Source organism: Benincasa hispida, chromosome 2 (assembly GCF_027475165.1).
Source record: "Benincasa hispida cultivar pf3 chromosome 2, pf3_genome.v1.1, whole genome shotgun sequence".
Classification (NCBI taxonomy): domain Eukaryota; kingdom Viridiplantae; phylum Streptophyta; class Magnoliopsida; order Cucurbitales; family Cucurbitaceae; genus Benincasa; species Benincasa hispida.
Window position 1 is genome coordinate 35839355 of NC_143479.1, and position 72089 is coordinate 35911443.

Consider the following 72089-nt stretch of genomic DNA (forward strand, 5'->3'; position numbering starts at 1 on the left):
TATAAAGCTGGTTTTTTGAGTGGAGAAGAGGGGTGTGCAATCGTTGATGAGGCTGAGAACTTGTGTTTGAAGAAGTGTTCTTCACATTGTGTAAAACCACTAACCTCCTCTCCAATTCCCCTCGATTCAAGCTTATTTTGAGTCTCACAACTCATCTAAGACTCCAAGAGAATAGTAGGGAAGTCCTTGTGGTGGTTTATATCTAAAAAAATCAAGGAGATTGCAGCCGAAGATCGTGAATCAAAGGTACTTCAAAGGTTAGTGTTGAAACTCTGGTTTTATTTATGAGCATACTTAGTTTGAAGCCAAAATTAATGAATTAGAATGCGTAATGATCCTGTTTTACTTCTGATGCTTGCTTCCACAATCCAACAGATGTAGGGACGTGAAAATCTCTACGTGAAAATCTCTTTATCACTGATAGATAGTGATAGAACTTTATCACTATCTATCACTGATAGATAGAGTAATTTCCTATCAAAGGTTAGAGTGCTCATCACTATTATCCATCACTGGTAGATATACATATTTTCACTATTAGTTTCTTATACTATAATTTTTTTTCTTTTTTCTTGTAGTAATTTGATATCATGGTTAATGTTCCTATAGTTGTTTTTTTATGGTGGACATTTGACCCATTATAATTCTTATGAGAATTATAGTGTTGTTGGAATTTTTGTTGATCATGTGATAGACTTGAATGGTTTAGTTAGTTTGATATTGGGTGAAATTCAGTTAGATGTTTCTATAGATTTATCAGTATTATTTGATTTTGGTCAAACTAATAGTTAATCCATGTTCCAAATAAAGCAAGATAAGGATGTTAGTTGGTATTTGGCTTTGACTAAAGATCCAAGGACTAAGCATCATTTAGCTGCTCATGTTAGTCATCATTTAGTAGAAGGATCTTCTAGTGGTATTAGTAGTGGATGTGTTGCTATGTTTAGGTTCTTCTGGTTCTTTTTCAAATGATCAAGTTATACGAGATATTGATTTTATTGGTGATTTGAAGGAAAGGGATGTATTTGGAAGCAAAGAAATACCTTTGAAGTTTTAGGTAATAGTAGTGAAGAAGAATTTTCAATTCAAGACTACACGATCAAATTCAAAGTCACTTGAGTTCAAATGTTTCAAGAAGGTTGTTGATCACATATAGAAATACAAGTTATTGTATCTCTTTCATTTAAAATAATAAGGCAAAGGCATGAAATTTAGATAATTTTTACCATTAAATCTATACAAAAAGTGAAGCATGTGATCACATACTTCTAATGCATAACATATTTAAATTTCAGAGTAGAGTGTAGAATATCCTTCAACAGTTTGATGATCATGCGATCGCACATCCACTAATGCGATCAAAGCAAGGTTTGCCAGAGAAGAAAAGGAAAGACGATCACATAAGTTGCAAGCGTTGGGGCATGACATGACATGGGCGGTGGGTGTCACGTCACAAGTTGTGTTGGTGGTCGACAAAAAAACTTTGTTGAAGATTCAATGAACCTCACATTGCAGACGGCGCGACAGGATATGGAATTTAATGCGCCTCATCAACACAATCACGAGTTTGAGAAAAGAAGTGCTCGCGAATGCCTATAAATACCTATGCAAATGCCATAAAAAAGGGACGATAATATACATCGTGACATATATCGTGGGATACATTGTGGAAGACGAGAAGAATACCTCGATAAGGGATTCTGCTAGAAACCCTTACCAATGTTCCATAGAAATTCCTTAGTGAGAGTTTAGGATTCTAGGGAGAGAAGAAGATAATATTGTTTAATCATCTAAGTGAAACAGCTGTAAAACGAGCCAGAGGAAACAAGACATTGCGAACCACGACTTGACTCTCTGACCCTTTCTCTTTGTTTTGTGTATTTGTATTGTTTATTGTATTGACAAATTCAGATTTGCAGTATGAATACATGTTTGTTATATATCTTGACTATCTTTTTCACCATCATCATGTGTAGCTAAATCACCTCATGGGTTAAGAAGATTGTAGATAACACCACTAGATAACTGAAGGAGTCATGCGATCAACTTGTTTTATGCATGCTTATATTTGTTGCTTGAATTAATTGAGAAATTTTTCTAAGTAAAGTTAATCTAAGTACGAAAGAATTTAGATTAGGACCTCATAAAACAAGAGAAAATGCTTCTTAGAAATAAGTACATTATTTGCATATTACACCTATCGCATGCATCTTAGAGACAAGATAATGTGGCAAAGAACATTGACTGGTGTGGCAAAGAACATTGACTGGTCGTAATATTAAATGTATAGCTTGATCGCATATTCCCTTTTGTTGTTTAGAAAGAGTTAGTAAAAATCCTTCTCGATCCTCTTACCGCATAACTGTTGTCCAACTCACACTGCTTCATTTTTAAACATACTTCTCATCGCATATTTAGGTTTAAGTTAGCTTATTCAATAACCTATTTGAACATTTTAACTCACGTTAAGACCATATTTTTAGTTTCATCGCACGCTACAAGCAATCCCTGCGTTCGACCCTGGACTCACCAGGAACTTTGGTCAAATTTGCACTTGGGTTTGACTAAAGAAAACTGAGCGTTAAATCTCATAAGCATTATTATTTCATCGCATGTATAGAACGCATTAGCTGTCAATGGTATGTTTGTGAATGAAATCGAACACGAGAATTTCCATGAGCAGCGGAATGATCTTTCTAAATTTCAATCGTATATGAATATTACAATTACAATCACAAATGGAAACATACGGTTATGCGAAATACATAAATTACAGCATGCTATACAAAAAATTAGGACAAGAATCAACACACGTTTGTAGATTCATCTTCAACTTCCTTGATCATGAATGCTTGATCACAACAACACAGCAACACACGAATGCTCGTCCAACACGACCGCTACACTGCACGAACACTGTGCACTCGAACTAAGCGATCACCAAGGTCACAAACACCCAGAACACCACGAACGACCTCCATAGAACCTCGACAGTGTCGAGTTGAGTATGACACCACCAAGAAGGTTTCCTTGGTATTCTCGGTGTGAGAATCCAGAGGGTGGGCTCTATGTGAACTTGGTTTGAGGCAAAAAAATGGAGGAATCAAAATCGTGTAAATGATTGAGCAAGTGGGAAATGGAAGAACCTATCATATAGGTCGATACCCAATCGTTTAGGAAAAGCTATGCGATCGTTTAGCTCATCGCTTAGCTGAGTGTCTAGCCCAAGAGCACTCCACGATCGTTTATCTAACTCCAAGCTATTGCTTAGTAAATCTTATTTACTTGACACTAACTTCTTACCAAAATTAGGAAAACATTTTCCCTTTTATCTCATGGTTACCATGAAACCACCAATAACCTCCCACTTAATTAGTTATTAGAGAAAAAGAGGTAATTATCTAATAATTAATATTACTATAAATATAAATGATAACCAACTTATCATACTATATTTATAACCTATAGTTTTAATATTTCATCTCATAAAACATATAAACCATAGCTCTTTTTCTATTCCATGGTATGTGATGTAAATCTCATTTACATTAATCCTCTATTTGATGAATCTCATACACCATACCGATCATATCATATATAATCGAATTACCTCTTGTCAATTTGAACATTTCAAATCAACACCAAGAACTGATCCTCAACTTGAATCCATTGAGCTACCAAGGGGACCTTATGGACATGTAGCACGAAGCTCCAATGGCATGTGAATAACTGACCAAACTCTTTAGTCACGGGATCCACTATCCATTAAATGCCAGGCACTCCACTAAAGACCAACAACTGAACTCTCCTTACTATAGATATATTATGTCTATCTTAACCAATCAACAGTGCGACAACCCTTCACAGATCGCTCATAAGTACAGCTTGGCCAATAACCGTTATGCCCCTGTAGTTACATCTAACTCCTTAAGTATCATTGATCCCTCTAACGAGCATAAGTCATGTTCTACTATGATTGAGTCCTTTCTTCCAAAGAGAAGTTGTGGCCACTATGTTCAAGCCCTGGAATCAGCCCTTAAGGGAACAATATCTCTACTTACCCCTATTTTGGGGAAGGAGTAAATTCCATCTTGTGTATTGAGTTTCCAGCTCCCAAATCAGATAAGTCCCCAAAAAGGTAGACATGTTGAGTCGACAATCTGGCCACTCTCACCCATACTAATCAAATGACCGCCCTCAAAGGTAGGAGTTCCCAAAACATTCAGGATTGAGGTCGTGTCACCTATGGTTGTTTATGTGAGATGTAAGTCTCCAGTATCAACGATGTTATATATAGAGTCTAGTCATCTCATGGTCCGGTCTTATACAAACTTTTTATATAGGACCCTCCCCCCCCCCCCCCCCCCACACACACACACACACATGAATGGTCAAGATCTACCATATGTAGTAGTTTACAACACTTGGAAACCTCTACAAAGTGGGTCGTATCCATAGTGTCACCAGGATCAGTTATCCCACATTAATCCTTATACTACAGACTTATCTAGGTTATCCCTTAAGGCATGATCCACTTGTATATACATACTTAAGTTTACATAAGATAACCACAAATCTTTGTTTATTAGATATGAGTAAATGTCATAATAAAATAACAATTATTTTATTCATAAAACAATGTGTATAATTAGAAACAATGAGGCTCCGGGAGAATTAGGACACCAATCCCAACAGTTTGGGCATCTCGGTACCAGAAGTTACCACGAGATTACCCTTTGTTTCTTAAGTCCCATTGTTCCTTTAATGAACAATGGTTTGTGATCCGATCATCAAATCGAGTCTTCTCGAGCCAATGAGAGGGTGGGGCCCCTTGCTCAGGACCCAGAGTTAGTACTTAAGGGAACAACCTCTCTACTATCCCTAAAAGCGGGTTGGAGTGAGTTCCATCTTGCACCCTATGTCCCCAGCTATTTACTCGGTCTTACTCCTGAAATGGGAGGTTTATTGAGCCAGTGCTATTGAGCAAACCCTCACCTATGCAAATCTAAGGATAATCCCGAATAAACAAGAGTTCATAATTAGCTCATGATTAAGGTTAAGTTACTTAGGCCATCGTTTTGAAATACAGTCATGAACAGTAAACAACATTATAAAGTAAGAATGACTTATTTCGTGGTCCGATCTTGTGCAAACTCATTACATAGGACACTCTCACTCCTCACTGAAGGAGTTAGATAACATGCAACGGAAGAAATCAGAATCAATAAGCACTCTAACTACACTTAATAATATGAGTTTTAAACATGCTACTCATTGGAAGTTCACAAAAGGGTTTGAGCTACACTTTACCTTTGAAGAAAACTCCACGAATTCAGCAAGAAATCCATAGATTTGAACTTGATTCTTCAAGTAGACCACCACCAAGATCTTCTCTACTAATTTCAAAGAGGATTGTGTGATGGAAACACTTAAATTAAGCTGAATTTTGGATGAACTTAAGTGGGTTTTGTAAGTTTTCACGGCATCAATATTTTGGTTCAAAATCACAACATCTCTCCCAAATTCTCAGCACGAAGCTTCAATTTATAAGTTGAAAAGATGCATGGAGATGGTGTTTGCATGGAAGCCAGCTCCAGCTTCACCAGTTTAATGAAACTCAAGTGGGATTTGGTGATTAACCACTTAATCACAAAGTGGATTTTTCCAACTCAATCCAATTTAATCATTTTTTTAATCAATTTGATTAAAAATGTTTTTTGTTTAAATAAACTTATTTTATTTAAATATTTAGTTTTACAAAATTAATTCAAAATAAGTAATTTTAAATAAAACTAATTTTAATTTTAATTAAACTTTTTAATTAAAATATTAATTTAATATCTTAATATTAAATTTAAAAAAATACCAATTCTGCTAATATGATTCAATTTCATATAATTAATATTTAAATAAAAATTTAAATATTAATTGATTCTCCAATTTCGTTTAATTTCGATAAACTTAAACGTTTCACTTGTATCGTATACAATTAATCGAAAACTCTAAATTGAATTTGAACATTTCAAATTCATAACCTTAATTTCAAATTACATCCAACAATACTCAATTTATTAATCCAATTTACGAGCTAGTAGAGGGACCTAATGAACCTACAGATCACGAGCTTCAATGATTTGTAATTAATTGGTTAAACTCTTTAAACTGAATTAATTACTATTCGTTAACTATCAAGGCACACCACTATAGCTCAATAGTTGCTCTCTCCTCACTGTAGATGTGTTTTTGTCCATTTCAACCATAATGAGTAAGTTGATAATTCACAGGTCGTTCGTATTTATAGTTGGATCAAAATTATTGTTTTACCCCTGAATTTTGCACCTTAAGCTCCCACTGACCCTCTATTGAACAACTGATTATAATACTATTTATAAATCATATCCATCTCTACCAAGAGAGAGCAGGGGCCCGTTATTCAAGACTAGGCATTAACATTTAAGAGAACAACCTATCTGCTAATCCTAAGTCCGGTAGGAGTGTATTCCATCTTGCATAGCTATGTCCCCAATTATCTACTCGGTCTTATCCCTAAAATGGGAGGCTTATTGAGCAGTGTCGTTGGGCTACTCTCATCTATGTAGATCAAAGGATAATCCCGAAATAAACAGGAGAGATTAAGATCATGTCACCCTATGTCATTTTAGTTTGAAATAGTCAGTTTTAATAGTAAACGATTGTTATAAAGAAAATTGACTATTTTAAGGTACAATCTTATGCAAACTCATTGTATAGGATGCCCCCACTCACATGTCTTTACATGAATGGTTTGTGAGTCACATCATTTGTATCGGTTTACAAAATGGGCCGCATCCAATAGTGTTACCAGGATGAAATACCTAACTTCATCCATATACTTATAGAGCATTTATGCTATATACTATAACTTGATCTTGTTTATGTCACCACGTAAAGTTAAAGTATTCATACTATAGTCATGAATTTGTTTATTGGATTTTCATAATAGAATGCAATATCAATAACTTTATTGAATAAAATACTCAACAATACTGTATTGATAAATATAATATTTAACACGAATTACAAGAGTTTTAGGACATCCCCAACACTCATGTCATCACATGTACGAATTAGGATCACTTCATTTGTAGCACTTTACAACCCTTTGTAGCAACTACAGAGTGGGCTGCATCCAATAGTGTTACCAGAATAAGGCACCCAACCTTATTCATATACTATAGATCATTTTGACTATTTACTCAAACATTATCTACTTTTACGTCTCCACATAAAGTTCAAGTACTCATATAATAGTTAGAGATCTTTTAGTTTATTGGATTTATTTTTAAAACGAAATAAGCAATTCATATATTCAATAACAACTTAATGTATTTTCATAATAAGTTTATTGTTTACAAACCACGAGTTTCAGAACATATAACCCAACAATATATTCACATAAAAAACTCAACAAATAAAAAACAAAAAAGAACATTTGAAATTATACATATCGTCACAAAAACAAATAAAAAACAGAGAAAAAAAAAGCAGAGAATAACATACACAATAAGTAATTTGCAAAATTACATAACTCTATTTAGACATTGATAAAAATCTATCAGATAGACAGTGATAGGACTATATGTCTATCAGTGGTACGTAGAGATACAAGGATATCACAGTCTATACCATTTGTGTTCCAATTACCCACATAATTAAACTATAAGCAGTAAGTAGACATGGATAGAACTCTATCACAATCTATCAGTGATAGACAGTGGTAGAGATTTATCTTTGCCTATCACTAATAGGCAGACATAATGTTGGAAAACAAGCACATTCTAAGCCCATAATTATATATACAGGCACGACAACAAATAAAAATTGAAAAAATATTGAAAAGACACAAATACAACAAGCAAATTTTAGAAAAGGGATAAAGTTCTATCATAATCTATTAGTGTTATACAATAATAGAGCTCTATCATAGACTATCCAATTAGCCACATTCTGATGGAGGAGAAGGAGGAGGAGGAGGACGACGATGATAAAGAAGAGGGAACAAGAAGAATGAGAAGAATAAGACAAACATACCTTTCGATTTCCGATGATGAAGAAGAAGAAGGCAAGAAGTCGCCACACTCAAAGAAGTAGAAGAACTCACCGAAGAGGCTGAAGCCGAAGAAGAAGAAGTTGACGATCGAGGAAGAAGAAGACGCCCAAGTCGAAGGAGAAGAAATCGCGCGATTATGCGCGTGCGAAGTTCAAATGTAAAGAGGGTATTTTTTGGGAAATTTAAAAAATGGAAAGCTGCTTGCCGGTTACTTTTTTTTTTATTGCTATTCATGTAAATACTTTGAGTTTTTTCTACTTTAAGAATTTTCCTTTATTTATTTATTATCTTTTAGATAAACAAATGTCAAATAATTAAAAAGAGAGAGTAAGAGGGTATTGAAGAAGACAGAAAAAAAAGGAAAAATAGAGAAGTAAGATGGTATTAATGATTTTTGTTCATATACTAACACCAAAAGGTATTTTTGAAAAATTTGAAAGTTCAAAGGTATTGTTGAAATAAAATACTAATGATTTTCCTCCAAAACACTAACGATTTTTATCCAAAATTAATGATGAAAGTATTTTATAATTCAGTTTGGAAGTTTGAATATTTTTAAAATTTTTGAAAATTCAAAAATATTTTTTATACAAAATACAACATTTTGGAATATTTGGTATAATTTAACCTTTAAACAATCTCCATCCAAACAATTCTGCAACTCGCCCGAGTGTGAAACACCACGCTCTTCGTTGTTTATTATCCCATCGGCAATCCCGCCTTTTTAACCAGCAACACGTCCTTTCACTTCACTTCCCATTTTTCCCTCCTCTTCCTCGCTGTTTCTTATCCAAATTTCGGCGGCCATTAATGTCCAAATTCCTGCTCTCTCACGCTCATCTTCTCACCCTTCCCAACAAACACCATTCCTTTTCTCTCAACCATGGCGTCGTCCCCATCCGCTCAGTCCTCTCTGCTCCAGACAAGCGAGGTAGAAAGAAGCGGCAGGCCCGGCAGCAACAACAATTGCACTCGAAGGACCACGATTCCACTGCCCTCGAGAAGTCCCTTCGCTTCACTTTCATGGAGGAACTCATGGACCGCGCCAGAAACCACGACCCACTCGGCGTTTCTGATGTCATTTACGATATGGTTGCCGCTGGTTTGAGCCCTGGACCTCGCTCCTTCCATGGATTAGTTGTTTCCCATGTTCTCAATGGTGATACTGAGGGAGCGGTGAGAACTCACAAGCTCTCTCTCTCTCTCTCTGATTAATTGTTTCCCGTGTTTTTTTAGATGGAAGGAACCGGATACATTTTTATCCTGACAAAGTAAAACTTGTTTTGGTCCCATTGTAATTTTTCTTTACAAATTCCCAGATATCTATTTTTTTCTAAAACTTATGGGTATGCTGAATGTAGATGCAATCTCTGAGAAGGGAATTAAGTGCTGGACTTTGTCCTCTCCATGAAACGTTTGTTGCATTAGTTCGGTTATTTGGTTCCAAGGGTCTTGCTACTAGAGGCTTAGAAATCCTTGCCGCCATGGAGAAATTGAATTATGACATCCGTCAAGCATGGCTCATTCTTACTGGTAATAGCTTGAACTTCCTGTCGAGAATGCTCCTAATAGATACATTTTCGTGATGCTTATATTTTTGTCTTAGTTGCTTGAGTTATTTTGACTAGAGGAACTTGTAAGGAACAAATATTTAGAAGACGCCAATAAAGTGTTCTTAAAGGGTGCCAAAGGGGGTCTTAGAGCCACCGACAAGATTTATGATCTTTTGATTGAGGAAGATTGTAAAGCCGGGGATCATTCAAATGCGTTAGAAATCTCATATGAAATGGAGGCTGCTGGGCGAATGGCAACAACCTTCCATTTCAATTGCCTTCTTAGTGTCCAGGTGATGTTTCTTACTATTGGATAATTTTGATGCATGTCTTTAAAAATACAGGTACAGTGATTTGAGGTTTCTGTTTTAAATTTAGCAATGTAGAAAGTGAACCTTATTATAATGGTTCTGGTAGTGTGCTAATATATCTATATGTACGTTCTTCTAGGCTTTACTAATTAAGCTTCCATTGGTTGGTGTCTAGCAATAAGAGTTTTTTATATTCAAATGTGTTACTTTTCTCTCTTGGACTTTATCATTTGCAAGAGGATGATATATATTTTTTCTTCTTTTTAACTCTTGATTACCTCTATGCCTCTTCCTTCTTCCCTTTTCCCTTCTTGTGTGGGGACGAGTGTCAGTATAGGTAAGGGGGAATTAAATGTTTGATGTGGCCTTGCTTTTGTCCTTGCTTGAGGCAGTTATTTGTAGCCAGGGGATAAAGGATTTTAGGGTGTAGAATTCCAATCCTTCGCGTAACTCCTTTTTTGTAGGTTTACCAATCTTTCTCCCTTAGGAAAGTCAGTTTTTCAGCTCACCGAAGGATTAAAATCCCTAAGAAAGTCAGTACGTCCAACATGGTCTTTTCAGTTCTCTGGAGGATTAATATCCTTAGGAATAAGGTTCTTTACTTGGCAGGTTATTCTTGGCTAGGCTAACATGATGGATAGGTCTGTTTTGTTGTATTTTTCTGTTGGAAAGCAAAGTAAGACTTGGACTTGGAGATGTGAGTTTCTCGTTAGCATGGCACAAAGAGACATGATATGATCAGGGAGTTCCTCCCTCATCCACCCTTTTTAGAGGAGAGTTGTCCTCTTCTTCTTCTTCTTCTTTTATATATATAAATTTTTTATGGTATGCTAGAGAGTGTGCTATTTTATGGGATCTTTGGGGTGAGCAAAATAATTGAGTGTTTAGAGGATTGAAAAGGGATCTTGGTGTTTAGTCCCTTGTTAGATTTCATGTTTCCTTCTAGACTTTAATTTCAAAGACCTTTTGTATTTATTCTATAGGTTCTATCTTGTATAGTTGCAATCATTTCTTCTAGTTGGGCTCTTGTTTTTGTTGGTTGATTTTTCTGTACGCCCATGTATTCTTTCATTTAATTTCAATGAAAGTTGTTATATATAAAAAAGTATTTTTCCCCTATTTTCCATGATGAAAGACAAGACTTTTATTGAGAACAAATGAAAAAAGGGCATGAAAAAATATAAGTTAAAAAATGAGGAGCCAATTGTAATGATTTGGCCCGTCATTAAAAATCCTAGTTCATGGGGTTTCTACCATAGTTCTTGTCCTGCTGGGATGGTCACATGGCGGAAAAAAATGGGGGTTTCTGCCATATGTAGATCTATAAATCTTTTAGGGACTAGATGTATTTTTTCTTATTGATTGAAACGATGACCTTCATTGAGATAAAAATAAAAGAATATAAGAGCATACAAAAACCAAGCCCTCAAAAGAGAGAGGAACTTCCTATAAAAGTAGGGACTTCAACTAAACAAAATAAAACCTGTAGAATAGTTACGCAACGTTTTGAAACCGAAGTCCACTGAGAAGCATAGTACCTAATGAGAGACAAAACCTCAAAAGAGTCCCACTCTAACCCCTTAAACATCTTGTTGATTCGTTTCCCCCATAGGACCCAAAGAACAACACACATTTTGCCATCCATAAAAAGCACTCCTATGTCGAGTATGTGAGAACCCACTTAGCTCTTGCGACCGCACAATGCCACCGAATATGATCCATGTCTTCTTTTTGATAAAGAATACATCAAAGCAGACCAACAAACGAGGGTAACTTCCTTGGAAGCTGAGCTACGGTGTATGTTAGCTGAGCCATTGGGCATGCTAAAGATGTAGGGACTAGGTGTATTTCAAAATGATGAAGTACTAAATTGTTACATGCTAAAGATTAATCCCTCACTTTAACATGATTTTTTAGAGTAGAGATTAAATTATTTATAGAATATAGGGATAGAGTTGTTTTATATTAAAAAGGGTCATGGTTTGGCCTAATGGTCAATGGGAGAGATTGTTGGAGGAGGTTGGAACAATGTAGTAGTTCTACATTATTGGGTGTTTGAGTGGTAAATTACCAAATGTATTTCACAATTGTATGATGTATCCTATAGTTATAATATGAGGCCTTTAGGGACTGTTTGTTTTTTGGGACCGTAGATAACTGAAATCTTTAGATGCCCAAAATTATAGATATTTGATACCTTACGACCTTACTTGAAAATGATCTGTTCTATAGGTTGTACATCGTGTCCTTGAGTTCTATAGATGTCCGACATCTTTAGATACCATGTTTGTTTTATAGGAACATTTTTGTAAATATTTGGGAAAATTTAGATAACTATGTTTGTTTTGTAGTATTTCTACTCGGGAATGTCGTAAATTTATATAATGTTCCAAGAATGTATTTACGAATTCATCAATTTATAATTAATTTAATATAATTTGAGCGTATATAACATACCTGTTTTTATTAATTTGAATTTCTTTAAAAATTAATATATTTTATATTATTTTTTTATGTTAAATTTTTCAACAAGATAATATATATTAGTTCAAGATTTTTTACAAAATAAACAAGGTTCGGAATATCGATGTTGATGGAAATGTCGAGATCCCCATTTTGTGGAAATATCGATGGGAATTTCGGGGAACTTTATGGAAATTGATGAAAATTGTTCTAATTTAGTTAATGAAACTTTGATTGTGGCTGAATTAGACTATATTTGACAATTTGTAATCATCATTTCTATAACGTAAGACAAAATTTAGATGTATATTGTAAAATATATGTATAAATGTCTATGCGAGAGCAAAAATAAAAAAAAAAGAAAAAATAATTACAAAATAATATCAAATATTGGAATTGAATTACAAATTAAATGACATGAAATATTTGTATATAAAATAATTGTAAATTGTTTATTATAAAATGAAGTGGATACAAAAATGAAAAATCATACCATTAAACTAACATAACATAACATGATAAGAATAAAAAAATCGTAATATTGAACATAGCACAACGTAATGGAAAAGAAAGAAGAAAAAGAAAACTCTACAAGTAGATAAAGCTTGAGAGAAGATGTGAGGAACATTAGAGAACTCACATTAATTCAAGTTTGAGGTGAAATGATGTGAAAATTTAATGAAAAATATTTGAATGAAAATATGCGGTTTCTTGAAAATAAAAATTTTGTATGGTAAAGGAGAAAAAATTTTCCTTGCACTTCCCTCAAGCTAGCATAGCTAATTGCTTATTAAAAACTCGAAATTTCGAAATATCGAAGAGAATGTCGATTTATCAATGGAAATTTTGAAATTTTGAAAAATTGGGGGAAAATTGAAATTCCCCCTACCGAAATCTCGAAATTTCGAGATTTCCAAAATTTTGAATTATAAAAATAAATATTAATTTAAGTTTAAATTTGAATATCCTTCTAAAAAAATAAAAACAACTTTGATATAACCAAAAAGAGTTACATATATGGTTGAAAGTATTTATTTTGATTATAAAATATAAATAAAGAAGGGTGATATATTTACACATATGTAAAAGAAAAAATGGAGGGTAAAAAAGTAAAAAGGGGATGCCCTCATCATGGGAATCTACCCATGTTTTAAGAGGGCGTCCAAAACTCTCGAGATGCCCAGAAATATCTAGATGTCAGGACATTTTACATTATTGTGAAATAAACATGAATCTTAGATTCCCATTAAACCAGATCTCCCCCCATGGTTAATAAAAAAGTCCCAAGGCTCGGGGCCTAGAGCCTTGGTGTTTCACAAAAGGTCTGCGCCTGAGGTGTCTTATTTTGTTTAGCCTCATCTTTTCAAGGCGAGGTGCTAGATCTATGCCTTGAGCCTAAATGTGTGTTCAGGAGGGCTTTTTAAAACATTGTTAATTTCATGTGCATCGCATGTGTTATTATGTCTAGTATTCTTAAAATGTTAATTTTTTTCCCTCTTTGATCTCTCCTAAAAGCTTTAATTTCTTAAAATTTTCATCATTTTATTATTATTATTATTTTTGAAACGAAAACAAAACTTGAATATATTTTTTTATTACTCAAATATATTCCTATTATGCATCCCACGATGTGTTCTTGCGTAAGCCTTAGAAGACTTATGATTTGGAACACCATTAGAGGATTTTTAAACTTGTATATACTGGTGCAATGACTATGTGGTGGATGATATTTATTTCCTCGATGCTAGTAAATTATGAAGTCTATAATTATTGTCCATGTGTGTGAAGACTATCCATCTGTTAGAGAGATCAAACTAATACGATTAATCTACTTGTTTAGGCTACTTGTGGAATACCTGAAATTGCTTTCTCAACATTTGAGAACATGGAATATGGAGAAGGTTAACATTTTATTTTCCGTTTCTCATGTACTTTGTTCGATATTCTCAATAATGCTTGGGCAATCTAAATAATTGTTCTTTGGTAGTGTGTGTATATGCTAATTCTCTTTTTATTTCCTTTCATGTATTTCAAAATAATCATGTTTTTAAATGAATTTTGTGTTTTTTTTTTTTTTATAAAAACAACTTTCATTAAGAAAAAGATGAAAGAATATACGGACATACAAAAGTCAAGTCCACAAAAAATGGGACTCCCTCTACAAGAAGGGACTCTAACTATACTATACAAAATCATGTCAACAAAATAATTAGAAAAAACTGATGTATATCAAGAGAGAATTTCATTAATGATCAAAAGTTGTAAAGACAAGAAGACGAGTACTCTATTTATTATTGAAAAACAACCTAGTCCTAATCCTAATAAACCAAAGAAAGTAATCCTAATCCTAATAAATTAAGGATTTGACCATAATGCCCTAATCCTACTACATCATTCTATCCACCACCACCCCCCCGAAAAAAAAAACTCATCCTCGAGTTTTGAAATGAAGTTGAAGGTAAAAATAAAAAGGTAAGCCACTTGAATGGAAACAACTCTAAAGAACTAATATCAACAACATCTAAATTGCACAAGTCGAGCCAAGATTTGTCTTTTGAAACGGAATAAATTTTTCAGCAAAATCACCATGAATTAGTCCAAGAATTATGTTGTTCAAGAAATCCATTGCCAACGTAACCAAGTCGGAAGAAAATATTAGTTTTAAAGTCGGAAGTAAATTTGACTTAGGTTGGGCCATATTTGTTGTAGTGGACTTGAGTATGAGTTGGTCTGAAGGCTCAATAAAAGGAAATGAGCTCTAAATTGGAATTGGGTCTGGTTGTTTTAGGTTAAAAAGTATGGGTAATGGGTCAGTTTGACAAAAAGAATTTGGGTCAGTTTTGCAAAAATAATATGGGTGGAAAAAATAATTCACCTCGCGTTGCTTCATCTTCTTCTCTCTCGTGAACGACTGCGAATGGGATGTCAATCGGCCTCCAATGATCTCCTTCGTCAGCCATGCAATCTTTTTCTTCTTCTTTTTCTTCTTCTTTCTTCGTCGGGTCTATCAATTCAACCACCTTAGCCTCGTCGGCGATTTTTCTAGAATACTTGCATTTTTTCGATTCCAAACATGACATCTCCCACGTTGCTTCACAATCGACTTGAATTAGATTTTCAAGTTTCTTCAAATAAATTTGCTCGCGGGTATTCTCTTTTTTTTATCTCCAATGGCTTCGATTTCAACATCTCTTATGTTGTGGTGAGATTCGTGGGTTGGGTCACGTTCCTCCATTTTTGACATCGATTTCCTTTTCGATTTGAGTCATGCAAGCTCCAATTTGAAAATAGTTTTGTAGTCGTTGTATTCTTCTCTTTGAAATTGTGGTCTGCGAGCTCTTCTGTCCATGTTCCACTCCCTATTCTCTTCTTCACTGGATAGTTCTTCAAATTGTCCTTGTCTCCTCTGATAAACACCCAATCTTGGTTGTTCTTGAACGTGTATAAGAGGTTCTTGGACGTTTCTTGTAAAGATTTGAGGTTGGTAGGTGTTCTGTTGCTCTTCTTGATCACCAAGATTCTTTTTGACTTCAATATTTTGGGTGGGGTTTACCAAATCTCGAAGTTGTTTCTCCCCTTCGTATACTTGATCCAACTAAAGAGAAATTTTCTCTAGTAACCTCATGATACCATCGATAGAACCTTTGACCGATTGGAAGCGTCTGGTTGTAGTCTTCGGTGATAGGACGGTGGGTGTCTCCGTCTCTTTGTTTTGGGAAGTTTCTGCCATCGAAGGCTTCTTTCTGTCCATCAAGCCCAATTGATCTTGATGCTCTAATACAAATTGATGTATGCCAAGAGAGAATTTCATTAATGATCAAAATTTGTGAATACAAGAAGACAAACACTCTATTATAATTGAAAAGCAAACTAATCCTAATCCTAATAAACCAAAGAAACTAATCCTAACCCTAATGAACCAAAGAAACTAATCCTAATCTTAATAAATTAAGGATTCGACCATGATACCCTAATCTTACTACATCAAAAACCTTTAAAATTGAAACCCAATGATAAACATGAAAACAAGCAAGAGACCAAATTTCTTTAGCTTCCCTCTCAACCCCCCTTGATAATGAGAGATTACACGTGGAGCACCAAAATAAAATAAAATAAAAAATAAAATTTACAATCATGCGGACTAGGATTTGTTACAAAAATAAAGATACAATTTCAATCTCCATTGCCATCCAATTTTCTTTCTTGCTTTGTTTCTTAGTATTCCCAAGTTTTCATTCAAAGTCTTCGGAGTTATTTTGAAGATGGATATCAAAAGTTGTTGTGTTACGAATCTTTATTTCGGCATTTGGCACGAGAGGAACAATTTTATCTTGGAAGATTTGACTTTTAAGAGGAAGATTTCTCTTGCCTTTTCTTCTTTCCAATGGTTTGAAGAAAGGTTGGTGGAAATGCTTCAGGATCCCATCAAGGATTTCTTTCAATAGAAGGATAGAAATGATTTAGAAGTGATTTGATTAGCAAAATTTGGCTGGTTTTTGGAGTGTGCTGTATGGCCTGCTAATGGTGGAAGATCAAACTTACATGTTCTAGTTGGTTTTAACAAAAGAGGTTGGCTTGTTTTTTGGGAAATGATTAAAGATTTTCTCACTTTAGAAAGATATCAAGCTAGATCTGACCTGTAGATGGTAAGATTATTTGGTCTTGCCTGAGCATTGAAAGATTGGATAAGAGAAGCTTTGCTGAAGTCGTTTCAAAGGATCCTTCCAATCCATCAATCTTAACGTCACCCACTCCCAAAGTTGCATTGGATAAGTCTTGTGTTAATAAATTATTTGTTTTGGTTCGAAAGGAGAAAAAGGTGGTGAATTTACAGCTAGAATGAGAGCTCATTACTATCGGATGAAGATTGAATTGGTTTTTGAAGATTTTTTTCACTCTTTTGTCAATTAATCCATTTATGGATGACAAGGCTTTGATCAAGGGTCACAAAGAACTTGAGTCTCATATCTTCATTGGAAAATGAAATGTATTTTACGATTACACCTCAAAATTGAGAGATGGTCCAATCGATTTCACTCCAATATCTGGAACTTTCCTGAGATGCTCCTCATGTTTTGCCTCTGTCTTGGAATAAACTAAGATATCATCAATAAAAACTATCACAAAAATGTCGAGAAACTCTTTGAATACCCTGTTCCTCAGGTCCATAAACACTGTAGGAGCATTGGTCAATCTAAAAGACATTACAATGAATCCATAATGCCATAGCTAGACCTGAACACTACCTTGAGATGTCACTATCTTTTATTCTTAATTGATGGTAACTTGAACGAAGATCGATCTTAGAGAAAATGACCCCCTAGTACCAGGAACATAGGGGAATGTCCAGAATGTGCCAGCAAGAGGTTGACCTGAAGACCCGTCGGTAGAGATGTCCAATTTACCCACGGGGACGGGACCCCGCCTCGATTAGGCGAGGAATGGGGGAAAAAAATTCCCCGTGAGCTAAACGGTGACGGGGAATGCATTTCCCGTCCCTGCCCCCGGCCCCGGCCCCGCCCCATTTCCCGTCTCTGCCCCAATTAACTTTTACATATTTATTTAGTATAGTTATCTAATGTTATGTGTTGAAATTAGGGTTTTGCGCTCTAGGGGCAATTTTGTCTTTTTCATTGTACCCTAGGGTTTCCCTGTTCTCTATTTAAGCTGTTGGTCTACTGTATTCCTTTGTATCAGTTTTCTAATAATAATTCCCTTATCCCGTGGTTTTTCTCCCTGATTAGGATTTTCCACGTAAATTCTTGGTGTGCTATTTTCTTTTCCCTACTCCATTTTTCATCATGGTATTAAAGTATGGAGACGAAACCCTGGCTACCATTGAGGAAAATCTAACAGAAGAATCCCAAATCGAGAATCCAACTAATAACCCAGATATAACCACTGTTATCTAAAAAGCCATTGATAGATACTTCCAAACCCTTCTTCCCCACTTTCGTGTAGACCAGCCGTTGCCGCCCTACCCATCGCCGACCGTCCTCGTCGCCCCAGCCGCCGCCTTCGAAGACCCAACCACACCGCAAAAACCCACTCGAGTTCTGTCTGACCGCTACCTATTTGAACCAGCCGCGCGCAAATGAAGGAGGTTGCCCGGTTCAGATGCGCGCAAATGAGGTCGACCAGCGACCAGCCACGCGAAATCGGTCCGACCGGTCCCAGACGCTGCCGACCGACGCCGTGGAGCACCGATCTGCTATACCCAGCGTCGACTGGTCTAGATTTGCGATGCCTGAGCTCCGATCTGCTATACCTAGCGCCGATTGGTCCAGATTTGTGATGCCCGGCGCCGATTAGTCAAGTTTCCTTCCTTCGGGAGTGCCGCCGACCTTTTCCTCTCAGATCAGAGCCTCATCCCAATCTTTTCCGCACCAAAGGATAGATGGAAGAAATATGGGTACTTTCCAGTTGGGTATGAGCAACCGAATGGGACAATTTTCGCCGATCATGGATGAGTTTGGAGGGGGCGAGTCTTCATCATACCACCAGGACCAAGGAAATATAATCCAAGATCAAGTTACCCAGTTGCAGTTGCTGATTAAACGACAGAACGAAATGTTTCAATAGCAGCTTGCTGCTCTTGGGGAAGCCATGGGATCGAAATCCAAGATCCAATCAGATCTAAATCCATACCCTGAAAACTCGGTAACTTCGTTCCCTACTTACTCCTCAAATTCATGTTCTGGAACTATAGGCAATTCTTCTGGAATTATTATAGGGGAAAAGTTGAATGGTGATAATTACTTCTCTTGGTCCCAATCTATTAAAATGGCTCTTGAGGGCCGTCACAAATTTGGATATCTGATAGGTGAAATACCAAAACCAAGGATCGGTGACCCCCAAGAGCGAATGTGGAAAGGAGAGGATTCTTTGTTGAGATCAATTTTGATTGGCAGTATGGAACCTTAGGTTGGAAAACCTTTATTGTATATAGCTACAACCCGTGATATTTGGGAGGCAGCCCAGAAACTCTACTTCAGTAGACAGAATGTCTCACGTTTATATACTCTACGTAAGCAGGTCCATGAATGCAAATAGGGAACGATGGACGTTACTGCTTACTTTAACAAGCTAACTTTGTTGTGGCAAGAGATGGATTTGTGTCGTGAGATGATTTGGAACTGTCCTTGTGGAGGAGTGTTACATTATCAGTTTGAAGAAACGGATCGCATGTATGACTTTCTTGCAAGACTCAACTCTAAATTTGATACAGTGCGCAATCGTATACTGGGGACCAGACCTATACCATCCCTAATGGAAGTCTGTTCTGAAGTTCGCCTGGAGGAAGATAGGTCTAAAGCCATGAACAATACACTTGTAACACCAACAGATTCCGCTGTTTTCAAAACATCAGGCCCTGTACAAGATAAACAGAACAGTAAGCCGCCCCCAGTGTGCGAACATTGCAAAAAACCCTGGCACACTAAAGATCAGTGCTGGAAACTCCACGGCCGACCGCCAAATGGTAAGAAACGACAGCCAAGTCGGGCTCTTGTAGGTGAATCTGTTACTGAAGATACTCAAACTCAGAACCAGGAAACTACTTAGAACACTACTACAGTAGGTGTAAGTGCAATCGCCCATACAGGTACTTTTCAATCTTTTGGCCTTGTGAGTATAACTAGTAATAAACCATGGATATTAGACTCAGGAGCCATAGATCACCTCATTGGTTTTTCTGATCAATTTTTATCTTATCAACCTGGTGTTGGAAATGAAAGAATCAGAATTGCAGATGGGTCCTTTGCTCCTGTTGTTGGAAAAGGACGGGTGTCACCCTTTGCCGGTTTAATACTCCAAGATGTGTTGCATGTGCCAAAAGTGTCTTACAATCTGTTATCTATTAATAAACTAACAACAGATTTGAAGTGTCGTGTTAGTTTCTCACCTAATGATGTTGTTTTTTAGGATCTAACCTCGGGGATGACGATTGGCACTGCCCGACATGACAGGGGACTCTATTTCCTTACTGAAGAAGCTTCCTTTAGGATATGTGATAGGACTAGTTTGTTTTCTTCTCATTTTTCCATTTCTGAAACTGATTATATGTTGTGGCATTATCGTCTTGGCCATCCTAATTTCCAGTATATGAACTATTTGTTTCTTCATCTTTTTCGCAACTTTAATATTTCTAAATTGAAATGTGATGTGTGTGTCCAGGCAAAACAACCTCGTGTTTCTTTCTTTTCTCAGCCCTATAAGCCCTCTAAACCGTTTACTCTATTCCATAGCGATGTCTGGGGTTCTTCACCAGTCACTACCATAACTGGAAAGCGTTGGTTTGTAACTTTTATTGACGATCATACTCATCTAACCTGGATTTTTCTTCTGACAGATAAATCAGAAATCACTTCAGTTTTCCAAAAATTTTACAATTCTATAGAAACCTAGTTCAACGCTAAAATCGCTATTCTCAGGAGTGATAATGGTCGAGAATACCTTAATAACACCTTACGCGAATTCCTTATCTCCAAAGGTGTTGTCCATCAAAGTTCCTGTGCGTACACTCCCCAACAAAATGGAGTGGCCGAACGGAAAAACCGTCACCTAGTTGAAGTTGCCCGATCTCTTATGTTGTCAACCTCTCTTCCCTCTTATTTGTGGGGTGATGCTATCTTGACAGCAACCCATCTAATAAACCGCATGCCATCCCGGGTCGTAAAATTACAAACCCCATTAGATTTCTTCAAAGAGTCTTACCCAAACTCCAAACTTCTTTCTGATGTACCCCTTCGTGTCTTTGGCTGTGTGGTGTTCGTCCATACACACGAACCTAACCGAACCAAGTTTACCCCTTGGGCACAAGGATGCGTTTTTGTAGGGTACCCTCTACATCAGCGTGGGTACAAGTGTTATCACCCTCCTTCCAGAAAATACTTTGTCTCTATGGATGTAACCTTCTTCGAAGATCATCCATTCTTTCCCAATGGTTCTCTTCAGGGGGAGCATTCTAGTGAAGAAACCAATTGGGTCCCAACTTTTCTGCCTTACCTGAACCTGAACCCATCCTTGATGTTAGTGTCAGTACCAACGCACCTATCCTCCCAAACAAACAAGTCCCTTGGATCACAAACTATAGAAAGAATCTCAGGAAGGAAATAACGCCACCTGTTATCTCTTCGGCTTCAGTTCATAAGTCTGAACAAAGATCAGTTCAAGGTACTAGTAGTCCTATCCCTAATCATGATAATAAATGTGATAACACTGATGCTTGTGTTGAAAATGTTGAGAGCAAAAGCAGGGAAGATAATGCCAGCAAGGATGTGATTGAGGTTGATGATGATGCAGAGACAGATGAGTGTGACTCTTGAGGACATGGTAGAACTTGGAAAAGAAGCTTCTCTTATTCCCGCTGGAAAAAAATGTTGAGAGTGGGAAAATAACAGAACCGGAGGGAGAATGCAGTATGTCAGAAGAAAATAAAGATAGAGATGAATCCCTTGATCTTCCGATTGCTCTAAGGAAAGGTACGAGATCATGTACTAAATATTCGTTGCAGAGTTACTTGTCCTATAGTAATTTATCTCTTGAGTTCAAGGCCCTCACTACAAACCTAGACACAGTGGTGATACCATACAGTATACACACAACATTGGAAAGTCCTGAATGGAAAGTCGCAGTTATGGAAGAAATGAGAGCTCTCGAGAAAAATCATACGTGGGATCAAGTCAATCTTCCAAATGGTCATAAAGTAGTAGGATGTAAATGGGTGTTCACAATAAAGTATAAGTCTGATGGAACTGTTGACAGATACAAAGCCAGATTAGTGGCCAGGGGTTTCACTTAGACGTTTGGGGTTTATTTATTCAGAGACCTTTTCACCAGTTGCAAAGCTAAACACAGTTTGGGTTCTCCTTTCTATTGCAGTTAATAAGGATTGGCCCCTTCACCAGCTTGATGTGAAGAATGCCTTTCTCAATGGAGAACTGGAGGAAGAAGTCTATATGAGTCCTCCCCCAGGATTTGAGAAATAGTTTGATCACCGAGTTTGCAGATTGAGAAAGTCCTTATATGGGCTAAAACAGTCACCAAGGGCTTGGTTTGATAGATTTACTATGTTTGTAAAGTCGCAAGGATATAAATAGGGTCATTCTGATCATACTCTGTTTACTAAAAGGTCTGTATCCGGGAAAATCGCAGTTTTGATTGTTTATGTTGATGACATTGTTATTTCAGGTGGTGATATCTCAGAGATTGACCGATTGAAGCCAAAGATGGCTGAGGAATTCGAGATCAAGGACCTTGGAAAACTAAGATACTTCCTCGGAATGGAAGTAGCTCGATCAAGAGAAGGAATTTCAGTTTCCCAATGGAAGTATACTCTGGACCTGCTCAAGGAAACAGGTATGACGGGGTGCAAACCAGTTGATACCCCTATAGAAGCAAATGCAAAGTTAAGTAATACGAGTAAAAGTGTTCCAGTGAGTAAAGAAAAATATCAACGACTTGTTGGGAAATTAATATATCTATCTCATACTAGACCCGACATCTCTTATGCAGTGAGTATGATAAGTCAGTTCATGCAGTCACCATACGAAGAACACATGAGGGCAGTAGAGCACATTTTGAGATATCTGAAAACTTCTCCAGGGAAAGGCTTGATGTTCAGGAAAACTGAAAAACGATGTATCGAAGCTTACACCGATGCTGATGGGGCAGGATCTGTAGTAGACAGAAAATCAACATCAGGATATTGTACCTTTGTGTGAGGCAATCTTGTTACATGGAGAAGCAAAAAGCAAGGTGTTGTTGCCAGAAGCAGTGTTGAGGTAGAATACAGGGCCATGAATCTGGAAATCTGTGAAGAGATCTGGCTTGAAAAAGTCTTGAAAGACCTTGATCAAGAGCATACCAGTCCAATGAAACTCTATTGTGATAATAAAGCAACCATAAGCATAGCAAACAACCCTGTTCAACATGATAAAACAAAGCATGTGGAGATTGATCGACACTTTATCAAGGAAAGACTTGATAGTGGTAACATTTGTGTTCCTTATATTCCCTCCAATCAACAAATTGCAGATGTCCTAACAAAGGGGCTTCCCAGACAGTTGTTTGATGCATGTGTGAGCAAGTTGGGACTTACTGATATCTACGCCTCAACTTGAGGGGAGTGTTGAAATTAGGGTTTTGCACTCTAGGGGCAATTTTGTCTTTTTCATTGTACCCTAGGGTTTCCCTGTTCTCTATTTAAGCTGTTGGTCTATTGTATTCCTTTGTATTAGTTTTCTAATAATAATTTCCTTATCCCGTGGTTTTTCTCTCTAATTAGGGTTTTCCACGTAAATTCTTGGTGTGCTATTTTCTTTTCCCTACTCTATTTTTCATCATTATGTTATTATTATTATTATTATGTAAATATTACATTTAAATTTCAAAATTGATTATTTATTGGGAAAGATAATGAATATGTTTAAATCTAGAATATATATGTGAATAATTTGATTTATATTTATTTCTTTTTACTAAAAAAATTAATTAATTTTTTTAGTCAAAATTTGAGTAATTTATCTTTAAATTTAAATTCTCAGATAAAACTAATCATAATAAACAATTTAGTGATAAAGTTAATTATTTAATTAAAATTTGTTCACATTAGTGATTTAGATTAATTGGATTTTTTTTTTAAAAAAAGGCAACGGGGAAAAATTTCCCGCGGGGAACCTGATCCCCGCGAATTCCCCTGGGGAATCCCCACCCCGATCCCCGTGGGGAATTTTACAGGGATGGAGAATGAAATGGGGAGCGAGGACGGGGGATGGGGAATGGCATCCCGGCCCCGACCCACCCCGTGGACATCTCTACCCGCCGGTGGCCTTGCATGTGCAGGCCTCACCCAATTTTCGGAATGGTTTCGTTGCCACGACAACACAAGTAGGGGCAACATTTACGATTTACCACATCTATGATGTAGAGTATGCAGGCGTTGACTTGAGCAATTGTGGTTGATCAAGTAGCTTAGCAAGTTCAGGTGCAAGGTCAAAACCAATAGGATTTGTGGTCTGAAGCTTAACACCCACGGGATTTTAGGAAATATAATCCCTACATGTTTGATGGGTCCCACGAAGGCATAACTTTGGTTGTCTTCAATAAGGCTGTCTTCCAATATATGAAATATCCCAACGACAAGAAGCTATAGTTTGCAATCTTCGTGCTCATGGATGATACCAAAATTTGGGGGCAATTGGCATAAATGTTGATAGACGCTAATGCTGGACCTGTGACTTGGGAGCAGTTTAAAGAGTATTTCCATAAGCAATACTTCTTTGCATAGACGGTGCTTTATAAGCAGGCAAAGCTTTTAAACCTTAAGCACAAAATTAAGTCAACTGTTGAATACGACAAAGAAATCAATAAGCTATCTTGTTTTGCTCCTAAGCTGGTAGCCACTCACACTAATAAGAAGGAAAGATTTATCCAAGGACTGAGGGAAGAGGTGCGGTGTGTCACAAACGCACTTCCGAAAGGTTCACAAAGTGATTGTGCAATACTTGTTCTCACCCATGAACAAGTCAACTAATTTAGAGAATTGGTGGCTCAACGGGTATATCTCACAACCTCCGCTTCCGTTTTGAAGAAAATGGTTTTAGGAATCGGGGTTAAAGAAAAAGGTATTTGCAAATGTTTGAAAGTATGTTAAAGAGAATGATTGTTGTAGGCTAGAAACGCAATAAGGGACAACAACGACTTAAACCTTACAACTCCAGATAGAGTATATTACAAACATTTTTGTGATTTTCACACCTTTGTATATGAAAATGGCGATGAGTCACTTGCGACAAAAAGTATAAGGAAAGTAAACTAACTTGCATAATGAAACATATAGCATGAAAGCATGGTAAAAATGGGTGAGTTTGGGAATATGGCCATGGGGAACACACCCTGGACAAGCATAACCATGACATAGTGCATTGTGTCATCCCTTGTACCATTAAGTTATGGAATAGCGCTTTGTGCAACTACACAGATAGACTCGCATGCCATGGATGGGTATTTGAGATTTTCCAGGACCAGGTTCCTCTTCTGGCTAGAGGCGAAAGTCAAATAAGATGTCTTACAATTCCTAGCGGAGGTACCAAAACACAGAAAGACCACAACAAAGCTTTAGGCAACATGCCACCAAGATAGAAATTGCCTGGGAAGAGAGACTAATGTGTTGCTTTTGTGGAAAGCGTCATGGGGGGGCACTGCATGGCCGGAGTAGGAGTGTGCTATCATTGTAGGCAAGAAGGGCATACAATTGATAAGTGCCTTAGTAGGAATGCTGCAGGTGGAAGGGATCCAACCCCTGGATGGATAGGAGGAAAAACAACAAAGAAATCAGGGTTTCTGCTATGACTTGACAAGAGGTCGAAAAGTCTAATACTGTGGGGACAACTACATTTCCCATTATAGGTCACTATACCCGAGTGTTATTTGATTCTTGTTTCTTGCATTCTATTGTATCATTAGTTTTTGTAAAGCATGCTAGGCTAGAATTGGAACCCTCACAACATGTTTTGTCCGTTTCTACGCCATCTTGATTTATTGTTTTGGCACGTGAAAGAGTAAAAGCATGTCAAGTTTTATTAGTAGAACGATTGTTAAATGTAACTTTAATAGTTCTAGACATGCTCTTAGGCATGGATTTGTTGGCTGAAAATCATGCCAACATAGATTGCTTCTTTGAGGAGATTGTTTTTAGTCCTTTGGCAAAAGCCAGTTTTAAATTTAAATGGGCCAAGACCTCGTAGTTTCAGCTACAAAAGTAAGAAAGTCGATCAACCAAGGCACATGGGGCATGTGGTTGATGGCAGATGCATTGAGAGGTCATCTTGACGTGAGTGCCAGTCGTTGGAGAGTATGCAAATATTTTCCTAGAGGATCATTTGGGTTGCCACAATTCCAGGAGATAGATTTTGGAATTGAGTAAGAGCCTGGCGTAACTCCTATATCTAAAGCCTCATATAGAATGGCTCCAGCTTAGTTGAAGGAGCTTAAGACCCAGATTAAAGAGTTACTCAATAAGGGTTTCACACGTCCAAATGCGTCACCTTGGGGTACGCCATCTTTGTTTGAGAAGAAAAAGGATGGATCTTTGCGTCTTTGCATTGACTATAGGGAGTTCAAGAAAGTAACCTTAAAGAACAAGTACCCTCTCCCTCGAATTGACAATCTCTTTGATCAGTGATAGGGAGCCATCATTTTCTCTAAGATCGACCTCTGTTCGGGGTACCATTAATTAAGATTAAAAGATATTGACATCTCCAAGAAACGTTCAAATCTAGATATGGACATTGTGAATTCACTGCAATCTCTTTTGGATTGACCAATGATCCTGCAGACCCATGAATGAGGTGTTTGAGGAGTTTCTTGATACTTTTGTGTTAGTTTTTCTCGATGATATCTTGGTTTATTCCAAGATAGCAGCAAAACATGAGTGGCATACTTGATTTTCTTAGATCTCTAACTGCAGTCATAATAAAAAGATGAAACAAATTAAAAACAAGCCAAACTAAAGCAAACAAAAAACCATTGCACATTTTCTAGGGGAATCCATAGCCAAAGCCAAAGGAAAGGAGGTATTGCTAGAAATTGGGATCGACCGATTCTAACAAGATAAACTCAGGAATGAAGAAACACACCAGCCCACCCCCGGATCAAGTGAAGGGAAACAAAAAAAAGGGGAAGGTAGTAGTAAAAGTGTAAAGCCCGTTAGGGTAAGAGAGAGAGTCCTAGAGAGAGAGAATGTGAGTGGAAAATGTGGGGCCGTCTGGTGAGCCTGAGATGAAGAAGATTAGTATCAATTGAATGGTTTTTGCTGTCAGGAAAAGTTGTTGTGAAGAAGAGTGGGGATAGCTTAAAATCAACCACAAAAGAGCTGTAGTGTTGGATTTTTTAGCTAATTTTCATCCATTCACAATGTCTTATCATGCTGAACTCTGAAGACACAAAAGGAAAAAAAGGAAAAAAAACTCAACTCAACAGTACAAATCCTTCTTGAGGGTTTCAATAATTACTATCTGTTTTGGTTTACTTATTGTTTTGGTATATCTACAAGAAGAATGAGACATTCAATAAATATGGTCTGGTTTGAGCTGGTTTTGCTTTTATGTGCAGTTTGTAACTAAGCTCTGCTCATATTCTCCATGGTTGAAGTTTTGATGCTTTGCAACTATATCATATGACAGATTACATGAAGCCCGATACTGAGACATATAATTGGGTGATCCAAGCATATACAAGGGCTGAATCTTATGATAGGTATGTTTCTCCAGTTCACAAATTTCTTGTTATGTACCATCCAATTTCAGGTGGCGTTTAATTCTTTTGGGTGGGTGTCTCCTTCCTTTATTGTGGTATGATAGACAAAGTGGTCTTGTTTCCTCCATTTCACGGGTGGATGTTTGGAACTTGATGCATTTTAATGCCTCTGCTTAACTGATGTTACAAAGCTTTTCATGATATGTTGTTTCTGATTACATGCTCTTTGTCTTTGCGCTCTTGCAATTTATTTTTGGATGCTCTTCTGCTCAGTTTCAAGCCTCTGTTTTTGTGTGGTCATTTTATACTTTTATTTTTCTCGATGAAAGCAATTCTCTTAAACATGCATCCATTTGGTAGTGATAAAAATTGGACTAACTTTCTGTTTCCTTAGTATTCTGGAGGGATTTTTTTTAAGAAGAAAGAATTGATAGATGAAGTAATGGAGTTGAACTAGATAAAAGATCATTGTTTCAAATTACGAAATACGAATATCTTGATTCCAAAAACAAATTCATACAAATTCACTTATGCTGGGGAATGTCTTTTCTGCCTTATTTATTATTTTACGCGATAGATGATATATTTTTTATTTTATGAATTATTTATTTATCTATTTATTTTTTTCTGAACAAGAACAAAACTATTCATTGAAGAAATAAAAACTCATTGGATACAAACTCCTAAGGAGTGAATAAAAATAAAAACATGCTATAAACAATAAAAACAACAGATAGAACACAACAGTAATATGAAAGCATTCCAGTTTGGGAAGGGCCAAAGGGATGCTTTAGATGTGCTGAATTGAGACAATGACACCACAGGACGATCGTTATCTTAAAAAAAGACTCTGATTTCTTTCCTTCCAGATTTTCAAAATCAAAGCTTTGACCACTGATCCAAAATAATTTTGTTTTAACAAGAAACTTCTCATTTGATATAAAGATAAGGAATAAATGTTCAAGGGAATCAAACTCTCAAAGGGAGTGAATTAAAAATCCAAATAGCAGATACAAGCACAAAGTATCCAAGGAAAATTGACAAATAAAGAACCAAAAATCATTTTCAAATCTTTAACTGATAGACTTAGAGTGCTTGCATAAGAATGAATTAACTATGCATGAGGCCTCCACCAAACACTGATAACCTATAGCTGTTTCAAAACTTCCGGATAAAACCAAGAACTAACTTCCGACCAATCAAAAAACCTTTTAGAACCCAAAGAAAAAGCTATCTGATGCAACAAAAGCAGAAAGCTACTCAGTACCAAAGAGAATGATTTTATCAAACTCCAAACTTCGAGTCATTTCTGCATATAACACATCAAAAAAAAAAAAAAAAAAAAACTGCAACTGATCAGGAACAAATACCCGTTGAAACAAGCTTTGGTAGAATCAACTTCAGTAAAGAAATAAAAATCTACTTGTGCAAGTCAACCAAATATCTGAGAGAAGCCAAAACAAAACTTTGCAGAATAAACCAACATGGGGCTCACATCAGAGCAAAAGGATGAAATTCTCGAAAACTCAAGACCAGTCATGTATCAGGGCTGAAAAGACAGATCCACGATCCAAAGTAATTGATACCAAACCGAACTAACAAAGGAAGGCCAGTTAATAACTGAAGGATATTATTTTTTACATCAGAGTAAAACACCCAATGATATGCTGGATAATTTGAACCAGCAAGCTGATAATTATGGACTCCCAAAAAAAAAAAATATGGTTATGAGCAGTGAGCTTTCCCCATTTGTTGTCCAAAACAGAAAATAGAGGGCATGAGGCTTCCCTACGCCTTTTTGATGAACATCTGCAGTATTGAGATGACTATCAGCAAAATCCAATGAGAATGTTGACTCTTTTTGGACTTTTAGATTTCACAACACTGCTAACAAAACTTTCGGAAGGGGAGTAGATATATTCAACTTTCTTGTAAGAGATTATGTAGAAGTGAATAAAATTTGTATTGTGGTTATAAGAAATACATTTATTCAGAAGTCTGTTCCGTTTTTGTTCTCTTATTTATATAGATGCTTATAATGCTTACTATTTTACTATCAAACATCTCATTGTTTTGAGTAGGGTGCAAGATGTTGCCGAGTTACTTGGCATGATGGTTGAAGACCACAAGCGTCTACAGCCTAACATGAGAACCTATGCGTAAGTTGAACCTTAGTTGTATTGCTTTCATTATTTTTACTTGTATCTTGTATTTTGGAGCATTAGCCTCTTTTCATTTCATCAATGAAAAATTCGGCTTCCTTTCAAAAAAAAAAAAAAAAAAAAAAAGTTGAACCTTAGTCAGGAAATTAAAAATTATTCTCTCATTGCTTTGTTTGAAGTCAAAGACATATCCATACCCTTACGATTATTGAATCTTGACACTACATTGGATGACTTTTTTTACTAAGGACTTGGACACTATTCTTGGGGCCGTGATTCTATTTTATTTGATTTTCTTTATCTTGGGGGGGGGGGGGCACCCCAATAGGTATATAAGGTAGAAGAATGAACCTCGTTTGCAACATTTGTAAATTAAGGCACGAAATGTTAAATTTCTCACTAAGAGAAATATTTGAGTAAATTTAATAATGAAAGCTATAATTAAATTAATTGTAAAAATATATTTCAATTTTTTAAAAATAATTTCTTCTTTCATCAGAGGAGCAAACTGAAAATAAAATAAAATAGTAAGCAAGCTCCCTAGTTTTGTACATCCTCTTGTAGATCTTTTCAAGTCTTAATGAGAAATTCTTGGTTTCTTATTGTTAAAAAAAGAAAAAAATCAACAAAAGTATAAATGGAAACCAGAGAATGGTCTTCCAGATAATCGTGCTTATGATGAAAAACTGGATGGTGTCTTGTCTCGATCTTAACTATCTTCTTTCTCTGTGAGGGAATAAGGTCTCTTCTCCAAGAATTGACATAGGAGAGGTTATCACTAGACTCCATGAGATAGAAAGAGAAGGGGGAGAAGAATATGGATGAGTCTCATTTACTGATGAGAGTTAACCCTGGAACTTTTCTATTAAGAATTATGTACTACCTCGATAGCAGGAGTTGGGAGAGCTCTATTGTTTCTTTTTAGTGGATTGTTTCTCTTTAGTGGTTTTCTTTATTTTATGCTTTTGTTGACTCAAGCTTTTTTTGAATGGAAACAAGATTTTTTTTATTGAAATAATGAAATGAGTCTAATGCTCAAAGTACAAAAGGAAACAACAAATAAAAATACAAATACAAAGTCATAGATAGACCAATGATGTAGTAAAACAAACAAGCAAACAAACATAGCTAAGAGAAAATAAATGCACTCCAATTTAAACTAATATCTTGAATAGAGTATTCAGGTACTTCTGTTGACTTATTTGATTATGTTTTGTTTTCTTTGTTATTTAGAGCATTAGTCTCTTATCATTTTAAAGTTCAGAATCATTTTTCAAAATAAGTTTGTGTATTTTTTTTTCAGGCTCTTGGTAGAGTGTTTTACTAAGTATTGTGTTATACGAGAAGCTATTAGGCATTTTCGTGCACTAAAAACCTTTCAAGGTGGAACAAAAGCTTTGCATAATGAAGGAAATTTTGGTGATCCACTTTCCTTGTATCTTCGAGCTTTATGTAGAGAAGGTATTTATCAATTTGTCATTGTTGTTGATAATAAAAATTTCTTTGTTTTCTTTTAAATGATTTGGAGCAGGAACAAGAACTTTGATGGATTCTATTGTTAGACACTTATTCACAACTGATTGTATTGTGAGTTCAGTGAAGGTGCAAGGAAGCTAGTCCAAACACAAAACCAAAAGCTAATGCAATCCACCAAAGGAAATCGTGAACCAAACTTCAGCCTCTAACAAGAAAGGACCAAATAGCTTCTATTACCATGAATAAGACTCTCTTTCGACCAATAAAACTCCATCAAGACATTGTAAAATCCAGATCAGGATTCTAAGGTTAAAGAGTTAAGATTATTGAAAGATAGAAGAAGAAAACACAAGATTTACATGGAAAACCCGAGAATAGGGGGAAAAAACCACGATAGAAGAGCACTTCTTATTATTGTTCAACTCACATATACAAGAGAGGACTAAGATATAAATAGACTGTAGAAAACCCTAATACAGAAAAGGAAAAATAGGGCAAAGTAAAAGTACTAAAATGTCCTTAGGGCTAATACATAACAACCCTTTATTTTCAACACTCCCCTTCAAGTTGGGGCATAGATGTCAATTAGACCCAACTTGCTAACACAAGAATCAAAGCTTTGCCTGAATAATCCTTTGGTAAGAATATCGGCAACTTGTTGACTAGAAGGGATGTAAGGAATACAAATACTGTTACTGTTCAGTTTTTCTTTGATGAAGTGTCTATCGATCTCTACATGTTTTGTCCTATCATGTTGTATAGGATTGTTGGCTATGCTTATAGCTGCTTTGTTATCACAATAGAGCTTCATAGGAAGATTGTTGTTTTGATGAAGATCAGACAGAACTTCTTCAACTAGATTTCTTCGTATATTCCAAGACTCATAGCTCTGTATTCTGCTTCAGCACTGCTTCTAACAACCACACCTTGCTTCTTACTTCTCCAAGTAACAAGATTACCCCACACAAACGTACAATATCCAGAAGCCGATTTTCTGTCTATAATAGATCCTGCCTAATCAGAGTTGGTGTAAGCCTCAATGTATCTTCTGTCAGTTTTCCTGAACATTAAACCTTTACAGGAGTAGTTTTCAAATATCTTAGAATCCGATTCCCAACTTCCATATGTTCCTTGTAAGGTGCTGCATAAACTGACTAACTATACTGACAGCGTAGGATATATCTAGTCTAGTATGAGATAAGTAAATTAATTCTCCCACTAGACGTTGGTATCTCTCTTTATCGACAGGAACTTTGTCAAAAGAATCTCCCAGCTTAACGTTGAATTCTACAGGAGTATCAACAGGTTTACATCTAGTCATACCTGTCTCTTTCAGCAAATCAAGTGTGTATTTCCGTTGAGAAATAAATATCCCCTCTCTTGATCTCACCACCTCCATTCTAAGAAAATACCTTAGTCTTCCAAGGTCCTTAATCTCAAATTCATCATCATTTTCTTTTTAAGCTTGATAATCTCAGCAACATCATCACCTGACAAAACAATATTGTCTATGTACACAATAAGAACAACAATTTTACCCGAAATTGACCTTTTTGTGAACAAAGTGTGATCGGAGTGTCCCTGAGTAAAACCTTGGGACTTAGCAAAGGTAGTGAACCTGATTTTTTTTTACAGAAACACTATCGTGACTTGGAGTTTTGTATTGATTGATTATTCTTAAAATATACAATTACTATTTCCCAAAACAATATAAATGCGAGATGCCAACCCATCCACACTCTCTCAACGTAGGTATAGACAAATTTTCATTTGCAATTATGGCTCACCAAGATCCTGTTGATCATGTTGAGCCTTGCCAAATAATCGAAATGTCAAATATCCTGCACCATATAGAGACTATCGAACCAAGCTCTCGGAGACTGTTTCAACCTCCCGAATTTACAAACCTGATGGTCAAATTGAGCTTCAAAATCAGGAGGAGGACTCATATAAACTTCTTCCTCTAGTTCACCATTCAGAAGAGCATTTTTCACATGAAGTTGGTGGAGAGGCCAATCTTTGTTAACTGCTACTGAAAGGAGGACTCAAACTGTGTTTAGCTTTGCCATAGGAGAAAAGGTTTCTGAGTAGTCTATAGGTCTGTGTAAACCTTTTAGCTACAAATCTGGCCTTGTACCTGTCAAGAGTTCCATCAGATTTATACTTTATAGTGAACACCCACTTGCACCTAACTGTTTTATGCCCTTTAGGAAGAGCCACACGATCCCACATATTATTCTTTTCAAGAGCTCTCATCTCTTCCATGACCGCAACCTTCCATTCAGGACCTTCCATGGCCATATGTATATTGCTTGGTATTGATAGTGTATCCATATCCAAGTTAGAAATGAAAGTCCTGAACTCAGAAGATAAATTACATTAAGATAGAAAGCTATGCATGGGATACTTAGTGCAAGACCTGGTGCCCTTTCTCAAAGCACTAGGTATATCAAGAGAGCCATCGTAACTCCCTGTTTTTCCAGACCCCTCATTAGTAAGAGGACGGTGGTCACACTCAGTTACCTATGACAAAGTCCCATCCTCTGGTGTTTCTCCTAATGACTCATCACTACCTGCAACTTCAACATTCTTTGGAATTATCATATCAGTTTTGTCGCTCTCAACCACATCACACATATCACCCTTGACACAAACATCGGTATTATCATAAGTTTTTGTCACTCTCATCCACATCACACATATCACCTGTTGAGCTGGTGTTGGTTTCGGTTCATGGACCGTAGTCAGTGGAGCAACAGGTGGCACTATTTTCTTTTTGAGATTCTTCGTGTAGTATGTTATCCATGGAACTTGTTTAGTAGGTAGGACAATATGATTCGTACCCAAGAAAGGTTCAGGAAGAAGGTCCGTAGGAGTCGAAGATGTGGACCAATTAGTCTCTTCACTAGTATTCTCCCCTTGAAGAGGACTAATAAGAAAGAAAGGTTTATCCTCAAGGAATGTTACATCCATAAAAACAAAGTACTTCCATGAAGATGGAAGGAAACACTTATAACCTCGCTGGTGAAGAGGATACCCGTTAAAGACACATTTTTTAGCACAAGAGGTAAATTTAGTGGGGTTAGGATCATGACTATGGACAAAGGCAATGCACTCAAACACTTGAAGAGGAACATCAAGAATAAGACCTGTGGTTGGGTATGACTCTTTGCAGCATTCAAGAGGAGTTTAGATGACGACATCTGCCATTCGGAGGTCGACCATGTAACTTCCAGCATTGATCTTTTAGTATGCCAAGGTTTCTTATAATGTTCACACATTGGAGAAGGTTTACTATTCTGCTTGTCACCAAGAATCCAAAGTAGTCTTTTTTTATGAATCAAAAGTTGTGAATACAAGAAGACAGTTCTTCTATTTATAGAGAATTGTAAAGCAAACTAATCCTAATCTTAATAAATCAAAGGACTTAATCCTAATCCTAATAAATAAATGAAACTAATCATAACCCTAATCAATCAAGAAAAGTAACCCTAATCCTAATCAATTAAGGATTTAACTAAGATATCCTAATTTACTCTAATCCTGCCACGTCAGACATTTCTTTGAGAGATACACAAACCTTTCTTTGAACGTGCCACTTCCATTCCTAGGAAGTATTTGAGGTTGCTTAAATCTTTTAATTCAAACTGTTTAGCCAAGAGTAATTTTAATTCTCTTATTTCTTCTTCATGATCTCCTGGGAATATAATGTCATCCACATAAACAATAATAATAGCAATTTTTCCTTTGTTGGGATGTTTGATAAAGATTGTGTGATCAGATTGACATTGCAAGTATCCTTTGGTTTTAATGATCTTTGAAAACTTGTCAAACCAGGCTCGTGGAGATTGTTTTAAACCATAAAGGGACCTTTTAAGTTTATAAACTTTATTTATTGTTTTTGTTGTTTCCATACTGATAGGTATATTCATGTAGACTTTTTCTTCTAAGTCTCCATTGAGGAAGACATTTCTTATGTCTAATTGGTGAAGTACCCAATCATTATTCACTGCTAATGAGAAGAAGGCACGAAGAGTGTTTAGTTTTACTACAAGTGCCAAGGTTTCTCGGTAATCAATGCCATAAAAGATTGAGTAAATCCTTTAGTGATGAGTTTTGCTTTAAGTATGTCTATTTCTCCATTGGCTTTGTATTTGATGGTGAAGATCCATTTGCATCCTACTGTTTTCTTTTCTGGGGTAAGTTTGTTATTTGTCACGTGTGTTCTTTTCCCAAACATATTTTCTTCTAAAACTGCTCTATTTCAATTTGTGTCCTTAAGGGCCTCATAAACATTATTAGGAATTCGTATGTTGGATAGGCTGGAGGTGAATGCCTTGAATTTGGGAGAGATGTTTATAAGTGAGATAGTTTTAAACGGGGTGTTCTGTACATGTTCTTACCCGTTTGCATTGAGCGACGGGAAGATTTATGTCTTTTATATCTTCTATTTGAACTTGCATCTGGGTGTTGGAAATAGAATTCTCTTGTATTTCATTGGTTCTTTGGTTAAGCACCCGTTCAACTTCAGGGATGTTTATTTTCCTTCTAGTGTAGACTATGGGTTTTTTCCTACATTCCTAAGAGTTTTGGTTAGGAACCTCGCGAATGAAAGGGTCATAGGGAGTATTTGCTTTTGTTAAGGTTGTGTTAGAGTTTTCTTCCATTCCAACTTACTCATATTTGGTTGATGATCTTGAACAACAGTAGTACATCCAAAAATTCTCGAGGGAATTTTAGGGAAGAGTCTTCTGTGTGGATAATGCTCCTGAAGTTTTTGTAAGGGGCTTTTAAATCCTAAAGTTCGTGATGGCATCCTATTAGTAAGGTAGGTAGGTTATAGTGAGAACAACTTCTCCCTAGAAATAATGAGGGGTGTTAGAGGAAATCTTTAAGATTGTAATGACTTCTAAGAAATGTCTATTTTTCCATTCAGCAATTCCATTCTGTTGGGGAGTGTCTGGGCATGTACTGAGGTGGACAATCCCTTTTTCTTTTAGAAAGGTTCCTAAAGACTTGTTAAAGTAATCCCTAGCATTATCAGAGGGAAGGATTTGAATTTTAGTATTAAAGAGATTGAGTATCATGGCATATAATTTCTTTTTAAATATGACAATAACTTCAGATTTTTCTTTCATTGAAAACACCCAAGTGAGTCTAGTATGATCAAACAAACCATTTGGCTCCAGTTATGCTTTTAACTCTTCTTGCTCCCCAAACATCACTATGCATCATAAAGAAAGGATGAGAGGGTTTGTAGTTACTTACCGGAGAAGGAGGTTGGGTTTGCTTAGCCAATTCACACGACTTACATTGAAAACCTGAGAACTTTTATTAAAAATATCTGGAAAATTATGTTTCAAATACATAAATTTGGGGTGGCCGAGACGGTTATGCCACAATATTTTACTATCATAATTGTCTTTAGAAGCAACAAAAATAGACTTATTTAGCACCTAACTCCTTCACTTGATACTTGGGAATATTCAGGATGTAGAGGTCCGAGGATTCTTTAGCATTGCCAATCGTCATCCCCCGAATTCAAATTCCGAAAAAATACAATTGTGTGAGTTGAATCTTCCAAGGCCTTTATTCTTTAGTTTCCCTTGGCTTCTGCTTCCTTCCGTAGGTTTTGCTTAGAGGTCAGCATCTATGGCCTTTATTTTGGTGTGTTTTTTTTTGTGATTATTATTTTTTGGTTTTTTTAGGATGTTTTACTTTATTTTCATGGTTTTTCCCCTTTGTACTCCTCCAAGGTTGTTTTATTTCCTTGGTGGGGCATTGTACTTTTTTAACATTAGTCTCTTCTCATTGAAATGAAATTTTCTTCTTTCTTGTTTCAAAGAAAAAGTTAATCCATCTTTCTAGGGTGTTGGATGTTTAGCATAACTATCTGCTGATTGATCAGCTGTTTTGATTATTAAATGTTGCAATTAGAATCCTTTATCGTGTATTTCTCATAGCCATTAGAAAATCTCTGAACTGATATCCTTTGTTTATGCAGGTAGGGTTGTAGAACTCTTAGAAGCATTAGAGGCTATGGCTAGAGATAACCAACAGATTCCTCCAAGAGCCATGATCTTGAGCAGAAAGTATCGATCACTGGTGAGCTCATGGATTGAACCTTTACAAGAAGAAGCTGAACATGGATTTGAGATAGACTACATTGCAAGGTGGTATATTATTTAGAGTAATCTGCTGCAACTGTCTCGCTCTCTCTAGCTCCTCTTATGTTCTTTCCAGTAACACCTTGATAAATTTATTTGTCGTTGAGTTTATTTATTTTCTTTATTTTTGGAAAAGGGTAAAAAGTCATGGGTAGTACTTCGGTAGTCAATGTTCTAAACACAATATCTAAAACAACTGGCACAAGCCTGTTCTTGGCAATGTCCTTTGGTGTTGGACGAAGAAATTTTACTTTAGCATGCAGGTTTGGTCTGTTGGACGATGATCCACCGTTTACTTATTTGTTTGAACCCTTTTTTCTTCATTGTTTTACACGTCTTTTCTTTCTATTTTGGCTCCTCTCTCTCTCTCTCATTTTCTTTTTTATTCAGTAACATGTCTTGTACCCTTTTTTCACTTTTGTGTCACCGTTCTCAGCATGGATTTGGATGTTGCTTGTGCTTTGAAAAAAAGTTCCTGTTCCAATCAGTACGTTAAAAATAGGGTTCTTCGGTGGTTTACCCCTAAGATTGTGGTAAACCTAGTTTTATTTATTCCCAGCAAAGTGATACACGACCAAGAGAGAATTTGAGGGGTCCCTCTCTCTTCTGAATTCCTAATTATCTCACCCAATATTAGTGCCTAAATACTTACCGACTCCAATCCTCTTCCCACCTTATGATTTCTGCTAATAGTTACAACGGGATTCATTCTTCACAATCACTCAAACTACTCAGACGTAATCCTCATGTGCTTCTTACTATCTCACTTCAATAATAGGTATATATCATTACCGGTAGAAAATCAAGCTAGATTATTCGATTGTAAATTAGAGAATTAATTTAGATTATTTCCTTGTGTCTTGTAGTTTATTCTTTCCCTATAGATATAGATTGGTAGCTTAATTTCAGCACATTAATTGATAATCGTCTTGTATATATTGAGTCTTTCTCAATCACTCAAGGAATAAGAAAAATCTCTCTGTACCTAGCTTCATGGTACTAGAGCTCAAAATTTTCTAAAAAAATCCTAAATCTCGCCGGAACCTTAATCACCATCATAGGAACCCTAGTTGTCGTCATCGAAACATACATTCAGATCATTCGAAAATCGCAGAGAAACCCTATCTCATTCGGGAATCAAGCTTCACCATTGCTGCCTCATCACTGAAATCCATGTTGATTCGAAAAATCACAGATCTCAACCTCGTGCATCTTTGCTCTCCTGATCTCGAGCCTAGCCGTTCGAATTCGTAGATCCCAGCCTCGTGCATCATCACCTGTCACCGTCGCCACGCTCAAAGTTACCATCCCTGCATGTTGCAGTCCTCACCGTCGCAGCCTTAATGCGATTCTCACTCTCCATATTTGGGTCGATTCTCACTCTCTCGGTCTGGGTTTTGCCCGCTGTTGACGGTTGTTTCTTCGGTTGCGCCGCCGAACAACAACTCTGGCACCGCCACCACTGCCCATTATAAACCAATAAAGTTTTTTCCCCCTTTTTCTTCTTTTCCTCTTGTTCCAATGTCAGGAGTAGAATCTCAGGTTACCAACTTAATCGAGAACAACAATATTCAAATAACATATCACAAATTCAAAGGCCCTAATTATCTTCAATGGTCCCCATGTGTGAATGATGTTCATATATGGTTGTGGATGAGAAGACTATAACATGGGTAAGGCAACTTCACCTAAATTCGAAGATCCAAAGTTCCGCACATGGAGGGTTGCAGACAATCAAGTTATGAGTTGGTTAATCAACTCCATGACCATCGAGATCAGATAGAATTTTCTCGCATGTTCAACCGTCAAAGAAATTTGGGATGTTGCTCGAGACACTTTCTCAAATCAAGAGAGCACTGCAGAACTTTTCTATATTGAGACCATTCTTCAAGATCTCAAACAAGGTGACTTATCCTTTATAACTTATTACACCACGTTTCTCGCCAATGGGAACAATTGGATTTATTTGAAAATTATGAATGGAAAATGTTGTACTGAAGGTACTCTCTTTCAAAAATATTGTGGAGACAAAGGATTTTTGGTGTCCTACCAAAATCTCAATTTGAATGGAAATGATTCTCTTCCTCTAAATGAGGGGAAATGTCTTTATTTATAGTGGCAAAAGTGTTTATAAGATATAAGAGTTCTAACAACTTTAAATAACAACCCATTACAACTAACTCTCAACTAACTCTCCCTCTCCTCACAATAGTTGCTTTCTGTAAACCATCGAGAATGACAATTAGGATGCCAAATGGAAGTCATTAGGAACAAAATAAGGCTTTAGGTTAGCTACACTGGACACCGGGTTCATATGTAGATCGCTTGGTAATATGCATTGGAACCATACTTTTGCAATACTTTAAAGGGTCCAAGCTACTTATCTTTCAACTTTTTGTAGGTGCCCGTAGGGAATTGAGCTCTACGTAGATGAATCATCACTCGGCTTCCTTCAAAATTAACTTCTTTTCTAGATTTGTCTTTAGCTTCTTTATAGGACAAAGTAGTCTTCTCCAAATGATTATGAACTTCTCGATGAAGCTCTTCAATTCCTTCAACCATATTCTCGGCGTCAATACTAACATCCACAAAGGAAGGCAATTTAGTAAGATTAAAAATGAGTCAAGGAACTCAGGTGTCTACTACCTCAAAAATACATCTTCCCGTAGATCTATTTTTCATATTATTAAAAGGGGACAAATCCCATTGTTTTGGTCTTAAACCATTTAAGCACCAAATGAGGTTTCTTAACATTCTATTAGTAACTTCTGTTTGCCCGTCGGTTTAGTGCTAAATTTCAATAGTATCGAACTTTTTCCATAGAGTGCGCTAAAAATGGCTAAGGAACTCCACATCTTTATCTAATACAATGGATTCAGGAACTCCATGAAGGCGGACAACTTCTCTAAGAAAGGGATTAGCTATGTAAATTGCATCATTCGTTTTCTTACGAGCCAAGAAGTGAGCATCTTGCTGAAACGATCTAATACAACCATTAGTGCATCATATCCATGATAAGTTTTGGGCCATCCAAGCACAAAATCAACGGACGAGTCCTCCCAAATGGTTTTAGGAATAGGTAATGGTGAATACAAACCAGCATTTGTGGATGTACCCTTGCAGTTTCTTTTAATGAGTTCTTGGAGCAAATTTCTTCAATTCCTCCACTCTTGAAGGAAAGGAAATGGCCTCAAATAATAAGTGAAAAGATTGAAGTTTTACCTTTTCTTTGATGTCCATATGTAGGCCAGCAACGAATCTTGCAATCAAATGTTGCTCGTTCTCCATCAAGTTTGTTTTTGCTCCTAGTTGGTGGAATTCTTTAATGTGAGCCACCGATTGCATTCCTTACCTACAATTTTGATACTGATTATATAATGTTTGCTCGTAGTTGGGTGGAAGGAAACGTTCTTTCACCAATCTTTTCATTTTCTCCCATGAAAGAATTGGTCTCTTGCCATTCCTTTGTCTATCGATCTCGAGTTGGTCCCACCAAGCCGAGGCATCGACTTTCAGCTTCAAGGCTACTAAATGCACCTTCTTGTGATTAGGGGTATTCATGTAGGCAAAGAAATTCTTGGTGTTCTTGATCCAATTAGGGAATGTTTTGATGTCATGCTTCCCATTGTAAATTGGCAAGTCAATTTTCATTTTATAGTCATGTGAATCATCTCTAACTTCATATCTCTCACCTCGTCTCCTTCTTGAAGCAGAAAACTACTTTTCTTGATCATATTCACTCGAGAAATCCCAATCTTGGTCTTTTTGATATTCTTCTTGAACAATTGGTTTTCTTGAATTTTCTTAAAGTGTTTATGAATTTTTGGAGATCTTTCTTGGGGTATTTCTTGTTGATTCTACACAAATCTCGGTCGTCCGACATCGTGCCTTCCTCTCCTTCCCCATTGCTGGTTGAAAATTGGGACATCTTCGTTGTTTTGAGGAAGTGTTGCTAGTAAATCCATCCTTCTTGTAAGTGCCTCCATCGTTTCTTGAATATTACTCAATGTTCTGTAAATTCCCTCCAAAGAATCTTCAATGGATAGCAAGCGTAACATTGTAGTCTTTGGAGAGAGGACAAGTGTGTCTTCCGTCTCTTATTCTTGCTCGCGCCTTTCCCCCACGTTTGGGTTACCTGCTCGTCGGATGGCCATCAGTCCAAGGTTCTCTTGTGCTCTGATACCCAAATTTGGTGTACTACCAAAATCTTAATTTGAATGGAAATGATTCTCTCCCTCTAATTGAGGGGAGAGGTCTTTATTTATAGGGGCAAAAGTGTTTACAAGATATAGGAATGCTAACAACTTTGCATAACCATCTATTGTTCTCGATACACCAATTTTCAAGTTCCTTATGTGTCCCAATAAACCTCTGGATGAAGTTTGTGGTCGAATCCTCAATGCTAAGCCATTACCTAGTCTTCGAGAAGCTTTTGCTGAAATTCGTAGAGAAGAGAGTCGAAAGCAAGTACTGTTGGGCCCAACTGAACATCCTCGTACTCCAATTGGATCTGCTCTCATTTTCCAACAAGATCATGATCCAATCGCTCTTGTTGCTCGAGGTGATAGTCGATAGCGCGAAGGACGACCATGGTTGCACCATTGTCATAAACTGGGGCATATCAAAGACACTTGTTGGAAATTACATGGAAAACCATCAAATTGGAAGCCAAATGCCACGAGATCAGACTTCGAAACTAGGGGCGATGTTGCCGTCTCTGAAACTTCAAACCAACAACCACTTACGAACGATCTATTAGACATGCTTTATCAATTGTTGAACAAAACTAGTGGTTTTGGGACTAGGCAACACCAAGGTAACCAAAAGCCCCGTGCTCTTCATGCCCAAAACCCTTCCATCTGAATGGATAGTGGACTCTGGAGCATCAGATCATATGACTAGTGATAGATCTTTATTCTCATATTTTTCTCTCCATATGGGAAACCTTTCCGTTCGAATTGCTCATGGTACACTTGCTAAAGTAACTGGGATTGGAAATATTCAAATTTCAAGCTCCATAACTCTTTAATCAGTTTTGCTTGTGCCAAAATTGGAGTATAATTTGTTGTTCGTGAGCAAGTTGAATCAAGACTTGAATTGTGAAATTAAATTCCTTGCAAATTCTTGTATTTTTCAAGACCTGGGATCAGGAAAGATGATTGGCAATGCTGAATTATGTGCCAGATTGTATCTTCTCAAAGGAATGAGTCCTCCAACAACAACGAAATGCAGTAAACATACAGTTCAATCTAATCATAAATTTGCATATGTTTATGAGTCTTTGAATAAACGTAGTCTTGTCATGATGTTGCACTATCGTCTTGGTCATCCCAACCTTACCTATCTCAAGCATCTGTTTCCAAGTTTATTTCTCAATAAAAAGAATGTTTTTTCAATGTGAAATTTGTCAACTCTCCAAGTACACGTGCTGATTTTTCACCCCATACTTACTGTCCATCTCAACCGTTCTCTCTCATCCATGGAGACATTTGGGGACCTTCAAGGGTAAAACATATCCATGGGGCAAGTTGGTTTCTTCTTTTTGTTGATGATCACACATGTTTAAGTTGGACAATCTTCATGAAAGATAAATCTGAGACTGACCAACTCTTCACAGTCTTTCATAAAATGATCCAAACACAATTTCAAACCAATATCAAAGTTCATAAAACTAACAATGCTCGTGATTTTTTCAGCTCTACTCTTGGTCCCTACCTTCAATCTCATGGTATTGTTCACCAAAGTTCTTGTGTTGACACACCCAAACAAGATGGTGTTGTTGAATGCTAAAATCACAACCTCCTCGATGTAGCTTGATCCCTAATGCTCACTTCTCAAGTTCCAAAAGCCTTTTGAGTTGAAACTGTTTTAACTGCTACCTATCTCATAAATAGATTGCTCTCTCGCATTTTGAAATTCAACACATCGTTACAAAGTCTACTTACACTATTCCCTACCTCCCATCTCGTGTCTCCTCTACCACCAAAAATATTTCGGTGTACTGCATTGGTTCATATATATTCCCAACATTGTAGTAAACTTGATGCATATGAAATGCATCTTCCTCGGGTACACTCCAAATAAGAAAGGGTATAACATCATCCTCCAACTCACCAATTCATTCACACCATGGATGTCACATTCTTTGAAAACCAGTCATGTTCTTTCAATTCTGCGATTCAGGGGGAGCATTATGATCTTGAATCACAAAATTGGCACTGTATTCCTGACTTTCCTTTAATCTCATCTTCTGAAAATGCTCATGTACCTTCTTCTAAGCCAACCCCCATATCTACCTTTGAATCTGAACTACAAGTTTACTCATGAAGTGCAAGGGAGCTTGAGAGAAATGAAATACAATCTACACAAGTTCAGCAAAGCCATGATCTAAACCAAAATCCCAGAGACTGAAACAATATACTAGACATCAAAAGATGACATGAACAGACCTATTGTTCTAAGAAAGGTGTTCGCTCATGCACTCAACATCCTATACCGTACCACTTATATTAATCTGTCACCACTTTTAAGAGCATTTATGATGTCACTAGATCAGGTACAAATTCCAAACATTGTGCAGGAAGCATTATAGAAACCTGAATGGAAAGCAGCTATTCTAGAGGAGTTACAGGCCCTACAGATTTGCCCCTAGGTAAACACACAGTTGGATGCAAATGGATCTTTTCAACCAAACATAAACCAGATGGTAGTATAGAGATATTCAAAGCTCGATTTGTGGCCAAAGGATTCACCCAAGCTTATGGGATTGACTATCAAGAAACTTTTGCTCCAGTCGCCAAGTTAAATACTATCTGGGTACTTCTTTCTATTGCTACACGTTTTTGGCTATTATTTCAACTTGATGTAAAGAGTGCATTTTTAAATGGTGATCTAGTGGAGGAAGTGTACATGAACCCTGGGATTTGAGGATAGATATACTAAAAGAAAGGTATGTAAACTCGGGAAGTCTCTTTATGGACTGAAAGAGTCACCTCGAGCCTGGTTTGAAAAGTTTACCACTGTGTTGAAACAAGATTGCTATACTTAGTGTCAATCCAATCACACTCTATTTATCAAACATTTTTCCCAAGTAAAATCATTGGTTTAATAGTACATGTTGATGATATAATTCTTCAGGAAATGTTTCCAATGAGATAACTTGACTAAAGCAACTCCCGTAAAAAAAATCCTTTTGAGATCAAAGACTTGGGACGTCTAAGGTACTTCCTAGGGATGGAAGTAGCAAGATCCATTAAAGGAATTTCTGTCACTTAATGAAAATACTAGATTCTTAAAGGAGACTGGAATGAGTGGTTGCAAATCGGCTGATACACCTATGGATGCAAATTCAAAACTTGGAGTTAATCCCGAAGATGAACCAGTTGATCAAGGCAAGTATCACGGCTGGTGAGAAAATTAATATATCAACTATATATTAGCTTTGCAGTTAGTGTGGTAAGTCAATTTTGAAAAAACCTTCTAAGGAACATATGGAAGCGGTCTATAGAATATTGAGATATCTCAAACGTGATCTTGGAAAGGGCCTCAAGTTCAAAAAAACCATGACTAGATCGTTAGAGGCCTAGAAGTTTACACTTATGCAAATTGGGCTGGATCCCCTATTGATCGTAAGTCTATGTTAGGATATTGCTTTTATGTATGGGGAAACTTGGTAACTTGGCAAAGCAAGAAACAACAAGTTGTAGCTCGAAGTAGTGTTGAAGCTGAATTTTGGTCCTTAGCTCCATGGAATTTGTGAAGGAATTTGGCTAAAACACTTCTCACTAAGCTCTGAATTAAGACTAAAGGTACAATAGAAGTCTTGTGTGATAATCAATCTGCCATAACCATTGTGAAAAATCCAATATATCATGATAGAATGAAGCATGTCGAGATAGATTTCCATTTTATCATTGAGAAGATTGAGACAAAAACTATCAACTTGAGATATGTGCCTTCCCAACAACACGTAGTCGACATATTAACTAAGGCTTTGCATCAAACAAACCTTGGTGGACTAATTTCCAAGCTTGGAATGACAGCATATACCATTCAGGGGGAGTGTAGAAAATCTAGCTAAATTATGTAGTTGTAAATTAGAGAATTAATTTAGATTATTTCCTTGGATCTTGTAATTTATCTTTCCATATAGATTTAGATTGATAGCTTAACTTCAGCACATTAATTGATAATCTTCTTGTATATATTGAGTCTTTCTCAATCACTCACAGAATAAGAAAAAAATATCTCTCTATACCCTGCTTCATTACCCATCCTAAAGAGCCAGCTTGATGAAAATCTGGAAATTGAATAAGAGTAAAGAATTGTTTCTCACATAGCGAGTAGCGACTAGATCCATCTATAGTTCGATTCATGACATCTATGGCAGCTCAATTATTTCTGTTGAGACTTATTAAGTTTGTTGTTTTGTTTTACTTCCTGGTTGGACGTTTTTCTCTGTTATGTTGTTTTGGCTGTGTAGCTTTTATGTTTCTATAGTGTATATCTTTTTGCTATTAACTTTTTGTATCTTGATCATTAGGCTCTTTTTTCATTAACTTAATGAAAAGTTTTGGTTTCCTTCTTTAAAAAAATCCTAGATCCATCTATATTTCAGAATTACCAATAATATTAGGATCAGACTGAAACTTATGAACTTGAGACCTCATCTAGTTGGGACACAAACAACCATACCTGAATTATGTTGTGGACTGGGTAATGGCCTTCTTTAAAACAGGATAACAGGGTGGATTGATGCAAGGTCAAGTAAAAACAGTATACCAGCAACGAATCCAATTTGATCATTGACATAAAATGGATCAGTAAGCCATGGTGTCAGCTCAGGATTAGCATGCCTGGAGGATCCTTGACAATTAGGATGTAGCTTCAGATAGTCCCGATCTCATAGTGTTTTTGGAGTAACTTAAGAAAATAATGCTTTTTTAAACCAAGTCATTTTTTCCATAAGCACCTTTAAAAAATTAATAATATAACTTCTTGAATGAATTTAGATGATCAAATGTGTGTGTTTAAAAAAATCTTACAAATAAAAAGCACTTATGGTATTTTGAAGGAACTCTTGTGAGATAATTATCCAAAAATGATTTCTAAATTTAGTCATATGTTGTGTAAAGTGCTTTTTGTATATAAAATTTTTTTAGTGACATTTTTTATCATCTAGAATCATTCAAGAAGCGACACTTTAGATTGTTAATTTCTCTAAAGATACTTAAATTGATTTCTTTTTTCTTAAATCATTTTTTCACCTGTTTTTCCAAACAATTTTTTAAAATCAAATTCCATTGAGGACGAGTTGTATCTCAATCATTCTTAGAACCACATTGATCTGTCATTAATTAAGTAGAACTTGTTTTTATTTATTGAAGATTGATACTGAGCTGCTAATATCTTGAAATCACTGTGCTGTCTCATGTGAGTTTTACATTGCCTGACTTTATTTATCAGCTAAAAGCAAATGTTTTGGGACTTAATATTTGACTCGAGTTAAAACATTCAGTTAAAATATTTTGGATGACTAACTCAAGTTCACCTGGAATTACAATGAGTTTTAACGTGCTTTCTATTAGTGGATGATTTTCTTGGGTTACAAGCTTTGTTGTTGTAGGTATGAAATTGCCAATCCAAAAGACAAAAATATATGGGCATGAAACAATATGAAAGTTTACTGCTTCAGTTTGTTCGGATCCTGTTTGTTTAAAGTGGTATGAACTGGCTCTGCATGTGAATCAGATACATTGAAGAGGGTGGACTCACTGGAGAACGCAAGAGGTGGGTCCCTCGAAGAGGAAAAACTCCTCTAGATCCTGATGCAGATGGATTCATCTATTCAAATCCTATGGAGACATCCTTTAAGCAACGATGTCTAGAGGATTGGAAGATGCACCACCGAAAGATTTTGAAAACCTTGCAGAATGAAGGCCTTGCGGCTCTCGGGGGTGCATCTGAAGCTGATTATCATAGAGTCGTGGAGAGATTGAAGAAAATAATAAAGGGTCCTGACCAAAATGTTTTAAAGCCAAAGGCTGCAAGTAAGATGATTGTATCAGAATTAAAAGAAGAATTAGAAGCACAAGGTTTACCAATTGACGGAACTAGAAATGTTCTTTACCAGCGTGTTCAAAAAGCAAGGAGAATAAACCGGTCTCGTGGTCGGCCCCTTTGGGTCCCCCCTGTGGAGGAGGAGGAAGAAGAGGTTTACAAGTCATTTGATGTTCATTTTTTAAAGAAATATTAACAGCCATTGAAGTTTTCTATTAACAAATAGTACATCATATCTTCAGGTTGATGAAGAGCTGGATGAACTAATTTCACGAATAAAGCTACATGAAGGAAATACAGAGTTCTGGAAACGCCGCTTTCTCGGAGAAGGCTTGGACAGTAATAATGTTAAACCTTCTGAAGATGATAAATCAGAGCCTCTTGATTCTTTGGATGATGTTGACACTGTTGAAGACGTTGCAAAGGAGATTGAAGAAGAAGAAGCTGAGGAGGAAGAGGAGGTAGAACAAACTGAGAATCAAGATGGTGAAAGAGTTATTAAGAAGGAAGTTGAAGCTAAGAAGCCTCTTCAAATGATAGGTGTCCAATTGTTAAAAGATGTTGACCAACCCACAACATCCAAAAAGTCAAGGAGGAGAAGTTCTCGAGCATCACTCGAGGTCGAACTCCTAACTTCTGTTTTTTTTCCTTGTCTATTCTCAATGCTAAAATATCCTCAAACTAGTTAACTGAGCTAATTATCTAAGCATTCATATTCAAAGGGTTATTTAGAACGGTTGGGGAAGATATTATGGAAATGAAATTTTAGGAAGGGATGATGTGCCAGCTGCATTAGATTTCATAGACTGAAAAATGAAATCGAGACTGGAAAGGAGGAAAAATCAAGATAAGCTGTTAGAGTGTGTGTTAACAATAATTTTGGGAACTAAATGTTCAAAATTAGCTTCTCAGTGATGAAAACATATGTCCACTTTACATTTTTTTCCCATTAAATAAAAACATTTCCACGTGTGCTTATATTTTCCTACTTTAATGTGTGGATGCAGGATGATCGTGATGAAGATTGGTTTCCTGAAGATATATTTGAGGCATTTAAAGAGTTGCGAAAGAGGAAAGTCTTTGATGTATCTGACATGTACACAATAGCTGATGTTTGGGGTTGGACTTGGGAGAGAGAACTTAAGAACAGACCTCCGAGGAGGTGGTCACAGGAATGGGAAGTGGAGCTGGCTATTAAAATTATGCACAAGGCAATTTCTCTCTACCCTTATCTTTTTTACCTTACATTAGGATTGTCCTTTTATTATCTTATTCTCTCTCTATCTTAACTTACCGTCGACATTTGAGTGAATTATGAACAAACCTTCATAGACTTGGGAATAATTTTTAAGATTAGTTGGTGCTTTGCATCTTCTTATCTCTTTTTTTCTTCCTACACTTGTTATTTATTTATTTATATAAATATAAAAGAAACAATTTTATCAATGCATGAAATTTATAGGGGGAAGTAGTTCAAAATAATTACAACAAACATTTCCACTTGGACAAAACGAGGGGATATCCTATAAGAACTAAAATGAGAATCTCCCATTTACATTATTTACATCAAGATAAAATAAGGAAAATGATACGATAGAAAAAGTCTGGATAAGTTTTTCCTTTGGGAAGACCATCTCCCACCTAAAGGTAGCCATCATGTCATTCCAAAAGAGTTGAGCAAAAGGACAGGAACAAAAATGTGCAACTGTGTTTACTCATCATGCATTTCTTGTATAAGAGATACTAGATACATAAATGTCTAGCACCAAAAACTGTGATAAAGCCCATCATAAGAGAGAGCTTCGTTATCCTTCTGCATGATTGACCATCAAATCCATGGTATAGGAGGATAATTGGTTGCTGAATGTAGGAGAATTTTCCGCTTCCAAAATTTCATTTGGGAAATCATTTTCATTAAAATTGTTTGTCTTGACCTCTTAACTTCGACGGTTTTCAAATTTTCTTTGTTTAATCTTCATTCAATGTTCCATTTACTATTACAGGTGATAGAATTGGGTGGAACACCAACAATTGGCGACTGTGCCATGATCTTGCGAGCTGCCATCAAGGCTCCTTTACCTTCTTCCTTCTTGAAAATCTTGCAGACAACTCATGGTCTTGGCTATGCATTTGGGAGGTATGTTTATTTTTCTTGAGATAAAAGATTCTAAGTTTATCTTCTATTGTCAAGGCCTAACTGTCTGTAAATATGACATGAAAAAGTTATACTTCGTATTTTTAACTTCATATATACTCCATCTCTTTTAGTGAGGTTTATTTATTTTGAATTCTTATAATTGTGGAGGTGGAAGATTTGAACCAACGACTTTTTGGTCGATGATATTCCTAAACTAGTTGAATTGTACTCAGGTGGACAACTTTTAGTGAGTTGTAAGGTTACTAAAATCTCTTATTGGATTCATATTCTATTGCAACAACCCATGTTGGATATAATGTTTATGTATAGGTGTATGTGTCCAAGTCATTAAATTAAATCACAGGTCATAAATTTATAGACATAAATTTATAGATACATGTAAATTCATCCACCAATAAATACACTGTCGTTAATTATACGTAATGACGGCCAGGATTTTTTAAACCCTGAAACTTCTGACCACCGTAATAATTTTGAATTGTCTCTGACAATTTTGGCCACACAAGTATGTATCTATGTTTGAACTCTTGGGATGTCTCTGTATTGCAGCCCTTTATATGATGAGGTTATCACCCTGTGCCTTGATCTTGGGGAACTAGATGCAGCCATTGCAATTGTAGCAGACCTGGAAACAACAGGAATCTTGGTTCCTGATGAAACGCTCGATCGGGTAATCTCCACTAGACAGACGAACGATTCTATGCCCAAGCCTGACTCAGCTATTGATACCACGCTAAATGATCACAGTTTAGCCGATGATGAAGCATCATAATGGTTTAGTCTTCTTATTTTTCTTTTGTAAAGTCCAGTCGTAGGGTTGCCAGCAGAATGGTTCTTGTAAATTTTATTTGTAGTTGCTTTTTTTGTATTTTGAATTTTTGAGTCGAAATATTTAATTTTTGAAACAAGATTTTGAGCAAAATTGTTTATCAAGTCAATCATTATGGTTGGCACACAGATCTTGGCAAGTCACACCTTCCTTTTTGCATCTTTGCCTAAGCTAACTCTGTACTAGTGTAGTGCTGTGTTACATCAATTCTGATGCCTGAGTACACAACATAATATTATATTCAGCTAAGCATTGAAATATCGCTTACCTTGTGAGGTGGTAGAACATTATTTACAGGACACTCATTATCTGTCATTTGTTTGGGGTGTGTGGAATGCTGGCGGTGTTAGCATGGGTGGAATTGTTGAGGTTGTCGAGTTCGACCAGTGATCTCAGCCACATTCTCTCTTTTGTGAAATGGGCTCATGCCCGGCTGAACTGACCTAGGGACTGAGGGTTTGTCTTCCCATTCTGGGACATGCGATCCCTAGAGTTCCCTTTAGGTCTGGGCCTATGCTGTGGGCTTGGGCATTGGTTGTTATCATGATTTCTATAAGCAGCTGATTCGTATGCTTTTCTTGATGGGAAGGTTGAAGATCCATGTGTCCTTTGGGAGTTTTGATAGCTCCTCGTAGCTTCAACTGTTTGTGAAAATATTGAAAAACTTCATCCTTCTCTCAATGCTTTTACTCGATTTGGCCATACTTACTATTTGTGCCTTTTTTTTCCTTTCTTTTTCATTCCAGTGGGAGGAGTTTGTAGTATTGAACATTTATTATTTATTCTTTTTCATTAGGAATAATCAGGTATATAGTAGTAAATACACTATCATTTGAAAAAATAGCAAAAGGTGGAGTATTTTTTAATTATAGCAAAATGCATGGATATCACGTGAGTCAACTTTTTGAAATCCTAAAATGCCCTTATCCTCTCTTTTAATTGTGAGACTTTAATTAATTGCTCAACTATATACAGATTTTCAATGCCAACTAACATGGATAATTTTTTCATAAATCTCATTATTGTGGATAATTTTTCATAGATCTTGTGATTTAATAGTTTTGAATTTTTGTATCAAATTTAATAGTTAGTTTGAATATTCAATCTTCTACCACAACTAATTTTCAAATCTTGGTTTGAAATTTAAAATATCATATTGTCTTATTTTTAAATTGTTTCTATGATTATCTTATTTTGGATTTTTAAATCTTATATTATATTAGTTTTCCTATCTAACTTTTTATATTTATAATAGATTTTCTCTTAATCATAATTAAATCATACGTTTTATAAATTGTTTTTATGATTATCTTTATTATAAATTTGTTATAAACATGGAATATAAAAAAAAAATCTCATTTTTATTAATTAATCATTTTTATTTTGAATCATATTATTTTTTTGTTTTAAAGATTCCACGGAGAAGAATAGCAAATCAGAAATTTCATCAAATTCATATCACACGTGTTCCCATCCTTCTATTGGCAGATTTTTTCCTACATTATCTCCCTACACTTTTTGAATTTTAAAAATCGAAAGTAACTTTTTTTTTTCAATTGTCATATTTGATATTATCTTCAATTTCAAATTTTATTTTATCTAATTTTTCAATTTTCATCTTTTTTTTTATTGATTTTATTTTTTGTTCTCAATCGACGAAAAGTCATTTTGGAGGTTTGACTTAACTGATCAACACTTGTGCAAAATGAAAGACTCACTTAATTGACCACAACTAATAGTTCAAGTCATAGAGTCTCTTATTTCCAAAGTGATTCCTATCGAGTCATTGTGAAAAGATAGGTCAAGCATATAGACGGTGTTGGTATTAACCTTACGCCGTGGGGGTCTTATACCCACCTTGATCGATCTGATCAAGGAAAGGATGTACCATCATCGAAGACTGGTTGTTTCTCTTTTATTCATGAGATCTCCACGATTGACATCAACGCCACATCATGATTGGTTGGTAATTTCAATTGATGATTTTTAATTGGAATTTTCATACTCCAATCTAAGTCGGTTTCTTTATGCAATTGTCTAGATAAAGTTTTTATCAATCCAACCTTCACTTTCTAAACTAATATTTTAGTCTAGAACCAAGAAAAAGTATTGTTACAGAATTTTGGATAAGTTCAAAAGCAATGTAGATGATTTGGTTAAATGACTTTCAATTATAGTGTATTTGTTTTTAAGTTTATTGAATTTATTGAGCGTAGTTTGGAAAGTAATTACACTGTATCTATATGTCACATAAAGTATCGCCAAAAAGATGACTACAAAATCCACATAAAAATTACTGTGTAATTAATTTTTCTTTAACTCTAAAATGCCCCATCTGGACTTTCAGTTATGTTGCAACTAATTCTGTCATTTGCAATTTTTTTAGCATAAATCCTGATTTTCTCCTAAATTATCTCTCTACATTTTCGAATTCTAAAAATTGGATGTAATCTTTTTTCAAAATCGAATATAATTATTTTTTCCTGTTTGATCTTATCTTTCTTTTCAAGTTTTTTATCTTACCTAATTTTTCAGTTTTCATTTATTTCTTACTGATTCTATTTTTTTGTTCTCAATTGACGACAAGTCTAATTTGGAGGTTTGACTTAACCAATCAAATCCATTGGTGCATAGATGAAAAGCTCGATTAATGGACCATCGACCAAGAGTTCAAGTCCCAAAATCTCTTCTTTTTAGAGTGATTCCTATCGAGCCATTGTGAAAAGGTATGTCAAGCATATGGAAGGTGTTGACATTAACGCCTTGAAATTCTATTTATGACCGCACCATTGTTGGCAGTGGAGCCGATTTCAAAGAGGAAAATGGTGGCAATTTAATTAGAAAAGAGGTCGGTGTAGTGCTAGAATTAGGCTAATCAATAGTCTGTAAATGTTTGTTTTAATTACAATGTAATTACAAATATTTTTTAATAAGTCATTTGCAATTTCATTTGTATAGCTGAGGATGGTTTAGACTTTTATAAATCCGTTTATATTTTATTTTTAATTTGTTTTTCTATTTTTATGAATGAAATGTTGATTTGTTATTTTTACAAATGAAAAGTTAAAATCTGCTTTCTCGTTAGTCTTTTTCATTATACTGATTAGATTTTTTTTTCCCTATAAGAGAGCATATACTATACTTCTCGTGGGCCTTTGTTTGGCAGGCCGCGTGTTGTTTGGTGAGTATATATATAAAAAAATAAACTTAATCATCACTTGGTTTATTGTTAATTAATTTTTCAATTCAATGATTTATTTGAATACATGATCTATTTGCAATGATATTTTTTGTGTTAATATTTTTTCTGCACTTAAAAATATTATTTTAAGCATTTGAAAAAATATTTCAAACAGATCTTTAGGGACCGTTTGACTTAAGGCTTTCAACGAATGCATATGGAATAACATATGTCTTATTGTTGAGAGAATTTAAAATATCTTTGTTTGATTTTGCATGAGATATCAAAATTAGCTTCATTCTAAATGAATCATGATGATAATTAATTAACCAAATATACTATTAATTAATAAATTGATACTTTTAAGGAAAATTATTTTAAATGATAAAATTGTTGAATTTTTTTAAATATAGGAAAATGTCACATTCATTAGTGATAGTCATTGAAATGGTAAATATATATTTAAATATAAAAGAAAGTGTCTATTTAAATAAATTAATTTGTTGAATTGAGATGGTTAAATTCATTGTTTAGTTAGATTCATTGTTATTAAAATTTAATGTAATTTATTGATAATAAATTTAATTTTCATACATTAATAAATTTTAATGGTATACAATAAAAGAGCGTATAAAAGATTTCTTAAAAAAAGAGCACATTAATCAATTTTTGCGTTTTGTGTGGGTGGTCGTTGTGGGCAGTTAGGAGTGATGTTGGGAGGTCTTGGTGCTTGAGGGCTATCTTGCGAAGTAGAGATAGATTCAAGCATCTGGTTCGTTTGATGATTGGCGATGGACAGTCTTGTTTTGTTTGGTGGGACCCTTGGCTGCCGGGGGCGCGATTTTGGATTCATACGAGTCTACGGTGGTTCAGGATGCAAAGAGTAGTTTGGAAGCGCAGTTGTCAAAGTTCTTGGATGGTGAGAGAGGTTGGAGGTGGCCTATAGTGTCTTGGGAGCTGCTTGATATCTGGGGTTTTATCTAGGCAGTGGGGCCTAGGGTGAGGGGAGAGGATTATTGGGTTTGGGTGCCGGATGCTAGTGGTCGGTTCTCTGTCGCTAGTGCTTGGGAGAGTATATGTCCTCGTCGTCATAGGGTGTCTTGGGCTGGTATTTTGTGGGCGGGGGTGGTATTCCGTGTCTCTCCTTCTGTGCATGGTTAGCAGTGAGGGACAGGTTGGGTACGCGGAATTGGTTGAGGAGTTGGGGTGTGTTGTCAGAGGGGGGTGTCTTTTGTGTGGGGAAGGTGTGGAGTCGCGAGATCATTTATTTTTTGAGTGTGGGTTTGGGAGAGAGGTGTGGTCTAGTGTGTTGCGTCATTGGGTTCGACACATCGGGTGGCTGGTTGGGATGTAGAGTTAAGTTGGTTGTGCCGAGTGGGGTTGGGTAAGAGGGTGCGTAGTAAGTTGTTCTGTGTTTTCTGGTGTGCGTCCATATACTACATCTGGCAAGAGCGTAATCGACGGCTGCATGGAGGTCGACCGAGGTCGATGTCTGCTCTGGTTCACCTTATGGTCTCTACGGTTCGTGCTCGTGCTACTTCCTGGCGGGTTGACCTTCTTGGTCTTATCTAGTGTGTGTACGAATGTTTTTTTTTCTTTTTGAACTTCACATTGTTCTTTGTTTTGTTGTAGCCCGTAGTTTATGGGGTTTTGGGTTTTTCTCTCTGCCTATCCTTCTGGTGGTTTGCGAGTTTGCGTATATGTGTTGGTTTTGTTCTGTTTCATCCTATTGGCTTTGTTTTGGTTTTGATTCCCTATCTTTACTTCTGCTTTGTTGCTTTGTTGCCTTGATCCCGAACTGTGGGATCCTCCTTGTCATTGTATAATAATATCACATATTCTTAAAAAAAAAAAAAAAAAAGAGCACATAAAACAATAAAGAAGGAAAACTGCCGTGGGTGGCAAAATAAATTGGGCAAATTGCAAGGGTGACTTTGAGCTTTTTGACTTTGCAAATATAGCGAAATATTAGTTTTTTTTTTAATGTATTAAAATTTTACCCATGTATGTATTTTGCCTAATTTCTACCAATTTCAACCCCTTTATCCTTTTTTTTTAATGTATTACAATTTTACCCATTCATGTATTTTGCCTAATTTCTACCAATTTCAATCCCTTTCTCCCTTATTTTCTATGTTCCATTCGATTATTGTTGTCTTTGTATAAACAACAATCAAAATGATGTGTTGAGCCAAAAGTCATAGGCAATCGCAAGATTTTCCCCCTCATATAGAAGAAGAAGAAGAAGAAGAAGAAGGTGTTCAAGTCTGCCAAATCGGGTATAAGAGCACTGGCAATTACTGCACCAGTTTGAAATATGAGCTCGATTATGTAAGATGATTCTGATTGGGTCTACGTTTGGAATGGGAACTATCTCCCATGAACCCTACTTTACGAATAAATAGTTAGGTGGGTTTTGCACTAGAGGTCATTCTAAACGGGAAAATTAAAAGGATATTGTACTTTTAGAAACTATTTAGGAAAATATTGTTGTTTTCAAACTATTTGTAAAAATATTATTGTTTTAAATAAATCGAGGGTTCAAAATTCGACAATTCGACCTAGATAGGTCGAATTTTGAACCCTCGACCTTCCTTTTTTTTTTAGGAAAATATTGTTGTTTTCAAACGGATTCTGTCATCTCAGCAAATCTGACTAAATAACGAGCTAATGAATCTCCTTCTTTTTGCCATTGAACTTCCCAATCAAATTTGAGAGCGAGATTATGAGAGACAGCGAGAGTTTGAGAGAGTGAGATTTTGAGCGAGAGCGAGAACGAGAGCATGAGCGTGAGTGAGATTTTGATAGAGAGCGAGAATACGGTACAAATTTTCCTTTTTTTTTTTCCTTTTTAATTATTACACATTCCACCTTCTTCTTTCTAATCCTTTCTTTTTTTTCTTTTTTTTTTTAATTTTTCTTTTTATAAAAAAAAATTCTAAAAATATTTATTATTTTATTTAAACTCTAAAAAGAACAAATTAAAAAAAATAATAACTCATAAAAATAAAAAGTCGTAAATTAAATATCTCATTTATATAAAAATATTTACAAAAATCAATGTGTCTCACAAGGCGAACATCGTCGATTTCGAGTTGGTTGTCGTCGTCGACTTCGAACTTGAGGTTGCTCGGGTTCTTCTTGATATTGCTCTGGTACCTCTGCAGACGCTTCATAATATAAATATTCATTATGATCTCCATGACCCTGACCATGTCCATGCACGTATGAAGACGAAGGACCAGCCTCTGAGTCATAATGTCCTAAACCAAATGCTGGCATCATCATCATCGGACTAACATAATCAGTTTGACTCTGCATCTGCATCATAGGGGGCAACTCTTCACATTATGTGCAACCTCATCAAACTCATCCTCTTCCCGAATAGGTCCTCTATGTCTAGGAGCTGGTGGAGGAACAATAGGTATATCGTACATATAATGAATTTTCTCCATATAGCTTTGGTTGTCACTACATACAGCAAGAACCTGGTTCGGATCATTCGCAACCTCACGGAGTCTACTGTTGTTCGATCTCTGTGAATTATAAAATAATTAGACAATATTTAAAATAATTTTAAATTAAAAAAATTAGATAATATTCATTCATTTACTAGATGACCCACAGCTGCTCCCGGACAAGTGACGTAGCGCCTTGTAATATTATTATACCAATGAATATATTCTGGAGTGACATCTATGTCAAACTGTTCAAGAGAAACCCCCACTGCAATAAACCTTGCACGATAGTGCCATCGCACTACCAAATGTGCAACTTTTTCGGACCAATCTCCAGTCCTTAGGTCAATAACATGCAGTACGGGTTTAGTATTACAAGGCGATGGGATATCCTGCTAAAAACCGAATTGTCTCATCACCCTGTCAAGAAGATGCCACTCACCAATGTGAAAACATATGAGAGGACTCATCGTCCGCCATATGTTTTGACCATTCGTACAAAAATTAGGCAAAGTATGCACAATAATTTTGTACGGCTCCCAAATAACCTGAAACACAAAATATTATATTAGAGAATATTAAAGACAAATACAATAAAAATGTGAATAAAATAATCAATTAGGTTTAGTGTAATGTACCTGTTCAGGTTGAAGCAGATCAAACATGTATCTATACTGGTTGACTACATGTGTGGCTGTCCTAGTCACACAAAATTTGTCTCTCCACCTAAATTTTTAAATTGATAATTTAGAATTTAAATTAACTAGATAAGTGATATTAAAATTAAATTGAATTAAAACAACATACCAAGAACTGTAGGCTCGTCCAACTAACTGAGCGTCATTAACATGATGTAGCTAGGAAGCCATTGTTGGAAATTGCTCCCAAACCCATAGTTGCAAAAGTATGAGAGGCCCAACTATCTCTCGAACCTCAGGTCTTGTTGCTTTGCATAGTTGTCTATACAACCATGCCAAACATGCTCCACCCCATGAATACCGCCCCGCATCATGGATGTTAGCTAACAGTGGCAGGAACATCAAGTGAACAAAATGACTTGATTTATCTGAAAACAGACTTCCACCCATCATTTGTAGTATATATGCTCGCACATATCTTATGACGGTTTCCTCGTCTGCATCATTTGTGAGCTCACGAAATTGTGTTCTTAACCATATTAAACTTAACCTCGATCCTTTAATCTTGTCAGCAGGTGGGGTCGCACCGAGGTACAGTTGACAAACTTTTAATCAGTCATCATACATCACTCTGGTGACCGGCTCACCGTCAACAGGTAACCCCAACAACACTTCTATGTCTTGTAGAGTGATAGTGCACTCTCTAATAGACATATGGAATGTATGTGTCTTGGGCCTCAATCTCTCGACCAAGGCTGTGATCAGATGCCAGTCCAACTGAATAAATCCTAATCTGGTAACCCCATAGAATCTAGATGTGCGCAATAGTGGTAGTATTCGAGGGTGGAGTAGGATAGTGCGCTGGAGAACTGTCTCTCGGCGTCTGCAAGATATTTCTTCAGTAGTACGATCTCGTCATACAACATATGATCGATGAATGGACTGGTCGTACAAAACATTGGGATCAACAGGTCCTGGGTTTAAAGCCATGATCTGGAAAAAAATATATATTAAAATTGACTATAATTGAATAGTAGAGAAAAGTGTGAGGGTAAAGAATAATGTAAAATTTTATTGATTACAATAAAAAAAAATTGAATATACAATAGATTATTATAAAAAAATTGAATATACAATAAATTATAATAAAAAAATTGAATATACAATAAATTATAATTAAAAAATTGAATATACCTAAAATGAATATATAATAAAAAAATTATTTAGTTTTCAATCCCTAACTATCTGGAGCCCGTCTTAGTAACGAAAGACACTTCCTTCGATTATGTCCTAACTGGTTACAAAATCCACATCGTTGTCGAGTGGTTGGTTCTGTCCAATCCATCTCGTTGTGATAACGTGAACTTTTCGGTCTACCAGGTTTTCTCAACCACGATGGATCAGGATGTAAGATGGGCATATTAGGGTGCGTAATCCAGTAATCTTCATGCGGTACAGGTTAAAATTGAGGAGAGTAACATTCAGCATATGTTGACAATTTGTAGTAGTCCTCAATAAAATCTTCATAGTTCATGTTAAAATGTGAGCAAACGGCCATAAAATGCGAGCATGGAATGCCGAATGCTTGCCACTTATTACATGAACAGTACCGCTCGGACCTGTTTAGCCTCAATATTTGAACATTTCCTCCTTTGGCATTGAGACTATGACGTCCGGTCTTCACATGAAACACACCTTCATACCGATCGTATGATTGTACTTCATGTTTACCAGATCGTGCAGCCCATTTATTTATTTTGTCGTGTGCATACCTGGATTTTTACTCCACTTAGTATTATAGAATATGTTTGAAATAAATTATTAATAAAATATATATGTGAAACTCAGATCTCCATTTTCCTACTTAAGTAAGTGATTAAGGGGTTAATTAGGAGAAAGTTAAATCCTATGTTATGTAAATAATCTAATAATTTTACAATTGTCATAATAACTGTAATAATTATCACCTTATGTGGATCAACAATTAGTAAGAGTGAATGTAAACTATAATGGTTAGGTATTATAATTACGATAACCATATTGGATCCTGAAGTACGAGTAGAGAGGACCCTAAAAGGATAAAAAGAACAGGAAACCTTGAAGACTTAAATCCTGAATAGTGAAGAAAGGATTGAAGAACTGAGGAAAATATAGAGAATTATTTGGGAAAATTCGTGTGGAAGTTGCACGGAGATAAACCATATTCACAGTAGCTAACGAAATTGGAAAGAACAAGAGTGGAGAGAGCGACAACAGCGAGAGTGGAGGTAGCGAGAGAATGGGAGAGAGCGAGATTGGATGAGCGAGAGACTGGAGAGAGAGAAGTTGGAGAGAAAGGGTGGAGAGAAAGAAGGAGAGAGCGACGCTGGCGAGATTGGAAAGGGCGACACTGGCGAGATTGGAGAGAGCGAGATCCTTAGTGAGAAACCTGGAGAGAGCGACACTGCCGAGATCCAAGTTAGCGAGAAAGCTGGAGAGAGCGAGATCCTTAGCGAGAAACATGGAGAGAGCGACACTACCGAGAGCCAAATGAGCGAGAGTGGAGAAAGCGAGAGTTTGAGCGAGAAAGTTGGAGAAGCGAGAGTGGAGAGAGCGAGATTGTGAGCGAGAAAGTGGGAGAGAGCTAGAGCAGCCTGAACGCCTCATTCGAACGTCACGCCCACGCGATTGAAGAAAACCGCCTGTGCATCGAATAGCCGGGCATTTATGTGTTGAATTTGGCCACGATCTTATAGATTATGCATTGAAAACCCTAAATTGAATACAAACAAAGCGTGAAGACGTAAGGGCAAACGTCAATTAAAATCTAGGTGTCCGATTAAGAGAAATTCTTAAACCCTATGAAATTGTGTTGGATGCGTTTGGGAAGAACACATTGAACCAAGGTGAAGTCGGCTTACGTTGATGAAGGGAGGATTAAACATTTGGTCATGCAGCCAAGTAGGTGCTGCCAATCCCACGAGCAATTTGAATGCCTATAAATAGGGAGTTGGGATTTCATTTTCAAATGACACAAAAATCATAAATTTCGTAGAGAAAGTAGAGGGCAGTGAGGGTGGAGGAGAATGCATCAACTTGAGACGAGAAGATTTCCTAATCTACTCGAGCGTTTGATGTAATTCCAAAGCCATCTGAAAGATAAGAGAGTTTAGTGTTCATGGTGAGGCTGCCAGAGAAGAAGTTCTAAGGAATTGGGCTGGAGAATGAGAAAAAAACATAGGGGTCGAGCTATCGGGTAAGTTGGGCCAGTCTTGATTTTTGGATGATTCCGGCTAAACCATGAAGAGTTATGAGCTAACATTTTATGATAAGCTTTTTGATACATTTTAGAATAGTTTTGTAGAAGGAAGTATCTCAAAATAAGGTTTAGAATTATGAGTAATCTAAGCTGTAATTTGGATCTGGATTCTAGGGGAGCCCGAGGTAGAAAAGGGAACTATTAGAAAGGCTCCTAAGCAATTAAGATGAGTGTTATAGTTTTGATCATTAACACATAGTGTGAGTGTTATAGCATTATAGTTCTAATATATCGTGAGTGTTATGCTGCTTTGATAAATAAAGAATATTGTGTGTTTATATAGTGTTGATAGTAAATGCATATTATGAGTATTCACTCAGCTTTATACTTTGATATTGGAATATATGCATCTGTGGATACAAAATAGATGCTTTTGGTGATAGGATGATTGCCATGATATTGTTTGTGTGTGACTGTGGAAACTGAGATTATGCCTGGAATATAGTTAGCATGCTTAACAAAAGGTGCTTGGCGGGAAAAATATGGTCGGCTTCGGTCTGCGGGAAATAATAGTCGGTGACGTCCGACGGAAAATATGGTCAAGTACCTAAGCATGACTAGCGGGGTAAATAAAATGGTCGATATGCACATTGGCAGGAATTGGGGTAGGAAGGTTTCCATAGATGATTGTATTGATTGATGATATGATATGCATGCCACGTGTAGCATTTTGGAATAAAGGTTAATCATTGCATTAATAAATCCATGATCATGCATGGGTACACTGTGATTATTATTATGTGATTGATTTCCCAAAATGATGATTTTCAAAGCTAATTTCATCTTAAAAGAACCACTCACTAGGCTTAGTAGCTCACACTCTTCAAAATGTTTTCTTAATAATCCCCCTCAGGTAGCGGAAGATGAGGAGTTCCAGGGTGCTGCTAAGGTCAAGGTCTGCCACGTGCCCCAATTACACTTCTGGAGAGTTTTACGGTTGTCGTTGTACACTTCATTGTTAAGTCCTTAAGTTGTATAAACGTTATTTCACTGTCGTAATAAAAGATGGGCCTATTTAATCCGTTATAGTTTATCTCTTTGACTTAATCATTCCGCTGTGTATAAGTTATAGTATGGTATCAGAGGTATTCCGCAAGAATCATTAGGCAGTAAGTGTCAGCTCAAGGGTTGATAACTGCGCAGTCGCATCCCTCCCTCAGGCTGAGAAGGTGGTCTGGGGGCGGGGTGTGACAATATATATATATATATATATATATATATATATATATATATAAATAATATTACCGGGTGTATTTATCTTGACGCTCCAATGCATCCCTTATTTCTTCTCTTCTTTTCTCGAAATAGTTCACGCATTTGAAGAATGTTATCTGAGCAAGAGCATTTATAGGCAACATTCGAGCTCCTTTGAGGACTCCATTTATGCACTCTGATAGATTTGTCATCATCCACCCATATCTGAATCTTCCATCATGTGCTTAAGTCCATTGCTCTAAACTAACGTTGTCAAAAAAACTCAGACAACTCCGATTTATTCCTTTGATATCTTCAATTGCTTTGTTGAACTTTCAAATTTGAAACTGACACTTGACATGATAAACATAATTTTTCAATGAATTAAATTTATACTTTTTATTGAAGTTGTTAACGATATGCCGTAAGTAGAAACAATGGTGACATTTCGGTCCCGTCCAACCATTTGCTGGGTTGTTCACTGCTGTAATTATACCAACATGTCGATCTAAAATTAAACACACCTCTTCGTGTGTTACAATTTCTCTCAGGTGTTTCAGGAACCATCCCCATGAGTCTACGGACTCTTCATCAGCAACGAAAAACGCAAGTGGAAGTAGATGGCCGTTCGAGTCAACTGATGTAGCAATCAACAGTTTTCCTCTATATTTGCCATACAAGTGTATACCATCTATCTGAATGATCGGACAACATTTATTAAAAGCTTCTATACAAGGACCAAATGCCCAAAATACAGAAGTTAGGATAACATGGCCTTCAGTAAGCGTTTCTTTAACTCTCCACTCTACTCGTGTTCCGGGATTGGTCTGCTTAACCATATATAACCACCTAGGCAACAATTTGTAAGACTCATCCCAATCACCGAACACTTTAGCCAACGCTTTTCTTTTTCCCTCCCATACCCTATGGTAAGGAACATGATATCCAAACTTTGATTTGATGTCGGACTGCAGTTGTGCCACACTGATAGATGGTTTTTCTCATACGGCGTCACAGAACTCCAGTGCAATCATTGATGAATCGAATTGCACGTGACTTTGACTTAGTTCTAAATAAAAACATGTATGCTACTCATCATACTTAGTGATCTCGAACAAGCCATGCAATTTTTTCTAGATCTCAAGTTCATAGCTTGTGCATTCGAAATAGGGAATGACATATATCTTATTGATCCTGATGGTTCTAGATTGAGATGTCTATATATTATTTCTATCTGATTTGCTCCCATATCTATACTAAGTAACATCCCAATCATTTGAATGAATTGTTTAAATACAATTCCACTATTCACATTTATGGTAAAACTCTCACTTGGTGGTTGGTCATACTCAACTCCATCAATACCATCAATCATATTACCATTTGTAAACAACAAAAATCCCAAGCATTTGCCTGCCATTTTCTAATAAAAAAAAAAAAAAAAAAAAGACAAACATCAATTTTTTGTATTATACTTTTTATAAGAAGTATATTAAAAAATATTAAATTTTTTAGTTTATAAACATAAACTTTTTAAGTTTTATGAACATCAACTTTTTAAACATAACAATAAATTAAACTTTTTATAACTATTTTTAAACATAGCAATAAATTAAACTTTTTATAACTATTTTTAAAAATAACAACAAATTAAACTTTTCAAATTAAAATGAGGTAAACTTTTTAAAACTATTTTTTCAAATTTAATACAAAATAAAAAATTAAATTAAATTAAACTTTTTCAAACTATTTTAAACTATATTTTCAAAGTTAATACTAGAAAATATCAACTTATCATAATAAACATAACAACAATAATTTTCATATGAATAAACTAAAATTTTCAAACTATATTAAATTTTTGAAACTATACTAAACTTGTTAGCTATCACAATAATTTCGTATTAAACTATAAATATCAACTTCTTAAACATAACAATAAACTAAACATTTTAACACTATAAACATCAAAGTTAATACTAAATAAATCAAATGTCATAAGAATAAACCAAACTTTTCAAATATCATAAGTTCAACTCACAGATTCGACGGTAATTCTCTTTTTTCCTTCAAAGTGACAACGTTCGCCCTTTTTTCCTGTTATTTGTTATCTGACAACAATTACAAAAAAATAGAAAAAAAAACTAGAATCTATAAAAAAAATAATAATATAAGAACAAAAATAAAATTTATAATTATTCTTAAAAAATAAAAATTTAGTAGAGTAACGAACCAGTATAGTTGTGTGAGAATAATTTGTATTAAACGAAATACAAGAAAAGAAATGGAAATGGAAATGGGAGGAGAGGAAGATGATTTCGAAGGCTTATTTTCGAAGACAGTGAGGGGGCAGTGAGCTATGAAGGGGCAATGAGCAAATCAAGGGGAGAGGAGTGAGCAAAATCAAGGGCAGTGAGTCTTCAAAAATTATCGAGGGAGTGATTGAGGAAAAATGAAGAGGATGGTGGTTTAAAAGGATGTAGGTCGAGTGTTGAACACTCGACCCACGGGTTTAGGGTGGTTGAATAGGCATTGAGGCTATGGCAGAGGGGCATGAATGCGTCAATGAATGCATGGAATCGGAGCAGGGGAATCAGATAACGTCAATGCATGCAGGGAATCGTGCAGGGGAATTGGAGTAGGGGCAGCTTGGTGATATATATGCACTTTTTCAGACTTATGGAAAGTAAATAAAGTGAAGACGATTTTCATGTGGCAAACCACGTTAGCTGACTGGTTGGCCGTTTAATCCATGTGACAGACTCAATCTCGCTCTCGCTCACAATCTCGCTCTCTCCTACAATCTCGCTTTCAATCTCGCTCTTTCCTACAATCTCGCTCTCTCTTACAATCTGCTTCACCCACTTATCTTCCTTGTCAAGGGTTGAAGTTTCGACTTATGTATGTCAGAACTTCAACCTTTGACAACCTAATATACAAAATTAGCGAGATTCCCTTCTAGAGCGAGATCCTCATCACAAAATTAGCGAGATTTCCCTTTCCTTGTCGAGGGTTGAAGTTTCGACTTATGTATATCGAAACTTCAAATCTCGATAACCCTAATTTACGTATTGTTTCCATGTTTTTCTCTGTTTGTCGAGTTCTCAACGTTCGACCTCTACATTAGTTGAATCCTCAACCCTCGACTTCTAGCCTCGAAATCCCAAAACAACAATATTTCTCTAATAAGTTTCAAAACAACAATATTTCTCTAATAAGTTTTGAAAACAACAATATTAATATTAAAGGTCCCATTCTAAACACCTCTACGTTAATGGAGGAGAGGATCAAAAGAAGAAAAAGAAGCCCCCATTAAATAAAGATCCATTTAATTACAAAATTGTCACAAGTCTTTATTTACTAAAATACCCTTAAATTTAAAACACTAAAATAACCCCCTTTTTTTCAACCGTGTATCAATAATATATCAAGTGACCATCAATAGTGTATCAAGTATATCAGATGTATATTGGTAGTGTATCAAATGTATCAATGATATCAAGTGTATCAAGTGTACGTTAGTAGTGTATCAAGTATATATCATTAGTGTATTAAGTGTATTAAGTGTATCAAGATATCAAGGTATCAAGTGTATCACATGAGTTGGACTTGTTTTTTGCCATTTTTGTAAAAATAATAAGTTTGAGTTATAGGCCTAATTTTCAAAACTTATTTTGCCAAATCTACGAGAAACCCTAATAATAATAACTTAACTACTTTAAGGGTTATTTAGATTGAAGAGCGCATTCGGGAATATTTTATTATTTTTCCCCCCATACGCCGCATTAAAAAAAATTAAACCAGTCAGAATGCGTCTGTTGAACAGACGCATCTGACACAGCACGTGCATTAGAGTGAGCTGACAACTCACTCACGCGCGTGGTCAGAATGCATATGTTGACCAAATTTGGCGTTTTTCCCGTGTTTTAGCATAAAAAATCCCATTTTCCCCCCTTCATTCCACTGTTTTCATCTTCTCCTTTCACAAATTTCATCTTCCTTCACCGATTTCATCTTCTCCTTCACAGATTTCATGATCCTTCACCGATTTCATCTCCTTCTTCACTGAAACCTTCATTTCATATTCTTCTTCATCACCGAAGCCCTCATTTCATCTTCACCCAAACAAAATTTCCTTCATTTCTTCCACATTCTTCATTTATTTTCAAATATCATTTTCTACCTTCATTTGTTTCAGTGTAGTATTTTATTTAGTAAGTTGATCTATTTTTGTTATTTAACTTTGAATTAAGTTTTTGATAACTTTTACTGATTTTTTAATGTTTATTTTGTTTACTGTGGATATTATTCAAAGTTGTTTTGGTAAATTGGAATATTTGGTAAGGTGCAAAGTTTTTTTTTGGTAGTGTGCAATATTTTTCTTTTAATAAGTTGATATATTTTTTTATAGTTAGTTATCCTAAGAGAGAATTACATGTGGAGAAAAGAATAGTGATATTACTTTATTTTGTGGAGAAAAGAAAAAAAACTAAAACAAATTAAATAAAGAATTTAAAGTTAATAGCGGTATTGATTTAAACTAAAACGTTCAATTATTTATGTTTAAACACATAAAAAAGTCATTAATAATAAAAAAAATATTATATAGTAAAAGTAATGTTTTTTCATACTTTTAGTTAAAATTATCTAATACAAATTTTTAAAAACAAAAAATTATCCTTAATTTACATTGAAAGAAAATTTTAATGGAATCTAAAATTTTTAATGGAATTTAAAGTTAATAGCTGTATTCTTTATTAACTGACATTATATTTGTTGATTGTAATCATATTGATTTTTACTAAATTTAATATTGTTTTTATGGGATCAGATGGACGGGGATGTTACCACAGGACCATACAACAACTCGGTTTTGTACTTACAGTGCAACCATAGATCCAAAGTTGTTTGGGAAGATGAGCATATCAATGCAATGCATTGTCGTTGAAGAGAGGCTGTTATTCACAGGCACGAGAACCCAGACCCTCATATATTGAACTATCTACGAGCTGTCAGATTCTATAGAGTCTCTTGTATAAAATTTATACAACTAGACTGACATCTGATAACGACATTAGTGGAACGATGGCGCCAGGAGACACACACTTTCTACATGTTGCATGGAGAGTGTACAGTACAATTGATGTGTATATCAAACATATCTGGATCAATATTCAGTTGTTGGTACATCATACTCACTAATTCACTAACTGTTATATCATTTCTGACTTTCAGACCTTTCATATGACTACCAACATAATTTCTTTGGGACTCATCCCAATCGCCACCAAATTGTACAAAGATTCGAACTAGCGCCATTGATCTACAATTGGATAACAAATCATTGATAAGTGAACGGTTGTGTATAAATTACTAAACGATCGTGTATAAATTACTACATTATCGTTTATAATTTACTAAACGATCGCATAGTAAATTATAAACGATCGCTTAGTAATATATGCAATGAGTATAATTTACTAACGACCGCATAATAATTTACTAAACGATCACATAGTAAATTACTAAACTATCATTCTAATTTAATGCGGTGTACGGAGAAAAAATAATAAAATATTCCCAAATACGTTCAACAGACGCATTCTGACCGGTTTAATTTTTTTTCCTAATGCGGCGTACGGAGGAAAAAAATAATAAAATATTTCCGCAGAGACACATTCGGATGGGGACAAAAAAACTACCCACTCCCCCCTTTTTCCAATTAACTTTCAAAACAACCCCAATCTAGATAACCCCTACTTTAGGGACAATGTACTTGCTATAACTTTAGGCATGGGTATGAATGCTGCTTATATAGAATCAAAACAAGAACTTGGTCACGTAAATGAGCCATCACTAATGTCAAGAGAGATTGGACATCCAGATTAGCCAATTAATTGGTTTTCCAATTTGAGTATCAATCCAATTACGTTCTTATATTTCAAATAATCAGTTTGAGGTGCGCAATTTCTATTCACCGAGCCTGGAAGCCTAAAGCAAGATGCCCTAATACATTAACATATTGTTTTAATTAACCTACATGCTCAATCAATTGGATTCAAAAGCGTTTATTGATAGGATCAAATTCCGTAGTAGAAACATTTTATCGTTTTTGTTTTGATTTTGGAAAGATGAAATACATAATATCTAAATAATAGATAACATCACATGTTGTAAATAATTAGGTAGAAAATTTTCCTTTTATCATATAGTTTAATTTTGAAACTTATTCAAAATTACCTCTATATTATAATGTAGCTATATGCATTACATTAATTGTATCATATATAATTAATATTATTTCCTTAATTAATTTAAAAATTCAAATTCTTTCAAAACTATTGGTCCTTGTTTTACCCGTTGTGAGCTAGCATTAGGATCTAATAGACCTACAAACTATTAGTTCCAATGATCCGAGGTTAATTAATTGTACTATTTAATTATATTAGCCAACATTCATTAACTATGAGTCACTCCACAAAAGACCAATAGTTGTACTCTTAGTATGGATTTAACCATTAATTACTTTTTACTCCTTGAGTACCATTGACCTACCGTTTAATACAAATTATTCTCACACAACTATACTGGTTATTCGTTGTACTCTTAGCATGGTTATTCGTAATTACAGCTGGGTCAAACTATCGTTTTACACCTGTAATTACTTTTTACTCCTTGAGTACCATTGACCTCTCTAATGGACAATCGGTTTATGGCGCTCTAATGATAGAATTAGCAACTCAAATCTTAAGTACTCTAATTTCATTAATTTAAGGATTAAGCATGCTAGACCAAAACTGTAAAAACAGAGTTTTGTGAATAAACCTTACTGTAGCTTGTAATTGAAGTTGTTCTTTCATTGTTTTTATCACGAACACTTCGTGGACCACCGTTAGAGTCTTCCTCGCTATTCTCCAGCCTTAGAACGGATTGTGGGATCCAATATTGTGATAATTTTTGTAGAAAAATTGGTGTTGGAGTTAATTTGGAGGTAAGTAGTTTGAGAGAAAAATCACAGCTTCAAAAGCTAAATTTTCCAAAACCACTTTTCTTAGCAATTCATTCTTCTATATATAAAAGAAATCATGCACTTCAATTTCATCATAACTTGACAGCAAATTGAACAAAATTGAGTGGGATTTTAGGTGTTAATCAAGTGAAAAAACTTGGACAATTCCACTGAGCATTGTTTCTTAATTTTTAAATTGAATTTAAAAAATTCAAAATTTAAATAATTTTTTACAAAATTAATTCAAATAACTAATTTTAAATAAAATTAATTTTGAATAATTAATAAAACAATTTAATTAATATTAATTTAATATCAAATATTAAATTAATAAGTCCCGATCATGAATCCCTATTCATATGTGCAATATTTAAATCATATTTAAATACTTCCAATTCTCCACATTGTTTAATTCATAATTAAACAATAAGCCATTAAGTGTATCAAATATAAATAACGTTTATTTTCTAAATTGAATTTGAACAATTCAAACTTTCTCATCACACTGGTTTAGTCTGATATGAGCTAGCAGGGGACCTAATGGACCTATAGACCATGAGCTCCAACGATCCGAGATTAACCAACTAAACTCTTTAACCTAGTTAACCAACATTCGTTAACTACTGAGACATTTCACCATAGTCCAACAATTGCACTTTCCTCACTGTAGATATATTTCTATCTACTCAATATAACCATGATTAGTAAGTCGATCCTTCACAGGTTTTTCATGATTACATCTGGGTAAAAATTACCGGTTTACCCATGAAATTACATCTTGTTCCTTAAGTCCCACTGATCCTCTAATGAACAATTGGTTTGTGGTCTAACCACCAAATCGAGTCCCTCTTAGGCCAATGAGAGGGTGGAACCCCTTGTTTAAGACCCGGAGTTAGCACTTAAAAGAACAACCTATCTACTACCTCTAAAATCGAGTAGGAGTGAATTCCATCTTGCATGATTATGTCTCCAGCTATCTACTTGGTCTTATCCCTAAAATGGGGGATTTATTGAGTCGGCGAACTCGACTCACTCTCACCCATGTAGATTAAAGGATAATCCCAAATACAGAGGAGTTTATAGTTACCTCAGGATTAAGATTGAGTTACCTAGGTTATCATATTGAAATAGCCAGTCTTAACAGTAAATGACATTATAAAGTAAAAGTGACTATTTCGCGATCCGATCTTATGCAAACTTATTGCATAGGACGCCTCCACTCACATGTCTCCACATGAACGATTTAAAATCACATCGTTTATATCAAATACAAAGTGGGTCATGCCCATAGTGTCCCCAGGATAAGGTACCCAACCTTATCCTTATATTATAGACCGTTTTGGCTATTTACTCGAACTTGATCCACTTTTATGTGTCTAAGTATAATTCAAGTATTCATGTAATAGCCAAGGTTTCTTAGTTTATTGGATTTAGGGTTTTTAAGTGCAATTCATATATTCAATAACATCTTTACTGAATAAACCTCAATAATAACTTTATTACAAAATAGAATATGTTCATTGTTTACAAACCCCGAGTTTTAGAACATAAAATCTAACTAACTCCCACTTGGACTAAAACTTCAGTGGGGTCATTTACATATTATGTGAGCATGAGAGAAAAACATAAATACAATAAACTAAGGCATCACATACCCATTATGTCTCCCACTTGCCCTAGATTTACATAACTTGTAGTCTTAGACTCACTAGATGACCCTCAAATACTTTATCTGTGAGGGCCTTTGTAAATGGATTAGAAATATTTTGCTCCGAGGCTATTTGTTTGACGACCATGTCTTCTCGTTGCACAATCTCCCTGATGAGATGATATTTACGCTCAATGTGCTTCTCACCCTTATGGCTTATGGGTTCTTTAGAATTTGCAACTGCGCCACTGTTATCACAATAGAGGGTGATAGACACATGCATATTTGGAACCACTTCCAAATCCGTCGAGAACTTCTTAAGCCATACAACTTCTTTTTCCGTTTCACATGCAGCTACGTACTCAACTTCCATGGTGGAGTCAGCAATTCAACCTAACTTTATACTCCTCCAAACTACTACTCCTCCATTTAGAATGAACATTGATCTGGATGTAGATTTCCTTGAATCTTTATCGATTTGAAAATCAGAGTTAGTGTATCCTGTAAGGATTAGATCCTTAGACCCATACACGAGTATATAATCCCTTATTCTCCTAAGATACTTGAGGAAATTTTTAGAGGCAGTTCAATGTTCATATCCTGGATTAGACAGATACCACACTGACTATTCCCATTGAGTAGCATATGTCAGGTCGTGTGCATAATATAACATACACTAGACTACCAACCGTTGATGCATAGAGAATACGTCTCATATCCTTAACTTCTTGAGGTGTCTTAGGACATTGTTCTTTCAGCAGTTGAATTCGACGCCTAAAAGGTAACATACCCCTCTTGAAATTCTACATCTTATATCTAGACAATATCTTGTCTATATATGATGCTTGAGATAGGGTAACATTTTATTCTTGCGATTCTGAACAATTTGGATTCCAAGAACATATTGAGCTTCTCCCAAATCTTTTATTTGGAATTGGGTTGCTAGTCATTGCTTAACATTAGTCAGGAATCCTACATCATTTCCAATGAGTAGGATGTCATCAATATACAACACTAGGAAAGCTACAGTAGTTTTGACAATTTTCTTGTAGACATAGAGTTCATCAACATTCTACTCAAAGTTATAAGATGTGATTGTTGTGTCAAACCTTATATTCTAGGATCTAGATGCTTGTTT

At 35.8% G+C, this 72089-nt stretch overlaps 1 protein-coding gene across 1 annotated transcript; it reads left to right on the forward strand.

Moving 5' to 3' along the window:
* Nucleotides 1-8742: 8742 nt before the first annotated feature.
* Nucleotides 8743-50684, forward strand: PTAC3 (plastid transcriptionally active 3). The gene is made up of 13 exons (XM_039023363.2): nt 8743-9265; nt 9451-9622; nt 9718-9935; nt 14257-14317; nt 27602-27674; nt 29756-29833; nt 31140-31297; nt 37317-37485; nt 47230-47692; nt 47781-48158; nt 48546-48749; nt 49542-49675; nt 50246-50684. Exons 1-13 carry the CDS (start codon nt 8900-8902, stop codon nt 50466-50468), a joined length of 2697 nt encoding a protein of 898 aa, XP_038879291.1. The 5' UTR covers nt 8743-8899; the 3' UTR covers nt 50469-50684.
* Nucleotides 50685-72089: the final 21405 nt, after the last annotated feature.

Excerpts from the sequence above, each read along its gene's own strand:
- PTAC3 (XM_039023363.2), top strand. The coding sequence starts at position 8,900 with ATGTCCAAATTCCTGCTCTCTCACGCTCATCTTCTCACCCTTCCCAAC. Across the intron at positions 9,936-14,256 it reads ATTGCCTTCTTAGTGTCCAG|GCTACTTGTGGAATACCTGA; the intron begins GTGATGTTTCTT and ends CTACTTGTTTAG. Across the intron at positions 49,676-50,245 it reads CTTGGCTATGCATTTGGGAG|CCCTTTATATGATGAGGTTA; the intron begins GTATGTTTATTT and ends TCTGTATTGCAG.